Source organism: Nicotiana tomentosiformis, chromosome 5 (assembly GCF_000390325.3).
Source record: "Nicotiana tomentosiformis chromosome 5, ASM39032v3, whole genome shotgun sequence".
Lineage (NCBI taxonomy): Eukaryota > Viridiplantae > Streptophyta > Magnoliopsida > Solanales > Solanaceae > Nicotiana > Nicotiana tomentosiformis.
Window position 1 is genome coordinate 117,521,418 of NC_090816.1, and position 71,868 is coordinate 117,593,285.

At 35.9% G+C, this 71,868-nt stretch overlaps 5 protein-coding genes across 7 annotated transcripts; 4 read left to right on the top strand and 1 right to left on the bottom strand.

Annotated features, from left to right (window-relative positions):
- The first annotated feature begins 17,111 nt into the window (after window positions 1–17,111).
- On the top strand, window positions 17,112–27,558 carry LOC104093676 (homeobox-DDT domain protein RLT3). The gene is made up of 16 exons (XM_009599462.4): window positions 17,112–17,544; window positions 18,797–18,855; window positions 18,972–19,271; window positions 19,394–19,450; window positions 19,558–19,807; window positions 19,983–20,083; window positions 20,376–20,462; window positions 20,586–20,717; window positions 21,639–21,779; window positions 22,259–22,381; window positions 22,483–22,923; window positions 24,150–24,566; window positions 24,665–25,261; window positions 25,926–26,030; window positions 26,249–26,458; window positions 27,057–27,558. Exons 1-15 carry the CDS (start codon window positions 17,262–17,264, stop codon window positions 26,438–26,440), a joined length of 3,285 nt encoding a protein of 1,094 aa, XP_009597757.1. The 5' UTR covers window positions 17,112–17,261; the 3' UTR covers window positions 26,441–26,458; window positions 27,057–27,558.
- Window positions 27,559–34,117: 6,559 nt separating this feature from the next.
- LOC138893049 (uncharacterized) lies at window positions 34,118–34,783 on the top strand. The gene has a single exon (XM_070176818.1). It carries the CDS (start codon window positions 34,118–34,120, stop codon window positions 34,781–34,783), a length of 666 nt encoding a protein of 221 aa, XP_070032919.1.
- Window positions 34,784–34,831: 48 nt separating this feature from the next.
- On the top strand, window positions 34,832–36,247 carry LOC138893050 (uncharacterized). The gene is made up of 4 exons (XM_070176819.1): window positions 34,832–35,014; window positions 35,105–35,461; window positions 35,629–35,774; window positions 35,899–36,247. Exons 1-4 carry the CDS (start codon window positions 34,832–34,834, stop codon window positions 36,245–36,247), a joined length of 1,035 nt encoding a protein of 344 aa, XP_070032920.1.
- Window positions 36,248–39,948: 3,701 nt separating this feature from the next.
- LOC138893051 (lysine-rich arabinogalactan protein 18-like) lies at window positions 39,949–40,290 on the top strand. Its single transcript, XM_070176820.1, has one exon. It carries the CDS (start codon window positions 39,949–39,951, stop codon window positions 40,288–40,290), a length of 342 nt encoding a protein of 113 aa, XP_070032921.1.
- Window positions 40,291–55,302: 15,012 nt separating this feature from the next.
- Window positions 55,303–69,998, bottom strand: LOC104093675 (myosin-11-like). Of its 3 annotated transcripts, XM_009599459.4 has the most exons (38): window positions 69,837–69,997; window positions 68,093–68,221; window positions 67,437–67,580; window positions 67,185–67,330; window positions 66,947–67,103; window positions 66,729–66,787; window positions 66,296–66,455; window positions 66,036–66,185; window positions 65,799–65,935; window positions 65,567–65,713; window positions 64,728–64,829; window positions 64,544–64,601; window positions 64,364–64,465; window positions 63,371–63,408; window positions 63,065–63,191; window positions 62,814–62,984; window positions 62,547–62,678; window positions 62,325–62,434; window positions 62,122–62,182; window positions 61,679–61,856; window positions 61,226–61,431; window positions 61,025–61,144; window positions 60,808–60,906; window positions 60,305–60,526; window positions 59,524–59,663; window positions 58,756–58,867; window positions 58,631–58,675; window positions 58,283–58,537; window positions 58,030–58,188; window positions 57,738–57,932; window positions 57,449–57,592; window positions 57,149–57,219; window positions 56,966–57,065; window positions 56,824–56,880; window positions 56,662–56,718; window positions 56,505–56,585; window positions 56,297–56,379; window positions 55,303–55,955 (listed from the first exon to the last, which is right to left on the bottom strand). In XM_009599459.4, the coding sequence occupies exons 1-38, from the start codon at window positions 69,837–69,839 to the stop codon at window positions 55,832–55,834; spliced, it is 4,581 nt and encodes a 1,526-aa protein (XP_009597754.1). In that variant the 5' UTR covers window positions 69,840–69,997; the 3' UTR covers window positions 55,303–55,831. The 3 variants fall into 3 exon arrangements, with proteins under 3 accessions (XP_009597754.1, XP_009597756.1, XP_009597755.1); XM_009599460.4 differs by lacking the exon at window positions 55,303–55,955 and having other exon boundaries at window positions 56,291–56,379; window positions 56,472–56,585; window positions 69,837–69,998; XM_009599461.4 differs by lacking the exons at window positions 68,093–68,221; window positions 69,837–69,997 and having other exon boundaries at window positions 67,185–67,320; window positions 67,437–67,574.
- Between the last annotated feature and the right edge of the window lie 1,870 nt (window positions 69,999–71,868).

Consider the following 71,868-nt stretch of genomic DNA (forward strand, 5'->3'; position numbering starts at 1 on the left):
CAAACTCTCATATTCTTCTAGACAGTCTATAGTATAATGGTCATAACCTTTTGTACAAAACTCCAAATGACCACCAATTTATTTTTCTAAAAAGTAGACATCAAGGGCTACAACTTTTATTTTTGGATCATCTCCAAATTTCTTATAGATTGCGAGATATAAGCTTTCAAAGTCGGGTCAGTGCAACAGAGATTTTGTTCTACGCGATCGCGAAAGAGCTTCTGCGATCGCGATTCACAAGGCCCCAAATTGTTGTTTGCTCTTCGCGAACGTGACCAAATATTCGCGATCGCGATGTACACCAATGTAGACAAAAACAAGCAATTAAAAATGGCCTAGAAATGGTCTGAACCCACCCCGAAACTCACCCGAGCCCATCGGGACCTCAACCAAATATACCAACAAGTCCTAAAACATCATACGAACTTATTCGATGCCTTGAATTACATCAAACAATGCTAAAACCACGAATCATCCCCCAATTCAAGCTTAATGAAACTAAGAAATTCCATCTTCTAAATTTGATGCCGAAACCTATCGAATCAAGTCCGATTGACCTCAAATTTTGTACACAAGTCATAAATGACATAACAGACCTATTCCAATTTCTAGAATCGGATTCCGACACCGATATCAAAAAGTCAACCCCCCGATCAAACTTCCCAAAAATTCAATTTTCGTCATTTCAAGCCTAATTCCACTACGAACCTCCAAATAATTTTCCGGATACGCTCCTAAGTCCAAAATCATCATACAGAGCTATTGGAATCATAAGAATTCAAATCTGAGGTCGTTTACACATAAGTCTCATCCGGTCAACTTTTCTAACTTAAGTTTTCAATTATGAGACTAAGTGTCTCATTTCACTCTGAATTTCTTCCGGACCCGAACCAACTGACCCGGTAAGTCATAAAACAACTGTAAAGCATAAACTGAGTAGTAAATAGGGAAATGGGGCTGTAATACTCAAAACGACCGGTCGGGTCGTTACACCCATGAACCCAATTCAAGAGGTGGAAGTATTCGATGTATGGAGAATTGACTTTATGGGACCATTTATCAGCTCATATAATAACAAGTACATACTTGTAGCGGTGGACTATGTCTCAAAATAGGTAGAAGCCGTGGAACTTCCAACAAATGACGCGAAGGCAGTTATTGGTTTCCTGAGAAAGAACATCTTCACCCGATTTGGCACTCCAAGAGCTATCATCAATGATGGGGCACCCACTTCTACAACCGAGCCTTTGCAAAGTTGTTGGAGAAATATGGTGTTCGCCATAAATTTTCTACTCAGTATCACCCACAAACAAGTGGGCAAGTCGAGGTGTCAAACAGAGAAATCAAGAGTGTTTTGACCAAAACTGTAAATGCTACTCGGACTGATTGGGCGAGAAAATTGGATGATGCACTATGGGCTTACCGCACTGCATTCAAATCTCCGATTGGTATGTCATCGTATAAATTGGTGTTTGGAAAGACATGCCACTTACCGGTAGAGTTAGAGCATAAAGCCTTTTGGGCGTTGCGGCAATTAAATCTGGACGTGGAGGCCACTAGAACTAGTAGAGTCACATCGCTGCATGAACTTGATGAGTTTCGATACCACGCTTTTGAGAGTACGATGTTATACAAGGAAAGAATGAAACTGGTGCACGACAAAAATATTCTTGAGCGAAATTTTAAGCCGGGAGACAGGGTATTATTATTCAATTCGAGATTGAGGTTGTTTTCGGGAAAATTGAAGTCAAGATGGTCAGGACCATTTTGTGTGCTAGAGATTCATCCCACCGAAGCCATAGAGATTGCTTCAGAAGATGGATCTCGCAAGTTCAGAGTCAATGGGCACATGTTAAAATATTATCTAGGCATGGATGACAAGAAAGTAGTGTCGGTGACTCATTTTCTAGAGCCACCAAAGTTGAGCGAGCCTTAAGTCGATTGCATGCGTCGTGCCGCGATGTTAAATCAGGCGCTTCATGGGAGGCAACCCATTGTAATGTTGTATTCGTCATGATATGACATTAACGCTCGTTGGGAGGCAACCCAATACGTAGTTGATCTTTAGTATAGTTATAATTTTTCTTTTCATTTTTTAGGTACTAACATGTTTGCAGGTAATTTTAGCAAGTCGTACAGTGCACTACACGTCGCCTGGTCCCCAGCGAGTTGGGCCAGGCGTTAGGTCTCGCGTCGCATGATGGAAAGCTCACGTGGGAGCTCGCCTCGCGAGGGAAAATGTGAGGTGCATCTGGCATGGGAGCTCGCCTCGCGAGGGGTGAGGCAAGGTGAGTCTGGCGTTAGGCCTCGCGCCGCAAGCCCAAGAGCTCGCGTTGGAGCACGCCTTGTGAGGGGTAAGGCGAGGACGCCACCTCGTGTCGCCAGGTAAGTGCATTTTTCGGTTATTTTAATTATTTTTTCCTTATTTCTTTTAACCCCCTCCCTTAAAAATCTAACCTAAACGCCCAAACCACATTGCTCACAAAATACACTCAAGAACTCGGCCAAACCCCTTCCCTCACAACCCCATTGAAGACAAGCAATCTTCTGTTATTTCCTTCACTTGCAACAATAATTCAAAGGCAAATCCCTCCTCTTAAACATCTAAGGTATGATTTCTATCTCCTTTCTTTGGGCAATTTTGAGTTGACTGAATGCATGACATTAGACACAAAATTCGGGGTTGTTATTCATTGTAACAATGTATTTGTGTGTCCCAACCCCATGAACCCCATAGGAATGGTGTTGTTATTGTGTGAACAAGTGGTAGTACGGAACTCCCAAGCTGATTTGGGAGGGTGAGGCAATCCCTCACCCCTACGAGCACTCCCATGGCACTAGTGCATGCTAAGTGTTTGTTATAATGCCTCAATGGTATTCTTTGTCCCCATTAGACCCCGAGTCTCCGGGATTATCAGACAAGTGCTATATAGTCGTGTACCACTTTAAAATCTTAAGTGTGGGGTGGCTCACCGGTAGCCCGATGCTTCGAAATTGGAGGAAGCACCCATGTGTCATTGCTTAATTCTCATACTAAGAAACGATGAGGCGAAGTCTGAGTAACCTCGGAAATTGTTGATAATCATGTGTTAAACTCTTATGTGTGGGGGTGGCAAGACCATGTTTTGACATGTTGCAATGCAGCTTAAACTAATTCATGCTCGCTTGTGTAGGTACGAATATGCCTCCAAGAAAATACACATGTAAAGGCAAAGCCACGTCCACGGCTCCGTCTAAAGCTAAGGCTACCTATGTACCTCCCCCGAAGAAGAGAAAAGGGGGGAAGCTACTTCCAGTCAAGGTAAAGGACAGCAATTTGTGGCAACTACCGCAGCCACTCGTCCACAACCTCAAGGACAGCGGGAGTTTGGACTCAAAAGCATAACCCCACACACTAAGGATTTGTACAGGCGTTGTAGGCCAAAACATGTACATCTAGAAGTTGTTATTCATGAGTGTCGCCTGCAAGCCAAGTACCAAGCGATTTGGCGAGGCATCTATGAGTTGGGGTTGAGTTATGTGTTCAAAAATACATGGGATATAAATCTTAATCTAGTTCGGGAATTCTATGCTGGGTTTGATCCAAAGGATCTGGAACAACCGGTGTTGATTCGTTGATGGTTGATAGATTTTTTAGCCACGACAATATGTAATTTCTTAGGTGCTCCGGATGTTCCTCAGGAACCATTAGACTACTTCATCGCCCGTCCTACATATCGAGAGTTGAGACACACTCTTTGTGGTGTCAATTCTATGGCAGCTTGGGTTCGGAATACGAAAACAAAACGGCACAGGAAATTTCCCAAGAAGAAGATGAGGGCAGAGGCTTAAGTATGGCTGAAACTGATTAATACACGACTCCTACCTTGCAATCGTGACATGCTTATTAGCCGTAAGAGGATGTGTGCGTTATATTTACTCATGACGGGTCAGAGGGTGAATGTGGGTCATTTGATCCGCTACCAGATGTCTCTAGTAAGAACTAGTAAGAGGATCGATCGAATGCCATTTGTAAATATGTTAGCTCAGTTCTTGAGACACGAAGAGGTTGAGGAGGAGAAAGATTTCGATCACATCATTGATCACCCCCTACGACTAATGGACATTACAAGTATCCGGGTTAAGGAGGAGACTGCGATGCTATCACTGACATGTTCCAAGCGCAATGCTAGCGATGACAGCTGTATGGCCCATTTATATGGGATGATGGACTTGCAACTTCGGATCGGGAGACGGCCAGCCACTATAGAGGAGAGGGTCATATTGGAGCAAGGATTTTCGCTCAATACTCATGCTCAGCAGTTAGTTGGGCTTGGTGATGGATACAGACTCCCAGACGATGAGGATGTCAACACACCTGAGCAGTCCGAGGTCGAGCCGGAGCAATCAAATGATAAGGATGATGATGAGGAGGAAGAGGAAGCACAAGACGAGGATTTGACAGCTTCAAAGGAGGAAGGCGATGACGCGGATTGATCAGGGAGTTTTCCTATACCCTACTCATTTTTTTCTTGTTTTGTCAGTTTGTGTATGCACTGAGGACATCACATGAAAAATAAGTGTGGGGTGGTACTTGTAAATATTAGTCTTATTTTAGTTAATTTTATTTTTCTTTTTGATTGTTATAATGTACTAATTTTGTTTTAGTTAGTGTCGTCTTAGCCTTTAAAAAATGATAAAAATGTGTAGTGTCGTCTTGCTAAGTAGAAAAAAAAATATGGACTTTTCCCGACAATGGATCTCTTAGACAGTTTTCTTAAGGGAATTAAGTCTAAAGAAAAAAAAGATTTTCTTTTAGGTAGTGTAGTAATTCCCCCTTGATTTTTCTTTAGGCCGCGGTTCTTTTTCAAGGATTTTTAGTTGAACCAGGTGTAGTTAGTTTTAATTTTTAGGAGTAGAAACCACTAGGCTATGAATTGAATTGCAGCGATATCTCTTGATTGTGTTATTCCTTGAGAATAGTGAGTACTCTGGTTGTGATGCTTAGGCTTAGTTTTTAACTCTAGTATAAGTACCTTAAATCGTAGATTCTTAAATTTGCTTAAACTACTTTGACTGGAGTTTCGTGATAAAATCAATCATTAGTGAGTTATGTGCCATGTGCGTATGAGGTTTGTATGTATCTGTGCATTACATTTGATGTCTAGAACTCGCCCCGTGTATTTGCAAAGCGAAATAGTAGTTTTGTTCAGTCTGGGAAATGATATAGGCATTTCTTTGTTGAGCCATATATATATAGTTTACCCGCCTAATTGCTATGTAACGTAGTTAACCCCTTTGAGCCTGTAATCTTGTTTCTTTGGAAACCACACTACAAGCCTTAACCTTTTGTTTGAATTAACCATCTACTGTAACCTTTTCGCCTCTCATAAGCACTTGAATTGTTATGAACTGTGTAAAAGTTAAAGTGTGGGGTAGTGGTTTGACTTTTGAGTGGAACTAATGAAATAAGGAGAAAGGTGCACTATTTTGAAAAAAATACAAGCCACTTGAATTGATAAAGAAAAAAAAAGTTGTATTGTTCTAAAAAATATTCCTTGATAGTGGTGGCTTTTGATGTAATTGTGCTTAAAGAAGTATGGAGTAATATACATTGATGTGAAGGTGGAGTTATGATTTGACATAAGTATGGGCTTGAATGTTAAAGTATATGTATTAAAGTACATAAGGGAAGTGTAGTCACTCATATCCAAATGTATCCTACCTCACCCGCAACCTACATTACAACCAATTAAAGTCCTACTTGATCTTAGACTGAATGAGCGCGATTAGTAGAGTATTACACTACGGGCAAGCCTATGGTGCATCATTTGTGGCATATGAATGCTATTTCTGAGAGCGAGTGAATTTTTTCTATCTTGAGTTCCTACGTTCTTAAAACTCATTGTGTGTGGAACTAAGCTCTTTGTTGGGTGAGGACACGTGATTCATAAAAGAAAGGTAATGTCATTGACCTCTATGTTAGAGTAATTATGTGAATTGTGAATAAGGCATGGTATTTGTGAGTCAAATTTTGAGGTGAGGATGTTACACCTTTGTGCTTAGTCTATTTAAAAGATGCATGGTGTGATGAGTCAAGGGAATTGCTTAAAAAGGTCGTGTCTATAAGTGTAGTTTGATTGCTCGAGGACGAGCAATGTTTAAGTATGGGGTATTGATGTGTGGCTATAATTCCATATTTTAGTACATTAATTTCCTTGCATTTTATGTGCTTTAATGTTAAACTACACTATATTTGCGCGTAATGGAGTCTATTTTATGTGTAGGTGAATTGGAGATGAAATTAGAGAAAAAGGAAGATTTAAAGAATAAAGTGTGCTCGAAAACTGTGGAAAGAAGAAAGAATGCATTAAGCAGTGAAAAGATAAAGAAGCTCGCGAGGTGACCCTTTGATCTCGCGTGGAAGCTGGTGACGCGAGCCTTTGAGTTTGCGTAGCAGCAGGCGTCGTGAAGGGTGAGGCGAGCTCGAGCTCGCATGGGAGCTGGCGCCGCACAGTGTTAGGCGAGGTGCATCTCGCATAGAGCCTCGCGAGGCATGGTCTGAGGCGTGCTTACTTTGGATTTTGAAGGCTTATTTCATCTCCTGGTTTGACTAGGACTTGACCTATGTCGTTTAGGTATTTTCCTACACATATAAATAGACATAAAACACCACTTTTGAAGGAGTTTTTGCGAACAGAGGCAATAATAGCTCGTGGAACACCAGTTGGGAGATAGAATCATCGATTTCTACATTCTTTCATCTTTACTTTGTAATTTAGTTATGTAAAATATTTGGGATATTGTTACTACGAGTATGAGTAGCTAAACTCCTAATCTAGGGTTTTGATGGAACCTATTGGAGAATGAATTTCTTGTTACGCTAATATAGATTTGTCATAGTATTTTCTCTATTTATTCAACTACATTATTATTGTGGTTGGTTGAAGAGCTCTCAATTGATTGTGCCTATTTAGTGTGTATTACTCGGAAGAGAGTGCATATTTAGGTAGTTGTTGAACAACATCACTCCTAGCGTATATGAGGGATCAATACGGAGGGTTTAAAGATTGGATTAGGAATAACAAAACCTTGGTGCGATCCAAGTGAGCCGTACTTAGTGCCAGCTAGCGTAATTCGGAAGAATATGTCTAGTAAATTGTGGTAGTTACTCGGGAGAGAATTACGACACTCAGAGCGCTCATGATCGGTTGAGAAAACTTAGGCAAATTTATAGGAAACGTAGAAGAAAAGATTTCGACAATAGGGAAAATCATAACCTTAGATCATTCCAATTCTTGTCTACAAATTGTTCGTAGTTAGTTATTAATTACTGCATTTTCATTACGTGATATTTAGTTAGTAAACATCCAATTTGTTATTTAAATATTCTTGAATATTGATTGCGTGAATTTGTGCGAGTCTAGTAGTTGTGCTTAATAGGTTAATTCCCTGTGGGATTCGACTCCGGACTTGTTGACCGGAATATATTTCCAACGACCGCTTAGTCCTTTTTATAAGGCATAGTTGGGCATGATCAGGTTGATTTTACTCTTCGCGAACGCGAGGAATGGACGTGAATGCTAAGTGGAGGAGGGTTGTCATTCGCTAAAGCGGACAGTATACCGCGAACGCGTAATGTTATGGACCTGGGCGGGGGGACCAATGTTACTCCATGCGAACGCGAGCATTGGAAACGCGAAGGCCTGAGGGGAGAAGCCTTCGCGAACGCGTGGGTAAACTCGCGAACGCGTAGACCTTTTGGGTCGCTGTGTATCGCGAACGCGGCAGGCCCTTCGCGAACGCGAAGAAGGCCTGACGCCCAAACCTTAGATATTTCCAAGAACGGGATTTCATCCATTTATCACCATTTTTCCATTAGAGCTCGGCCTAGATGCAATTTGGAAGAGAAAATTCATCATCCTTTCATAGGTTAGCATACTTTAACTCATTTTCTTCCATTTCCAACATCACCCATTACTTTTTAGCTTTAATCTTTGTCCTTTCATGGTAGAAAACTAGAGATTTAGGAAGAATATGGGATTTTTGCAAATTCGGGATTGATACCTCAATTTGGGGTCGGATTTTGAAACTAATTACATAATCGGGATCGGGGGTGAATGCGTAAATGGGTTTTGGTCCGAATCTCGGGTTTTGACCAAGCGGTTGAATTTTTGACTTTTTGGAAAAAGTGTAAAAATCTTAACTTTATGTATTGTAATTGATTGCCCTACCATTATTTGATGTTATCGAGTCGATTTTGGTTAGATTCGATTAGTTTGGAGGCAGATTCTAGAGGAAAGCCCCCGGTAGAGCTCTAAGTTGATTGAAGAGTGAGGTAAGTGTTGGGTTTAACTGATTTGAGGGAATTAGAAACCGTTGAGTTATGTGCTATGTGAAATTCATGTGTTGCGGCGTATATGCGAGGTGACGAGTGTATATACGCCGCCAAAATACTTGTTTCCCTATTTTTCGCGTTTCATTAATTATTTCACTACATGCCTTAACTATTACATGCTTTAAATGCTTCCCATGCCTTTATTTGCTACTTGTTATTTATTATTCTCGTGTTAAAAATGTTAGATTCTCTCATGCTTCCATGATTTACTGCTACCTGCCTTAAATGATTTACTTGTACCCTTAGTGTTATCTATTTGAATTGTCTTGCTGTTTAGTATTCATTATAGTAGTGGATTCTTAATTTGAAACGAGATTTCATTTATGGTGCTGCTTCATATATATCCATTAAGCCTAGAGGACTCTTGTGATTTAAGTTGTTAAATTAGTTGCACTTATTGATTTATTCATATTGTACGTTGGGATTGGGTTGCGCACCGCAATAGTTTATGTGTTTTATATTCCTTGTTGTATTGTGTTGGCTTCGGTTTTTTCGTACGAGACTCTAAGGATTGGTATTTCTAGCATTTACTGGTTTTCCTTCGGTGATTGAATTACTTTCATGTGTTAACTGTTTTAATTCGTTTCTGTATCTTTCTTTCCAGTATTTATATTATACTGCGTACAAGTTATTGTAAGTGACAACCTTAGCCTCGTCACTACTTCATCGAGGTTAGGCTCGATACTTACATAGTACACGGGGTCGGTTGTACTCATACTATACTCTGCACTTCTTGTGCAGATTTTGGTACTGGTCCCAGTTGTACGTGAGGTGCATCAGCTCAGATTATCATATTTGGATTCTTGAGGTAGATCTGCTGACGTACGCAGACCTTGAATTCCCCCTCCTTTTTCCTTATTTATTGTTCATTTCATTCGAAACAAGTGTATTTATTTCAGACTCTCTTTGTAGAACTTCTAGTAGCTCGTGCACTTGTGACTCCAGATTTGGGGTCGTACCTAGATATTTTGGTTATTATACCTTTTCGCATAGTGTTCCAGTTTTATTTCAATTTAATTGGTTTTAATTACTTGAATTGCTTAAAATGGCATAAGATTTACTCTAATATTGGTTTGCCTAGTGAGTGAAATGTTAGGCTCCATCACGGTCCCGAATGTGGGAATTTCGGGTCGTGAGAACAACCTTCTTCACATATTCTTCGTCTCTGCTGCTTGGCATAGTTAAAAATAAGTATGAGTTAAAAATTGGAGTCTCATGCGTTAAGGATGAGCACGAGTTAAAAATATTGGAGCCCTCCGTTGAAAGTGAGCAAAGTTACAAGTAGAGTCCATGTGTTACAAGTAACCATGAGTTAAAAGTGGAGCCTTGCATTAAAAGTTAGCAAGGTTGAAAGTAGAGCTATTGCATTAAGAATAAACATGAGTTAAAAGTTGGAATCCATGTATGGGTTAAAAATAGTTTTTTATTTTTAAATATGCAATATTATGAGTTTTGAAAGTATGATTGAAACTTGCCCCACATGTAGTACTCTTGATAATTTTGTTTTGATAAAACTCTTCATTATCGTCAAATTAACTATAGCTTGATTTGAACTCACCTTGAAACTGTCTTTGGCCTCACTCTGAATCATTGACTCTAACACCACTTGTTGGAATCGAAAATAATAAGGCGTCATGCGAAAGCTAGCAATGCAAACCTTGGTGATGATAAATCGAACAATAATATATATATATATATTAAAACAGACATAAACTTTAATATGGTTTGGTCAATTGATCTACATATAATAAATTAATATAAAATATAAAAAACTATCGAGAGAATAACCTCTCCCTAAATAAAACTCATTTAAGGATTACATTGTGGATGTTATTGTGTTGTGTACGAAGTAAAGATCCTCAATTTATAAAGATCACAATATTTTCCTCCAAGAAAGGGATCTTTCAAATATGGAAAAGATCTATATTTTCCTTTACACTATGTTTGGATCATTGTTACCCATAGTTTTATAATGTATTGTATTGTACTATATTGTATTGTATCGTTTTATGGATATAATGTTTGAATAGATTGTATCGTTTGTTGTTGTTAGATAACATTTTTTTTATTTGGTTTGACTGTATCGTATTGTACTGTAACTGATAAGTTCACTAAAATACCCCCAATTATTTTAAATAAAATTTATCAAGAAGTACACATAAAAATAATTTAAGAAAACATCTTTCTACTAATTTATCATTAATTAGGTAGCTTGGAAACAAGAGCAAAATCCTGAAAAAAGGTTAACTAATATTAGAAAAAATAAATTTAAACGATGGAAAGAGACAAAGAATCGAACGGAGACTTGGATAAAAAGAACGGGGCAAACCAACTCTAGAAAAGATGGAAGAAGACAAAGTAGGTCAATAGGTTGGAGATTTAGAGTTAAAATAAATAAAAATTTAAATGATAAAATAGAATTATGGAGTAATAAGTAAGGGCATAATTAGAAAAGAAAATAGGAAACGATCCCATCACGCCAAATCAGTTGTTTCATAAAATGGGGCTTTTGGTTGTTCCAGAACAATGCCTTTAACAATACGATACAATCAATTTTAAATAAACAATCAAAACAAATATTATTTTGGGATAACAATATAACGCGATACAATGGGTAACAACCATCCAAACAAGATGTTAAGGAAAAGTAAAGCAATTATGGTTGATATTCTACCCTTTCTTCAAGTAAAAGAATAAATCTAAATAAGGTAAGAAAATCAGGACAAATTCCTAGCACAAACATGCATACGACAACTAAACTATGCAACCTGTTTTAGCTACTGTTGATTTTTGTAAACTCTTGTGACAATTATTGTGAGCATGTACTCCCAATGAAGGTTGTCGATTAAGCATAGGCTGAAAATAATATTTGATTGAAGAGAAATGGAACAATATTTCCGTAATAATTGAGGTTATGAATTTTAGTTTATGGGGGGAGTATGAGATCCGTTGTCGGAGAGAAAATTACCAGTTTGATTAAACACGCTACCAATCAATTTTACCTCTTAGTATAGTGTGTGCTTCTGTTTGTGTGGGGGGGGGGATGAAGGAAGGAAGTTCGAGCTTGATGCAAATGGCTAAAATATCGCATGTTTTATATGATTATCAATTAAATAAAAAATGTTATTATATGTATCAATCCTTACATCTCCGGCAACAGATGAAATGACAACTAGTTTTGTTATATTGGGGGATATCATTACTAGCAAACCTAATGTCTACATTATATTTGCATGTAAAAGAGTAATTGAACAAATATTGAATAAAACAGTATATGAAGGTTCACAAGCAATTTAATACTTATTCCAGAAGGATTTTTTTCGACCTAATTGTATGTACCATGTAATCTTTTTAAAAGCATTATGAGTGAGTTATTTAAGTTTCACGCCTTTTTTTAAATCAAAAGTTAAGAAAAATCAAGTAGAGTACTAAGTTTAATTATTTTATTTGTGTTTGTAGCAAACAAATGGTTAGTTTATCAAAGTCAAAGTAAATAAGATAATAATTTATTCAGTTTTTTTGGATGGGTGGATATGAAAGCAAATGGGGAGCCACGATTTGAAGCCTATGAGCTAAGGATTCTATTTTATTTTATTTTATTGGGTTCTAAATTAATAATTTATAAATACTTAATAGATTTTTAAAGATAAATATAGGATTTGAACCAAAGCTACTGAGTTCGACCGGTAACGGAGACTCTAACTTCACCCATGTATGAAAGTAGATGGCATATAGTAATTATACAATTAGGTTGTAACGATGCGACTTATCGTTTTAAGAATTAACGCCCCTTTCAGTGACTTAAGGCCTCGAGCAGTTTCGTAATATGTATTATGACCCGCGGGTGTAGTCGAGTTTGATTTTCGGAAGATTCAGAATTTAATTAAAAGAACAATTCTCATTTTGAAGCTTAAATAAAATGAGTTGACCGGAGATTTGAGTTATGTGTAAATGACATCGGATTCGAATTCTGATAATTCCAATAGCTCAGTATGGTGATTTTGGACTTAGGAGCGTGTCCGAAAAATTATTTGGAAGTCCGTAGTGGAATTTGGCTTGAAATGGCGAAAATTGAATTTTCGGAAAGTTTGACCGGGGAGTTGACTTTTTGATATCGTGGTCGGAATCTAGTTCTGAAAATTTTTATAGCTCCGTTATGTCATTTATGACTTGTGTGCAAAATTTGAAGTCATTCTGCATTGATTTGATGTGTTTCGGCACAAGATATAGAATTTGAAAGTTTAAAGTTCATAGATTTTGATTTGAGGTGCGATTCGTCATTTTGATGTTGTTTGATGTGATTTGAGACCTCGAGTAGATCCGTGTTATGTTATAGAAGTAGTTGGTATATTTGAACGGGATCCCGAGTGGCTCGGGTGAGTTTTGAGCGAGTCTGGGCATTTCGGCACTCTAATGTTGTTCTGGAATGTTGGAAGTGCGGACCACACAATTTCATGTGCTCAGGCACATTTTCGAGTGTTGTAGCAGATGAAAATATGCTGTAGCAGATGAAAATGTGCGGACCGCAGAGGAAAAGTGCGAACCGCACAATTTTGTCTACGGCCACACATCAGGGGTTTCTGCAGGTTCGATGGTCCGATTTCGGAAGCTTATGTCTTTTAATCTACAACGAATTAGGAGCTGATTCAAAAACGAAAGTTGTAGCCCTTTGAATCTAGTTTACGGAAATGTATATCATTAATTATTTAGATATTTGTACAGAAAGTTATGAGTATTTTACTGAAATCTAGTAAGCTGTCACAGTGAAGTGCGACAACACTCAAAATTGTGCTGCCGCAGAACTTAGAAATGTACGGAAGCACTTGAAAATATGCATACCACACATTGGGAAAGCAGACTTGGTACTATATAGCCGAGGGTTAGGTTATTGTTTCATATTTGGACATTGGGAACTCGGTTTGTGGCGATTTTTCGTGGGATTTTCAAGAAATTCATCGGGGTAAGTGGTTCTAACTCAGATTTGGTTAACATACATGAATATATCATTGGTTTCATCATATAATCAATATGTTGAGATGAAAATTTGGGAAAATTATAGAAATTTCATAAAAATGATTTTTTGGGATTTGAATACCGATTTGGAGTCGGATTTGAGTGAAATTAGTATGGTTGAACTCGTAATTGAATGGGTTGTCGTATTTTGTGAGTTTTGTCGGATTTTGAGATGTGGGCCCCACGAGTAATTTTTGGAGTGTTATTTCGGATTTTGTGGGAAAATATTAGTATTTTGATATGGAATTAATTCCTATAATTGTGTGGACTGAATCAAATTAATTGTGACTAGATACGAGATTTTCGGGGGCTAATTCGCGTTGCAAAGCCACAACAGAGTAAATAATTTCATGGTTTGAGGTAAGTATTTTGCCTAACCTTGAGTGCGGGAAATACCCCTTAGGCATTGAGTCTTATGTACAAATTGTGTAATTGAAAACCATGTACGCGAGGTGACGAGTACGTACTTAGTTTATATGTGCAAATTACATTGGTTAAAATCCTTAAACGCTCTTATGTATTAAATTGAAAATTATTGGCACTTATTAAATCCTCTATTTGGCATGCCTAAATCCTTCTTTGTTGAATTTATTTTTATATGATGATTTGGTGTGATTGCCACCTTGATTTTATGTGAAATATTATTTTGTTGAGTTGTTCACTCCCGGATATTTTGTTAAGGTTTTTGTGCACATTATGGTCGAGCCATGGGCTCCTTATTGTGGAAAATAATATATTATAGATTTCTGTGGCAAGTTGTAATATTGAGCACTTTATGTGCAATCTATGATATGTTGTGATATTTGAGCACTTGAGATCCAATTTATGAGATATTGTGATATTGACGCGTGATATTGTTGGGAGGTTTGTTCGGGTGTTTGCACGAGGTTTCTGCCGTACTATTGTTACTATTGATTTATGCACATGCGGCGTGACAAGGCGATATATATATATATATATATATGTGTGTGTGTGTGTGCGGGGGGGGAGAGAGTTTGCGCATGTGACGAGACAATGTGGGAATATTATTATGCGCGTGTTGCGAGACAATGCGGGCATTTACTTTATTATTGCGCACGTGACGAGATAAGGTGGTTTATGTCGGAAATTGAATTATGATGACTTGTGATGGCCTGAGGGCATTGTTGTTCTTGCACATTTACTTTTGGGATTACGAGACGGTATCTCGGGAGTGCCCCTTTGTTGACATTTCTCTATGGTTGCACTTGTCTTTAGTTATTTTGTATTTCTGTGATAGGTAAATCCTTGTGATCTTCCGTGATGTATTATTTGATTTTAATATGTGTTTGTATTCCTTGATGTATTGTGTTGGCTCGGATTTTTTAGTATGAGACTTTGAAGATTTATATTCCTGGTTTTTACCGATTTTTGATGACTGAGTTATTTTAAATAAAAGAAGTTACTATTATATTTTAAATTAATAAGTTTTGCATCCAAATAAGTAGATTATTTTATATTTTATTTAAATTAAAAATATCATTTTTCTTCACTCAAACTATTTCTAAACTAAACTCATTTATTTGTTGAATTCTTACTTGGTTTAAAAACTGTAACCTTACTTTATTGAAAATGAATTAAATCGTGTGGATTTTATATATTGTCATATTTGGCACGAGAGTCGTCCGTGCGGTTGTGATAGAGATATGGGCACGAGGTGCCGCGAGAATATGAAAGGGGGTTGAGAACCGTATTTTATGATTATGACATGAGATATTAATTTGAAAGAGTTTTATATTCGAAGGATATTTATTTGAAGAAATACATTTGGAGAGTATTTATTCGAAATAATTATATGTGAAAGATTTATATTTGAAAGACTTATTTAATTGGTTGTACTTGTGTTTTTCTTATTCGTCTGAGTAATAATTATGGTGTTCTTCCTGTTTATATAACTAGTTGATTATTGTTGCTATCACTGCTATTTGTTTTCGATTATTTTTGTATGACACAGGTTATTTGACTAGTGAGTGTCTTGACTGTACCTCGTCACTACTCCACTGAGGTTAGTCTTGATACTTACTGGGTACCGACTGTGGTGTACTCATACTATACTTCTGCATATTTTTTTATGCAGAGCCAGGTAATGTGGTGTTAGCTGACCGCTCGCTAGCAGTACGGATCTTGCTGTGGAGACTCAAGGTAAACCTGTTGCTGCGTTCACAGGCTTCAGAGTCACCTTCTGATATTGTACTTGCACTGTTTTATCTCTACTTCAAAACAGTTGTATTTATAGGCTTTCTAGTAACTCAGTAGAGGTTATAACTTGTACTACCAGTTTTGGAATTGTAAGTATTGTATAGAGATTCCTATTTCGTATTTGTGAGTTGTTAATTAATATTGTTATTATTTCAGTAAATGTTAGGCTTACCTAGTCCCTAAAATTAGGTGCTATCACGACATCCTACGGAAGGATATTTATATAGTGACATAGGTACACTATAGGATACAAGTATATGATTTGTATTGTACTATTAAGTATTAAGGAGTGATAATAATATCAAAATGTTGATCGAAACATGAAAAGTTGCATAATCCATGAAATATTTGTAAAACAAAATGACGTTCATTTTTTATTTTAGTAAAAAATATTTTCAGTGAGAAAAATATTTTCAGAGAAAAATATTTTTGAAGGATACAATTTTTAACTTTTATCCATATCTTCGGTGCAACCTATATTTTCACATCGTGTCAACTTTTATTATTAAAAGATTGTGTATTACTATAAACACCGTCTTCCATCTTATACTTTTATAGGAAATAGTTTCTCTACATGCGTAAGGCACAGTTGATATCTGCGTACACTCTACCTTCCCTATTAATAGAATTATACTATTAAAGAGGGTTTGCAATATTAATAGCCCGTTTGGCCAATCTGCAAAAATCAGTTTATTTTGAGAAGTATTTTTTTTCAAAAGTGCTTTTCTGAGAAGTACTTTTGGTAAGAAACAGTTTGTGTTTGACTAATTAATTTGAAAAATACTTCTGAGCAGCAATTATTGTTTGACCAAGTTTTAAAAAACCGTTTCTAAGTGCATTTTTCTCAAAAGTGATTTTCAAAAAATACTTTTGGAGAAGAGTTATTTTTTTCTACTTCTTCAAAACTGTTTTTGCTTCTCATCAAAAGCATTTTTTTTCTTTCAAAAGCTTGGCCAAACACCTTAATTTTAGAAAAAAATACTTTTGACAAAAAAAAATCGCTTTTGCCTCCGAAGAAGCTTGGCCAAACAGGCTATAAGCTTTTCTTCCATGATTTTTTTTCTATAAATAATACTTTACTCCCTCCGGTTCACAATAAGTGACCAATTTGAATTGGACACACCCATTAAGAAAATATAAAATTCTAGATAAAAATAATTAGTGTGACTAAACTATCCTTAATTAAATGTTGCAGCATAGTTAATGTGAAGAGTAAAAGGCTTTTTAGAGATACGTACATAGGTGTAATTTTGAAAAAATAAATAAATTTTTTTCTTGATTATATAAATAGATACTTATTTTGGACAAAAATAAAAAGACAAATTGATAACTTATTGTTTTGTACATATTTCACGATCTCTCCCCCATCTTAGCTTCTCAAACCGGAGTGAAGTGTTAAACCGATTCGGTCGACATGTGGTGCATTACTGACCCCGGTTCAATCTCAGGATATTTTATTCGAACAACTCCAGAACAATTAAAGAAAAAAGCTACTAAAATAAGTGGAAATAGAAAAATATCCCAACATTAAACCCAAAACCCTACATTTGTTAAACCCCAGTCATCTTCTCCATTTTCTCAAACTCTCATAGAGTTAAAAACAGAGTCTTATCTCTGCTTCTCTAATGGCTGATTGAACCCAACTGAAAATACTATGGCGGCGAAGAAGAAGCAAAATCAGAGCAAGCAGAATTCAGTGAAGAGTAATTGCCAAATTGAAAAATCAGTGAATTGCACTAAAAAGAAGAATTGTAAAAGGAAGCAACAGCAACAGCAGAAACAGTTTTTAAATGAGGATGATTATAGACTTCGGCTTCAGGAGGTATTGTATTCACGGGATTATATTTTAGCTAAAATTTTCAGAAAGGACGGTCCTCCACTTGGTGAAGAATTTGATTCTCTTCCTGAAAATGCTTTTTGTCTCCGCCAGAAGAAAGGTAACTTGTCTAGAAAAATTCATTTCACATTTTGTGTGAATTTTTATGAAGCTTTTGATTGTTGATTGTATAGGTGATAGTTTTGTATATGGTTGTGTTCCATTTGTAGCTCTGGTTAAAAGTATAGCTACGGGATTATGTAGCGAATGAAGTCAATCTGTTATAAGCAATTGAGTCCGTCCCTACTGACGCTACAGCTTCTTTTGACTTTGGTCACACTCGGTGTAAATTGAAGTCAGTCTAAAATAGAGTTTAAGTTCTGTGCATTGTCAGTGTAAAACTCTTGATAAACATTAATTGGTAATTTGATAAATATGGTATTTACCTGCTATCAAAGGTTATAATACACTTATATAACTTAAATCCATATATACATATATGTGTGCGTTTGTGTGTTTGTTTCTGTGTGTATAGAGCTAGATAGATATTATCAGATTCGGCAGGAGGCGGCGATGGATTCAGTACTATATATCTGCAGTAGGTTCTCTATATGTTTTTGTATAGTGTCCTGCTTGGGGAGCTATCCAACGGTAGACAATCTTAGGAAGAGAGGTTTATGGTGGGGAGCAGTGTTGCATGTGCAAAAAGCATGATAAGTGTCTTTTTTTTTTGAGGGTTGGGGGTGGGGGGGGGTGGGGGTCGAGACTTTGCTTTGGAACTTTGTGCCTGTCATTTACAACCTTCAATATCCAAGGGGTTAGCCTAGGACAGTAGCTGAAATGATATCAGGATGGAGCTAAGGGACAGTTGATTAGAAGAAAAAGAAGCTACGGAGGATGGTGCCTTGGCGTGGTATCGATGAAATTATATTTGATTTATCCATACATAAAAAAAAAATGTTGTTTGATTTTTCCAAAGGAAGAAAGTATAGCTCAGGCGAAAGCGAAGTGGGTCAGCTTCTTCTCAACATATATCTACCTATGAGCATTTGACTCAAATATTCAAAATTTTGCTGATAGATGACATTGCTTGGCATTTGATGCTCCAATGGCTAGCCTTGCTATGCACATAGAGAGAAGAGGGATAAAAGGAAACAAATCTCAAAGTTTATAACTGTGCACATGAAGAGATGATTCTAATGGTAATGAGTAGAGTAGGAAAGGTTAGACAATAGCCACTTGTCATTGTGGAACGCTATTACATCTTCCTCTTCTATTTGTTTCTATGGCTGATTAATGCCAGACTGCCAGTTACCTCTTTCTGTATACTTGCTGTACTAAATCTTGTTCTTTTATTTTTCTTCCAAGATCAGGTTCCAGAATTTCTAGTCATGCGAGCCAAGAAAACCAAAGAGCGACTAAGAGGAGAAAGGTAGGCAAGATAGATTCCAGGACAAATGTTCATATCCTCTAACTGCTCATTATCAACAATTAGTTATTGTCAGTTTGTTATATTCTCTTTGTATTTAACCTTTTTTTCCAAACCAGGTCTCTGCACCTGCCAACTCACATTGCCGAGCTTCATGTGAAAGTAGCCCTCCTGTTAAGAAGCATGGTATTGGGAAAGGTCTGATAACAACAAAAGACGTTTCGGTGAAAAAGTATGGCACTGGGAAAGGTTTAATGACTGAGAAGAGGGCTTCAATTAGAAAACATGGCATGGGGAAGGGTTTGATGACAGTTTGGCGGGCAACAAATCCTGATGCCGGAGACGTCCCCACTGGTGTTGATTTTGGAGAGAGTGCTAAAGAGAGAAAGAAGAAGTTGCTGCAGCGTCAGTCTATTTTGGTTGAGCCTCAGGCCATGCCTTTGATATTTAGTTAGCAATTTGTAGTACATGCATGTCTTCCAAGTTCCCTTTCTGATTCTTTGCGAAGGTTGTTAATTGCTAGCTGAACTTCTATATGCAGAGAAAAATTGAAAAGAAATTGCAGGATACGAAGAAGGTTGGCGTGAAAAGCAGAAAGGTATTAGTCTTGCTAATGCTGAAAAGCTTCTATTGTTAGTGGTTGGAGTTGCTTTTTTTGATATATAGTGGTTTGGCTGATTTTAGTTTGGCATTTCATAATTGCAGCCAGAGAATAAAAGGATTGAAAAGCAGAAGCTGCCTCGTAAGGAAAAATGTGAACTTGCGCTGGAAGAGAGAAAGTGCCAAGATGTCTTACCTATCAAAAAAAGGAAGTGCCAAGAAGAGTTTACTCAGTTGGAGTCACTAGTGGATGATGAGGAACTTGAGTTAATGGAGTTGGAAGCAGGACCTAACTCATTAACATGCTGTACACACTTCGCAAACAATGGACTACGTGGCTGTTCACTTTGCAAAGGTAGAATAAGGCCCCCTCTTTTTTCTCTATCCTCTTTGCAAATGTTAGTTAATTGTTATATTATATGGTCTAATTGCTGTCAGTGACCAAGTGATATTACACAATTCACCAGTCATCAATTTGCTCTGAATACAGATTTACAATCCATGTCTAACAAAATTCCTTAATGCTTTAGGTTTACTTCCAAAATTTCCTCCGGATTCAGTAATAATGAAGCTGCCTATCTACATTCGACCGTGGGATTCCTCTCCAGAGCTTGTCAAGAAACTTTTCAAGGTACTCGGGAAATAATATTTTTTGCTGAGTCATGGTGCTAATACAAATAAAAAAAATGAATATTAGATTGTCATGGTTAGTGCTCACTTGGTATGCCTCATTGTTAATGTACTGTTTGTTAAAAAGATTTACTGCTCTTGTTCTCAATAAAGTTGCACAAAGATGATCCATAAAAGTGGTGAAGCATTTTGCATTTTGATACTTTACTTAACATAAGCTTACTTTCTTTTTTCCTATTTCCTTTTGTCCATTATAAAAAGCATATGGGCTAATATGCAGTTTGTTTTTGCAGGTCTTCTACTTTCTTTGTACATACGCGGCAAGAATTGATATTTGTTCCATCACAATTGATGAGTTTGCTCAAGCGTTTCATGAAAAAGTAAGTTCAGCCCTCTACTAGTTATTCTCCATCATTGTCTATTGAGACCTGATAGCTGCTTCTGAAGATGGTGATCAGATGTCTATAACTTTCCGATTTTGATATGATTCTTGTTGCTTTCAGAATTCCTTGCTCCTTGGTCAAGTTCATTTAGCCCTTCTCCAGCTTCTGTTGGCAGATGTTGAAATTCAGCTTGACAGTGGATTAATTCATCAAGCAAGCAGAAAGTGCAATTTCTTGGGATTGGTTCACTCAGTGAGTCTACATGCATTCAGATCCATTGGCACTTTTAAGGCTTTTTATTTTAACATGAGTTTGAGTCTTTAAGAAGCAGCTGTGAGACAATTTTTATACTGCAATTTGTATGTATTTGCTATCTGGCTAGTGCTTCCTAGAACTTCAATCAAAATGTGGATTATTGATTTGATTATTGTCACTTTGCTACAAAGGAGGTTACACTACTTTGGTAGGACAATAAAGAGAAGAGAAGGGGAGAAACAATGATGCTTCAGAAAATGAAAGGGGAAGGAATCTAAAATATGGTAGAAATGTTAAAAAAGAGAACTTGATCATGTCATCAGCTATCCCACAATTTGTGCTGCACTTTTATACTCTATTTCTATTGGGGTGATTCCCTGACCTACACCTATACGCCTAACCCTATAAGTTTGTACAAAGTATCCTGGAGCATATTAGTATATATTTGCTTATACTTGAATCAATTCAGAGAGTTGACATGAATTATACTTTACTGAAAATGGGACGAAAGGGAAAGTTACGGGCCTATAATCTTGAATTCTCCAGGAAGTGCATGTAATGAAGGTAGATGGTCCTTAATAATTTTATCACAAAAACAAATTAAAGGAAAGGTATAGGTCCTAGATTCACCTTTTACATTTGGTATATTCTACATGCAATCTCCCTCTATGCATTCTTCAGATACTTTTCTTCCACAGTTGCAATGGTAATACTGGTCCTGGGAAATGATTAATCCATGGATATCAAATGGTGTAATGGGTTTGCTAATCTCGTTCCCTTGAGAGGGTATATGCCGTTTGATTATTTATATGCTTGTCTATTCTGCTGACAAACTTCTGTTATCTCTGTTTTTTGAAATCTGAAGTGTGCTAATTGCTATATTCTGAAAGAGGAAGCACTTATTTTATTTCAACACAGATTGAACATGAAGAATTTAGTCTGAAACTCTGGATAAGTTCTCTCAATGCCTTAACATGGACAGAGATACTACGGCAAGTCTTGGTTGCTGCTGGTTTTGGGTCCAAACATGGTAGAGTACCTCAGGAGGCTCTCAGCAAGGTACTTCAGCTTCTGTCTACTGATTTAATTGTATTCTTGCATCTTTGATATGTCAAGTTGTCATTGGGTGTTTTGAGGCTTTTCGATCTATAAGTGGCCATATTTCATTGTAAGATATAAACTGTTGGAAGTGCCGAGCCTTCACTGGGGAGTAAAGTGGACAAATACTGTTATTTATTATCTAATTCAACTCTTTCCAGAAAGCCCCATACACATCTTAGTGTTTTTGTTTTTATGTGGCAGAGCACTCTCTCTGTTCTATGTGATGGCAAATCTAGTGAACGGCTCAGCATCCTGCTAACTATAAACTGTTATTAGTCTTGATATTTTCTTGAAAAAAGCCTTAAATCTTACGACACCTAATAATGCAAATTGTCATCCTTCGGAGGAGTGTCTTGCAGGAAGTTTTGCTGTTTGATTCATGATGTTACTCTGTAATTTTCATTTCGTTTTGTTCTTTTTGGTTTCTTGTTTCTTAGGAAGTTAGTTTGATGGCCAAATATGGGTTAACCCGTGGTACACTGAAGGGCGAACTTTTTAGCATTCTGCTAATTGAAGGAACTAATGGAATGAAAGTTCATGAGCTGGCAAAACTGCAATCTGTAAGTGGATGTTAATTCTGGTCCTTACTATTATCATTTAGCACCGCCTTCTTTACATCATAAATGCTTCGGTTAATGAATCTTTTCCTTTTGTCTTGAAGATTGTTGAATTGAATCTGGCAGCAACAACCATTCAGCTAGAAGATTTAATAAGCGCAACCCTTTCTAGTGACATTACCTTGTTTGAAAAGATTTCATCTTCAGGGTACCGTCTACGTATTAATCCTTCTTCAGAGGAATCTGAAATTTCTTTCTCAGATTCCGAAGGAGATGACGCCGAGGTTATTAGTGGATACATCAGAGATAATTCAGACTGTGAGTCCCACGAACTAGTTCCAGCTGAATCTGGACGGAGATGTCAGTTTGAAAATAGGAACAGTTCGTCAACAGTAAATACTGAAATTGATGAAAGCTACTCAGGAGAAGCATGGTTGTTGGGGCTGATGGAAGGTGAATATTCAGATCTAGGTATCGAAGAGAAGCTGAATGCCTTGGTGGCATTGGTTGATCTTCTTACTGCTGCATCCAGCAACGCTGAGAAGGTAAAAAGTTCGATATGAGTCCATTATGTCCTTTAAAGGAACTCTACCCTCTAGGTTATCATGCCCTAAAGGAAAAAGGTTATCATGCCATCAAACTCTTCTGCCTTCCTATTTGCGTGTCTCGTTTACTGTGTTCAATTTTGCCTTTTAACACATTTTGTTGTCTCCATGAGCATGCTAACTAATTTTTGCTAGTAGGTAAATTTCTGAGAAACTTCTGAGCTGAAAGATAAACCTTGAAAATTGGTGGCAAAAGGTAGATAAGGAAACCACACCCTTCTCTATAACTGCTGATGCAGTACTGTTACTCTGGAACAAAAATACATGAACAAGGAAACAGCTCTGGACCTATTAACAACCAAAAGAGATAAAAGGAAAAGGTAAAGCAAGAGGTCAACTGAAGACATCAATAGAAGCCTTACAACTTTTACATTATTTCTGGTGGAGGACGATGGATTGCTGTTGCAGTCAAGAAAACCGAGTCGCTCCTAGGGCTTTGGTTTAACAAGTAACAACGAAGGTAATACAACTGGGAATGTGCAGTAGGTGCACATCACGAGTTCAAATACTGGCTACTGGACCTTGCCAGTATTTAAATGGAGAAGAATGGAAGGGCGTAACCATTTTCCATCAAGTTCCGAAGATGGAAACAACGGATTTCTTGGTTATCTCAACCCCCCCCCCCCCCCCCCAAAGAGTAGGAAAATATAGTGTGTCGCATTAGTTAACAACTTTGAGGGGGAAGCTCATCTGTTTCTAATTCATGGTGATTAGCAGTGCCTTGGTGCTTTATAACTTATAAGTATATTTAAGTGTGTGAAACTATAGGCAGTCCAAACGAATAGAACTATGTTCCTTTTTGTTCAATTGCCAATGTAAAGAAGCTCTTGTGGAACTAGGTTGCTGATCATTGTTAGACGGCACAGTTGAAGCCAGTCCATGAAAAGCATCATGTAGATGCCCTTTTCTTTTCTTCTTCCTTCCATGTCCATGGAAAAATCATGTCTTCCTATTGTAATAGGCCTGTATTTGTTGTCTCTTTGTTGGTTACCGATCCTTTCTTTTGATATTGCTATATATCGAGTACTGATAAAAAGAAGATATTGTTATATTGTATGAGTATTGCCGTTATTCACGGCACTAACACATGAAGATAAAGAAGTGCATTTGTATGTCAGATCGGCTTCTTTTTGTGCATTTTAATTAGTGACAAGTTTTGTCTGCAGGATCCGATGCCGTCCAGTGTAGAATATGCTCCTGCGAGGATTCATCATGCTTCTGGTGGAAAAATAAAGAGGTCATCAGCAAAGTCATCCTACTTGACTGGGCAAGCACAAAGTCATAGTGGACTTTATAGTAATCAAGATTCAACAGTGTCGTTGGAACTTGAACCTGTTGATTCTTCAGCATCAATGTCACAAATCTGGGAGAAAAATAAGTCACCTAGCACTGCAAAGAATGCCAAAGAACTGGAAGCTGGAGACGATTTGCACCCAATGCAGTCTATCTTCCTCGGTTCTGACCGTAGGTACAATAGATACTGGATTTTCTTGGGCCCTTGCAATGATCTGGATCCTGGGCACAGGAGGATTTATTTTGAATCTTCTGAAGATGGTCACTGGGAGGTGATTGATACTGAAGAGGTACTTTAGTATATTTTCGGCACTTCTGTTTCTTATGTTTGTAGCTGCAACAACTTTCAAGAAATGAACTTTTCCCTTTGTTTTTAATCTGGTTGCAGTCTTTATGCTCTTTGTTGTCTGCGTTGGACCGTAGAGGTACACGAGAGGCTCTTCTAGTTGCATCTTTGGAGAAACGGGAAACCTTCCTTTGCCGAGCAATGTCGAATTTGCTGAATGATTTAGGAGATAGGCAATCACCTCTCTGTGGAAGGAATTTTTCTAGGGAAGATAGTTCATCATCTGCAGTTTCTGATGTGGACAACTTAGGCCTGGTTGAAGTGCACAATGGTTCTACTGGTTCGCAGGTGCCTGTAGGGAGGAAAGGAGAACATCAGCAAGAAAAATGGAACAATGCTCAAGCTTTTGACTCATGGATATGGACATCATTCTATTGTAATCTTGCCACTGTGAAATGTGGGAAAAGGTCTTATCTTGATTCACTTGCAAGGTGTGAACAGTGTCATGATCTATACTGGAGGGATGAGAAGCACTGCAGGATTTGCCACACTACGTTCGAGCTTGATTTTGATCTTGAAGAAAGATATACCATTCATACTGCAACATGTAGGCAGAACCTAGACCCTGAAAAGTTCTCAAAGCATAAAATTCTCCCATCGGAACTGCAGTCACTTAAAGCTGCAGTACATGCAATTGAGGTGAGCAGGCATTCTAATGCTTTTGCAGCTAGTATTATATGTCCATATTTTAGTGTCCATTTTAAAAGTACAAATATAAAGTGCTCCAAATACACAAGAACCCTTTATTGAGCTTGTTGAGTAGGTTAGATATGTTACAATGCATGAGATACTTGTATCATTTTGAGTGGTATGCATATCTTGCTTAAAAGGTTCATGTTCTTCTATTTCTTCCTGTCCAAGTTGTCCACATACAAGCTAGACAAACTACTTTCCATGTCTTGCTTACTGCAAGTTGGGCAGTATAAGGTCCCTATTGGGCATGGCCTAGTGGTTGAAGCATGTGAGTAACAACCTCACAATCTCAGATTTGACTCCCAATTAGAACACTTGGTGTGAGCCCAACTGCTCCAGCCTTGGTAAGCAGGATTACCTTGTCGGCCTGTGTTTGTGGGCTCGACAGGTTCTCCGGTGGATTAGTTGAGGTGCGTACAAACAGGCCTAAGAAAAAGCAAGACAGGCATCAGATAGCTGAGTTGAAATTGAAAATAGACTTAAACTACCTGATATGCACCTTCATAGTCTTAAAGTTACTTGTTCTGTGAAGTGCCACGCAGTTAACCATCCAACTTATGTTTTTGCAATTAAAAATCTGATTTATGTTTTATCATTTATAATGTTGCAGTCAGTAATGCCTGAAGATGCCCTAGTTGCTACTTGGAGAAGATCTTCCCACAATCTTTGGATCAAAAGACTGCGCAGAGCCTCAACTTTATCAGAGATTTTACAGGTGACAAATACTGCCTGTCCTTCAGTATCTTTTTGATAATTGGTCTTAATTTCGCAGGAGTCGCATTTTGGAGTTCAAAAATAAGCAGAGATCCGTAAAGTCTAGAACAATACCCTTCCAACTGTTGCTAGATCCATATTGCGTTTGAGATTATTTACTTAGAAACTTGACCTTATCAGTCTCACATAACTGGACTTCTATTTTGAAATACCTTGTAGGTTCTTGCTGATTTTGTCACTGCTATCAATGATGATTGGTTGTGTGAATCTGCTCATACTTTGGGATCGAATTATGACCCGGAAGAAATTATTGCAAGCTTTTCAAGCATACCCCAGACTTCATCTGCAGTTGCATTTTGGTTGGTCAAATTGGATGCCTTGGTCGGAACCCACTTGGAAAGTGCCCATTAGCAATATACAAGTCCAAAGGTGTGCCACTTTCTTTTGTTTGATTTAAGTTCTTTCTTGTTTTATGTTTTTGCACTTTTCTCGCATAAATCGTCGATCCATCTATTTATGCACTGAGCATTTGGTTTCCTCATTTATTCTTTATTTCTCGCTGTGTGGGGAGTTGGGAGGGGAGAGGGTTTTAAATGAAGCTTCTTATAGTGCTTCTTTGGGCAACTATGTAGCTTTTTTGACCTGGTTGAAAATATGCTAAAAGTTGGTGATACAACTTGTTGCTTGAAATGTGCATTTCCTACTGATAGTGTGTGCTAAGTCTAGCTAACAAAGGGGTGAGGGTCTAAAAATAAATAATTAAATGAAAGGTGCTAAGATCATTGAATCTTCAGGTTCTGTGGTATGTTTTCTTCCATGCCCGCTTAGGCTTGTTCTGTTTCTATCTTCTTTTGAAACTGTATAAGTAATACATCTCTCCTTTGTCTCTCAAAGTAGTTGCCAGATTTATCTCTCGACTGGCAAATATTTTGTTGTGGACCATTATGACCCTTTTGCGCTGAATATATGATATAGTCGATCTTCACTGGTCATCTGACACATCTCTTGATATTCCTTGACATTTCAGGTACATTTGTTCCGATCAGGTGATATTCTTTAATTCCAGTATTAGAGTACATGGTTTGCATCAAACCGGATCCATCACACTTCTCTGTGACAAAATTTAGACTTTCGTAGAGGGTTATTCGTATCATTATCCCCGAGGGAATCATGCCGCTTACTGCTAGAAGTGTAACAGAAAGCAGTAAAGCAGAAAGTGCGGCTTGTTCAGCAATTGGTTCAACGATCCAACCTGACATTACACACTTGTACAATGTTACTTCCCAAAATCCATTTTTGTCATCAGTATACTAGGATACATGAATGCTTATCGAATGTACATAATAGAGTAGGTCATCCTCAGCCCTCAGCGCTCCAATTTTGGCCGTCTGTTGTATTTGGAGTCACTCTTGATTTTTTCACTTGTATTAACTCATTCCTTGTAAGATAAAGAATCTGTTATACATGTCTTCGTTTGCGGCAAAGTAATAAAATTTGATGGGGCTGTTCGATGCTTCGATTTCAGTTCAGTTGTTTATTATTGATGGGGCTGTTCGAGGCGTCAATTTCAGATCACATTTTTATTCTTTCTTTGGTTTTAGACTGCTTATTTTTACTTACGGCATGAAAATATGATTTGGTTTTTTTGGGGTGTTAAGCTAAAGTAAACTAATGTGTAAGCTAAGTTGGAACTTAGAGAAACTAAAGTTATGATACAGTAGTATCATTACTAGTAAGTGTTGTTTTGAGCAGATATCGTTTCTGGGCTGGAAGGGTAGTGTGGTAAGCTACTGTACTCAACCGGACAATGAATGAAATTTGCATTTATGGAACAGGCATCGAATTTTTGACCTATTAAATGGGGAAAAAGGTAAAAAATATCCCTTTACTATGTAAAAAGGATTATTTATGCCCTACGTCATACTTTCGGTCTACCATTGCCATTGACGTTACAAAACTAGTGCAAAATTACCTTGACATTGCACCAGTTATTTCTTCGAAAATACATTGACATAGTATTGTGAGTTATTTGCCAATTTATTAACTTGTTGGAAGCGATAATGCTGGAGTTGCATTGTGTAATTTTTTATAAGGTAACGATTTATTAAATTTGCATTATCTAAATTGTAATTATTTTCCTATAAGACTAAAAATAATGTTCTTAATTAATTGAAACTTTGTTGCATCTCAAACAAAACAATTAATAATGAAAAGAGTAGTCTTTGAAGAGAAAACTGTCAATACTCCTGGCTCATCTATGTGGTCACTCAGCTCTATGTTAGAAAAAGAATTGTTAAGAAGATGCATTTGCATAAACTCAAATGTATCTTTATTTCTCTCTTGTTCTGTTTATTTAAATAATATATAATTTTACTTTAACAGAAGTTGATAAATACTTTACAATCTCTTAAAAATGTGTATTCTTAAGAAGGTGTATACTTATAGACCAATGAAAGAATTCAAGCAATTAGAGCAAACTGTATTAGACAAAGACGACGATAGTATTAGGCAAAGTAGAACTCTCGAGATTACACCAAAAAGAATCTTGATACATTGAGCCAAACTGAAGAAGATCTCAAGGATCTTACTAAAATCTTAAATAATACATATGACAAATTATTAAAAGAAAGGAAAACACAAAAGAAGCAAAGCCTTTGGAAGCATACATAAGATGTTGGGAGAGGAAATGGAGAATAAGAGGACCAAAAGAATTTAGAAGTGAAGGAAATGGTTGAAATGATAGAATTAATGAATATCAATAGTAGGTTGGCGGGGGAGATGATGGGGGTGGAGGTAAAGAATAGGTGGAAGATTGCTCGTACTTCTCGAGTGGTGGAGGTGAATAGTATGATGGTAATATTTCATTTGTCTTTAGTAGAGGTGGTGAATTGTACGTTGCAGGTGATTTCTCGTAGTATTTTGGTGGAGGTGGAGGAGATTTATAGGAAGCTGTAGATTCTTTGTAGTGGCGGAGGTGGAGACTTGTAATAAGTTGGTGATTGCTAATACTTTGGAGGAGGTAAAGGTGACTTGTAGTACGAAGGGGATTTCTCATAATAAGTGAGTCATATAGATTTTCTCTTCCAAGTCTCCATGTAAAAATGCAGTTTTTACATCTAACTGAACTAGTTCCAAATTCAACTGTGCTCATATGGCTGATGGATTCAGCTTGTAGCTATCATATGTGTCCCAACAAGGACTGGTTCGTTGATTTTCAAGAAGCAGAATGTGGAGTTATTCACACAGCAAATAACAATCCTCTTACCGCATATGGTATTGGTTCAATCCGATTAAGGAATCATGATGGATTGATCAAAACATTAACAGATGTTCGATACGTACCAGAATTGAAGAAAAATCTCATTTCTGTAGGAGCCCTAGAGTCAAAGGGGCTCAAAGTCATTGCAGAAAATGAGACTTGCATATGGTATTATGGATTGCTGTTCCAAATTTAACCCTGGTGCACTAGTGGTAATAAAGGAAATCCGGCGAAAAATCCTTAAAAATTTTATCAGATCAAGGATTGTTAAAAGGAGTAAAGACTTGCAATTGGAGTTTTGTGAGCATTGTGTCAAGGGAAAACAAACAAGGGTTAAATTTGGAACAACAATCCATAATACTAAAAGTATTTTAGATTATGTTCACTCTGATGTTTGGGGTGCTTCCAAAACACCTTCATTAGGTGGGAAACACTATTTTGTAACCTTTATTGATGACTTTTCCCGGAGAGTGTGGGTGTATACTATGAAAACCAAAGATGAGGTACTGGGAATTTTTCTCAAATGGAAGGTGATGATAGAGACTCAAACAGGCAGAAAGATAAAGTGTCTTCGCACAGATAACGGTAGAGAATACAAAAATGATCTTTACAATAAGATTTGTGAAAATGATGACATTTTGAGACATTTCACCATCAGAAATACACCACAACAGAATGGAGTGTCAGAACGCATGAACCGGACTTTGTTGGAGAAAGTTCGGTGTATGTTGTCCAATGCTGGCTTGGGCAAAGAATTTTGGGCTGAGGCAATAACATATGCATGCCACCTCATTAATCGTCTACCATCTGCCGCTATTGGAGGCAAGACACCATTTGAAAAATGGTATGGAAAACGTGCTGAAGATTATAATTTTTTTACATGTGTTTGGCTCAATTGCATATTATCATGTAAAAGAGTCAAAATTGGATCCGAGGGCAAAGAAAGCTATATTTATGGGGATTACTTTTGGAGTCAAAGGATACCGATTATGGTATCCAGAGACAAGAAAAGTTATATTCAGTAGAGACGTTACCTTTGATGAATCTGCCATAATAGATAAGGTGACATTTGAAGATGTCAAACAAACTGATGGTGATTCAAAGCAGGTGGAGTTTGAGGGAAAATTAATTTTCCCAACACAGGGAGAAAACGAGAAAACAATAGAAGATTTTTCCCTGGAAGAAGAGTCAGTGGAAGGGGAGATTCCAACTCAGGAACCCCAACAATAACTTGAATCAATAGCAACCAGCAAGCCAAAAAGAACAATAAAGAAACCTGTTCGTCTCATAGAGACGGTGGCTTGTGCAACCTCAATTGTAGCCGATGGTGTTCCTACCACTTATAAAGACGCACTCCAAAGTTCAGAAGAAGATAAGTAGAGGATTGCCATGAATGAAGAAATGCAGTCCCTTCATCAGAATTGCATATGGAAATTGGCCAATCTCCCGAAGGGCAAGAAAACAATTGGGTGCAAATGGGTATTTGCAAAGAAAGAAGAATTTCCTAACCAAGAAGATGTTCGCTACAAAGCAAGATTGGTGGCCAAAGGATACGCTCAAAAGGAGGGAATTGATTATAATGAGGTATTTTCTCCGGTCGTGAAACACTCCTCCATTAGAGTTTTGTTGGCTTTGGTAGCACAGTTGAATTTGGAACTAGTTCAGTTAGATGTAAAAACTGCATTTATCAATTTCTTCCTAAAAGGAGGCTTCAAATGTTCACACTAGTTCACATTAATCTTGTCAAAATTTAACAATAACCACATCAAATTACGCAAAGCCGACAAAATCTTGTTCAGAAAGTTAGCAAATTTCAAGAACATAAAATCTAACATAAAACTGAAACTTGAAGAAACATAAAGAGCATAATGGTTCAATATACCACAGAAAACTAAAAAAATCTTAAAACTCTTTCAAAATAATGTAGCAAATTTCAAGGCTGAAAAATAAAATAAAAGGAAATTTAACTTACAAATATAACTTGACGAACTAATAAAGAACACAAAAATAAAAAATAAAACATATCATCTTCTTCGAACCAGTTGGAGCTAGAAGCTCAAGGGACATAACTTCATGACTCCTTAGAGTTCACTATGTTCATTATTTTTTTTCCACCTAAAATTAAATGAATTCTCCAAAATGTACACAACAAAAATGTATATGCTCATTTACACTTTAAAACTCTTAAAAAGAAAATAAATAAATAAAAGGTTCTGAAAAGGAAAAGTATAAAACCAAAATAAATCACAACTAAAGGAGATTCTTTAGTACATCTTTAAAAAAAGTCAATCAAATAAATTAGCAAAAAAAAAAAAAATAAAAAAAAAAATTCAAGCTAATAATAGATCCAATATAAAAGTCGAAAAAGTAAGAAACAAAATTTCAAAATATCCAATTGTAAATATGATTGTAGGTTAAATAAGAGATCAACGAAATCTTTTTCAATTTCAGCAAATAGAACTCTTGAAACTCTATGAGCTTTGCTATCAATCAACAACTTCAAGCAAACCTTGGTCTTTTTCATGACTTTGCTCATAAATTAAGAACCTAATTAATGACCCAAAAAAAGAATTTCAATATTAGTCCACTTGTAGGGTTGTAACTTACAATATCAAACAATGCATGCAATCGAATCTCATAAACAATTAAGAAAATTTGATCAAAATAGTCGGGGAAAAAAGAAGAAGAAGCAGTTATTAATTGAAAATATGTAACCTTTGATCTTTCCTCTTCATCTTCTTATGATAAACTGCAATATTCCTGTAAGGCAAAATAGTTACTACTATTAAGATCACTATCTGGACGAAAAGTCAACAGAGAAATATTATGAGTGATCAGTAACAAAATCAAATGAGAATATATTTTATCAATTAAAGGCATTAATGAAAAGTAAGCCTTAAATACATATATTATGAATCAATAACTTAGCAATACGCTTAATGGAAATGTACGGTTTGTTCATTGTAACAATTTCAAGAAAGTGATAGCTTTTAAAAGTATAATAATAGCAGGAAAATGAAGAGACTAAACATCATTATCATGATAAAGACTTTTATTATGAATTGATCTTAACCATTAATACATTTCTATTGAAAGAATAGTTTAGCTTCTAAAGAGTATAATAAAAAATAGTTTATTTATTTAATAAGGGTATAAAGGTCTATTAATATTTAGTGGACATTTTGGTAATGTGATGATATGATATGATATATGATATGATATGATATTTGTTCACTATTTTTTCTTGTTATGTATAAGATCAGTGCCCTTACGATATGTCATACCAAACTGCTAAAACTTTAGTTTCCAAGAAAATCACAGCTTATTACATTACAAGATTTATCTAAAACTGAAACTATAGCTTTGCACTATTTCATGTTAGGATGCTGCTATTGCTCTTCACTCCCGTAGAAACAACTACAATTTACTTTCATTATCGGATTTTTGTTGCAGGTGCACCATTGTTTTCACTCTAGTTAGTTTGCTTCTTTTTCTCCTTCCTTTGCCGTATTAACTTCTATAACTTTTTTTTAACGGAAAAATCACCAAGTCATCAGGCCTGCTGCATATGTATTTGGTTAGTGATGAACTATCATAAAGCTAGATAGCAGGTGAAAACAAGCTCTTGTAATTACAAGTACTATCCCTAGTTCTAATATGGGTGATGTTCATGACATTACTATCTTAAAAACTTATCGCATGAGAGGTGATGTCCTCTTTTTTCCACCAAAGTAAGAAAGCTTATCGTGAAGTATTTCCTCTCACATTGTGTTGAGTATCGAGGTTTTGATGATTAAAAAAGTGTGTTTAAATGCAATGATTCAAAGAACTAGGTCCTCAACGTAGTTGCTTAATTGTTCTATGAACCAGCTCCTCAGGGTAAAGGACCAACTCCTCTGGTTGATGATTGTACGTCTGTACAGGACAGTAACTTTATCTCAAAGTTACCCAGGGCCGAGTTTGGTGGAAGAAGGTTGCTACATGCGATAAGGATTGTTGCCCAAGAAGATATAAATAATTCAGTTAGAGACAAGAGTCTCAAAACTTGTGGAGTCCTTGGAACAGTATGAGTCCTATCAAAAGAGAAGCTGACTATGCATAGGACTCCTAGAAGATCTTAAAGTCCAGGCGTTTAAATACTATCTACTTTGGACTTCTGATTTTATCCTTTTACACATCAACTGAAGAATTATATGTTGTTCACTCTAGTCGAATACCAGTATTGTATTCTTCTTGAGTCAGTCTAGTGAATGTGTTTTAGGAAATTGAGTTGTAATCAAGTGTCACAAATAATTACTGAGTTGGAGTGAGTGTTTGCTTTACAAGTTAGAGTAACTTGTAAATCAAATAGTCGTAGTAGGAGTACTGGAGAGTATTGCATTACAGTCTTGTAATTGATACATTTTGGCTTATTGTTCTAGTAGAGTTGAAGTTGAATATCCTACATAGTAGGTCGTGATTTTTGCACCTTTTAAACCGGGTGATTTTTCACGTAAAAATCGCTGTGTTTACTTTACTTCAAGTTTAAGGAATACGGTAACGAACTAAGTTCTTTAGTAAATCATACGGATACTCAAACTAATAATTGGTATCAGAGCAAGTTCTCTCACATACACGGCTAACACCTAGAGATATCTTGGAGGCAAGATGAGTGCTCCACCCGGAATTAATGATGGAAAATCAACTACCAGACTACCCATGTTCAATGAAAAATATTACAGTTGGTGGAAAGCAAGAATGGAAGATCATTGACTCCTACTAAACAAAATGCATAAAATGAAGCAGTTTCTAAGGACCCCTCTGAATTTGTGGGAGCAGATTTCAGAATGATGGAGAAGAATGCAAAGACTAAGAAAATCATTATATGTGGACTTGGTTCGGATGAGTACAATAAAATCTCTGCGTGCTCTAATGCAAAGCAGATATGGGATGTAATCCAAACTTCTCATGAAGAAACAAACCAAGTGAAGAGATCAAGGACAGAACTACTTGTGAGAAACTATGAGCTCTTCTCCATGAAGATGTCTGAACCCATCCAGAAGATGATGACTAGGTTTATCATAATAACTAATGAACTGAAATCACTTGAAAAAGTATTTACCTCGGAAGAGTTGGTCAGCAAAGTTCTAAGGATCCTTCCAGCTTCATGGGAATCAAAAGTCACAACAATCCAGGAAGCCAAAGAGCTTGACAAAATCTCACTTGATGAGTTGGTTGAGAACTTAAAGACTTATGAAATGAGAAAGATAGAATTGAGCAAGGAAGAACCAAAGAGGGATACGGCTTTGGTTCTTAAAGCGTCTGAGGAAGATGACTCTGATAATGATGACTCTGAACTAGCAATGTTTGCCAAGTTCAAGAGGTTCATGAAGAGCTTCAAAAGTGCATCCAAGAGAGAGACCAATGGTAAGACTAAGCAGACCGACAAAGCTAATTATGATGGGTGCTACAAGTGTAGCAATCTAGATCACATGGTCAAGGACTGCCCAATGTAGGAAATTGAGTGGAGGAAAGAACGAGCTGAAAAAGAGAAATGGGAGAAGATGAGAGAAAAGGGTTCCAACAAAGGAAAAATCCTAGGTGAAGGATTCACTGAAGTAATGAAGCAGGCCTTCTTAGAAGAATATGAAGATAGTGTAAGTGATAAAGAGAAAGAAAAGGAGGATGAGGCTATAAGTCTCTATACTGTAATTGATGAACACCAGGCTGTGGAGACAGAACCCCCAGTATAATTTGGAATGCACATTGGAAGACCTCCTTTGTTTGATGGATACCACTATGATGAATGGAAGCTACATATGGAAATATTTCTTCAGGCCACTGACTTTGACCTATGGGTAATTTTCAGTCATGAACCAATTCTCCCGACCAAAATGGATTGTGAAGGAAACAAGTGCAACAAGAGAGAAGAGGAATACGATGATGAAGATCACCAGCTAGTCCAGAAAAATACTAAATCAAAGGACCTACTCTACAGAAGCTTGTGCAGAAATATTCTTTTCAAAGTGTCCTCTTTCATCTCTGCTCATGTTATATGGAGGACCTTGAAACCTGACTTTGGAGATGAAAACATCAAAGTGGAACTGATGATAATTGAAGAATCCCAAACAGAAGAAGAAGTGATAGGAATGATGGCCATGAGTGATTCGGAAACTGAAGATGAAGCAAACCAGGTAAGTATCTCTAACTTGAAAGAAAACATTCATGCTATGTTTAAAAAATAAATAATGGCCATAATTGTGACCATGATGAGTGAAATGGATAAAATGAGTGTTGGAAATGATCAGTTAATATGTCAAACTTGATCTCAAAGAGCTTGAATCTGACAAAGCTAATATAGAGGGACATGATCAAAGACCTTAAGAACCAGGTTCTTGAGCTTACTTCTAAGAATCAGAAGTCTCCTGATATACATGGTAAGGGAAAAATGAGTGATATGCAGGATAAGCTTGAAAAAGAATTAAAAAGGGCTAACCCCCAATATTTGTGATGCTGAGTATAGGAATAAAATCCTGCAAGAAAATCTAGAAAAGGTTAATTATGAACTCTCTAGACTAAGCAAATGGCATAGATCTTCTGATGCCTTGAATTGACTGAATGAAAACTGTAGCTCTAACAAATCTGGAATTGGCTATAGAAAACCTGTTCCTAAGTTTGATCCAAAGTATGTAGGAATTTCTGATAATAAAATGTGCACTCATTGTGGAAAGGTAGAACACTTTGGAGACACTTGTCGTGCCTTAATTCACGCCCAATTTAGAAGCATCTTTGGTATTGCTAAAAATGTGAAGAAGGAAGAGGAGCCAAAAGCTAAGCCTCTTGTCCATACGAAGTGGATTAAGGTTAATAAGAAAATAGCTTCTAATCCTCTCCCCTTTTGGGAAAGAAGAGATCTGATTCATCCATTTTCAGACAAAAAAGGACCCAAGCTTGTCTGGGTTCCCAAAACTAACTTGTGATTTCTGGTGCAGGCTAAAGTGAGAGGGAACAATCAAGACTAGTATCTAGACAGTGGATGCTCAAGACATATGACTGGAGAAAAGAAAAACTTTCTGTCATTGACAGTCTTCCAAGAAGGGAGTGTGTCATTTGGAAATGGGAAAAAAGACCAGATAACATGTATTTGTAAGGTTGGTAAGTCACTTTCTCATGCTATAGAAGATGTGTATTATGTGGTAGGCCTTAAACACAATCTTCTTAGCATCTCTCAAATGTGTGACAAGGAAATGAAGTAAAATTCAATTCCAAAATCTGCAGTCACTAAGCTTGATACTGATGAAGTTGTGTTAAAAGGCAAGAGACATAAAAATGTTTACAAGATATCGATTATGTCACTTCCCTAGAGTGATCACACATGCTTAAGTATAGTGGAAGATGATCCACTACTATGGCATAGAAGATTGGGTCATGCCAGCCTCTCTCAACTCAATAAGTTGGCAGCAAAGAACTTGGTCCTTGGTCTACCAAAAGTTGAGTTCTCCTCAGACAAGGTGTATGATGCCTGTGTTAGAGGGAAACATGTAAAGTCACCTTTTAAATCTAAAAAGGTTATCAGTACCTCTAAACCTCTGGAACTCCTTCACATGGATCTATGTGGACCAATGAAAGTGAGGAGCAGAGGAGGTAAGAGGTATGTTTTTGTGATTATAGATGACTTCTCCAAGTATACATGGACTCTGTTTTTGGGATCTACAGATGAAACCTTTAATGTTTTCTATGTATTTGTCAGAATGATTCAACAAAAACTGGGATGCGATGTATTAAATATAAGAACATGCCATGGAACTGAGTTTGAAAATTCCAAATTCCTTGAATTCTGTAGCTCACATGGTATTGACCATAATTTCTATGCACCTAGAACTCCACAACAAAATGGTATTATAGAAATAAAGAATAGGTCCCTAGAATACATAGGGAGGGCCATGTTGATTGCTAGTGGACTGCCTAAGAGTTTCTGGGCTGAGGCAATCAATACTGGCTGTTACTTGCTGAACATATGCATGGTCAGACTCATTCTTGAGAAAACTCCCTATGAGTTACTTCGAGGAAGAAAACCCAACATCACTCACCTGAGAGCATTTGGGTGCAAATTTTTTCATAATAATGGAAAAGAAACTCTAGGTAAGTTTGATGATAGAAGTGATGAGAAAATTTTCTTGGGTTACTCTCTACATAGTAAAGCCTATAAAGTTTTTAATAAAATAACTATATGTGTAGAAGAAAATATTCATGTTATCTTTGATGAATCTAACAATTTGGCTGAAAAAGGTCTGCAGGATGAAGATTATGACATAAAACTCACTAGTGATGGAGTTACAAAAGAATCTGAACCTCAATATGAAGATGGATCCGAAAACCACAAGGAAGCTGATAGTGATCATGAGGAACAAGAAGAATAGAGAACTACTCTGACTGCTAACCAGACTGACGAAGCCACACATACTGAACCTGTTCCTTTGGGCCACTACTTGGGTGAATCTTCTCTGGGCATACAGATCAGACCATGGAAACGTCAAAGTTCACATCCTCTTGAGAACATCATCTCTGATCCAAATGCAGGAGTGCAAACCAGGTCTTCTCTGAGAAATCTATGTGCACTCACAACATTTCTCTAACATGTTGAACCTAAGACCATCAAGGAAGCCTTAAAGGATCCAGACTAGATTATAGCAATGCAAGAGGAGCTATAAATCAGTTTGAAAGAAGCAAGATCTAGCACTTGGTACAAAAACTCAAGAACAGAACTGTCAAAGGTACCAGATAGGTGTTCAGAAACAAGCTGGATGAACAAGGAAATATCACAAGGAACAAGGCCAGACTGGTGGTTTAGGGATACAATCAAGAGGATGGCATTGACTATGATGATACGTTTTCACTTGTAGCTAGAATGGAAGCTATAAGAATGTTGATAGCCTTTGCTGCACACATGGAGTTCACCTTGTATCAGATGGATGTAAATAGTGCCTTCTTTAATGGTTATCTGAAGGAGGAAGTGTTTGTCAAACAATCTCCTGGATTTGAAAGTGAAGAATTTCCTGACTATGTGTTCAAGCTAGATAAAGCTCTTTATGGACTGAAACAGGCTCCAAGAGCTTGGTATGAAAGACTCTCAAAATTCTTCTTAACCAACAACTTTGTAAGAGGAAAGGTAGACAACACTCTATTTCTAAAGAGCAAAGATAAAGAACATTCTGATTGTGCAAGTGTATATGAATGACATTATCTTTGGGGCTACTAATGAAGCAATGTGCAAGGAATTTGCTGAGATGATGGAAAATGAGTTTGAAATAAGCATGATAGGTGAATTGAACTTCTTCCCGGCGCTTCAAATCAAGCAAACACCTACTAGAACCATGATATATCATCAGAAATACATCAAGGAACTACTAAAGAAGTTCAACATGGACTCCTCTAAGTCCATTGACACTCCCATTGCCACTGCAACAAAACTGGATCTTGATGAAGAAGGGAAAAATATTGAACAGAAAATATATAGAGGAATGATTGGGTCACTATTGTACCTAACAACAAACATGCTTGATATTATATTCAGTGTGGGGTTGTGTGCAAGATTTCAGGAAAATCCCAAGGAATCTCACTTGAAGGTTGTCAAGAGGATACTAAGATATCTCAATGGGGACTATGCAGGGTTTCATGTTGACAGGAAAAGCACTTCAGGAACAGCTCATTTTCTAGGTTCTTGTCTGGTGTCTTGGGGAACAAAGAAGTAAAACTCAGTAGCTTTATCTACATCTGAGGCTGAATATATGGCAGCAGCATCCTGCTGTGCTCAGTTGCTATGGATAAGACAACAACTAAGGGACTATGGTATTTTTGTTGATTGTGTTCCCATTTTATGTGATAACACCAGTGCCATAAACATTGCTAAAAATTCATGTCAACATAAGAGAACTAACACATAGACATTAGACACCACTTTTTCAGAGACAATGTAGAAAAAGGGAATATCTCAATTAACTTTTGTAAAACTGAAGATAAAATTTCTGATAGTTTTACTAAAGCTCTGAGTAGGGATCACTTTGAAAGAAACAGACTAGAATAAGGTCTAATTAATTCTTCCAACTAAGTTGAACCCCAGAGAATGGCTAGAAAAAGTATAATTAGATGTAGATAATTAAGTGCAATGTGTTTGTTTTAGACTCGTGCTTGTATTAAGAACACACATGCTTGAAAAATTTGGCTGATAACTATGGTGCATGATACTAATGTGAAGTGTTAAAGCTTTCAGAAACAAGTAAGGAGCTTCTAAGGAGTTGGTTCTTCGACTCAGGTATGTGCCATCTTGTCTTAATTCACTGGGATTTAATATCCTAAATTATTGCTATGCTCAGACTTCTAATCTCGTTAGCATCACTTCTAGTGGTCTTCTAGTCAAAGAGTAATGAGGAATCCTAAAGCAATTAGAGTTCAATTACTCCTGAAATCCTAACAATCAAAGTAACCGTTATAAGAGTCCCGTTAGAATTCAAATTCGGTCACCTTCTCCCTTCCAATCAAATCAGAAGTAACGTCTTAAAAAGGCCCGTATGATCATCTTCTCAAACCTCACTGTTTCTCTCAAACCCTAAGCAAGAATCAAGAATAAGAATCAAGAACCAATTCTCTTTTTCTCCTACATTGAGTCTCTTCTCTGATCACCATGCCTAAATCCAGCCAAACCCCTGCTAAAGCCAAATCATCATACAAGACTGAAGTAAAATCCAAGATCATGAGGCCCAAAAAAAAGAAAAGTATCAATCCATCAAGTGAACCTGCACCAACACCTTCTCATTCTCCTCCGATATCCTCCACTGTACCTATATCATCATCTCCTGTTCCTGCTGCTCTCACCATACCCACCTCCACTGCACCCCCACTTCCAAAACTAACCACCCATGCATCTGTGCATACTGTGAAAAATACCTCTAAGTCAACCAAGGTCAAGGCTACTCCAAGAAAATCTGTCAAGAATGTCAAGGCAGTCCCTCATGCTACTACCTAAGTAGACACATTGGTCAAGGAAGCTGTGGTTCAGGGGGAATCAGTGTCAGTCACTGCTAGTTAGGTACAAATCCCTCATTTAAAATTGGATATTTTGGTATCCGGTATAGATGTTGCACCCTTAGACACTCTCCCACCCATAAGTGGAGAACTCACTGTAGAAAAATATGCAGACATTCTGGGGAAAGAGGCAGATACCACTACTATGGTGCCTGTGGTTGAAAGGAAAGAAGTAAAGAACCAGAACTAGTACATAAGGAGGAATATTATGGTCTTTCTTTTAGTTGGATGGAGGATAAGGATGATAATGAGGGTGAAAAAGAAGAAGGAGTTATGGACAGTCATGGGGAGGATAATGCTTAAGACATAACTAATGAATAAGAAAAGAGTGAGAATGAGGGAGATTATAGAGAAGAGAAGGAGAGTGATACAGATGATAGGATAGGTGAACAAGTAAATGATTCTGCAGAAGAAAAAAATAATAGTGAATAAGAGGGTAATTCTGAGAGTGAGGGTGAGGATCAAGAAAAAGTAAGTGAGAGTATAAGAGTGGATGAAGAAAGTGAGGAAGAGAATGAGAATATGAGTGAGAAATGGCTCTATGACCATTGGGAACACTGTCATATCCCCTTCAGAAGAAACTGGTGAAGAGAAAGGGACTCAAGAACCTGAGCCTTTGTTAACTTCTTTCACTAGAGATGAAAAGGTTAGCAGTGATGAAGATGACTTGCCATTGTCTGAGGTAGGGGAAGAAACCCAAGAAGACTCCTATGAAAACAACAAAGTCAGCAGTTCCAATAAGGAAATAAGTAGTTCCTCCTGCTAGAACTCCTCTTACAAGGAGTAAAAGAAAGGCTGTTGATGAACAAATTATTAAGGAGTCAAGAAGTGCCAAGAAGCCAAGGAAGAAAGTTTTAATTGTGGAACCTATGGTTGAGTTGGATGGAGAAGATAATTCTTAGTATGGTTTGCCAGCAAAGTCCTCTATACAAAAGAGAAAGGTTGCCAAAGCTACAAAAATTGCTACCCCTACTGCAAAGGCCAGTAGAGGAAAGAAGAGAAAGAATGTGCCAGCTGTGGTTGATAGACTCACAGAGTTCAGGAACAGAAAAATGCTTAATGTGAAGATTCTTGCAAACACTGATGAAAAGGGGATGGCTCAACTGGTTGAAAAACTTGAGCTACAGGGATGAAAGCACATGTTTGTTAAAGCTTTCCCTCTTGTATGTGTTATTGCTATAGTGGAGTTCTATGAAAACTTCCAATTTGATGGGAAGGTAGTCAAAAGTAATGTAAGGGGGTTTGAAATGGAGTTTGATGATAAGGAGCTGTGGATGCTTCTAAATATTTCTTCTTTAGGATTTGATAATTACTTGAAGAAAATGTGGCCAGCCATAGACAATGATGTTGATACTGGCATTGTGATCACAAGTAAGTTCTCTCAAAAGTTTGAACTGGATGCTCCTAGAAGGTGTACAAGACTGATATGACTCCCTTCCACAAGCTGTTTTTTCATTTTGTCAATTTCTGTATTATTCAGAGGTCTGAGAGAAGACATGAAGCTATCCTGTTGGACATGGATGTAATGGAACTACTTGAGAATGGTAGACATATCAATCTCCCTAGTCTGATGATTCAGCATATGGCAAGAGCTGCAGACACGCCCAAGCCTAAGAATGCTATGCCTTATGGTTTCATGTTGACTGAGCTATTTAGCAAGCTTAACATTGCCTTGCCTGAGCTTAAGTATGGAAATCACAATGATGTTTTGGATGATGTTATCCTCAAGCAGTGTGGCTATGAGGAGATCAAGGCTAGGGGACCCACATGATCTGCTATTCTACCTGGGAGCAGCAGGGCTGCAGAGCTCAGTAAGAGGTTGGAGTTGGCTGTTGAAGAGAATGCCAAGCTTCGTGAAGACAATGATGAACTGATAAAGGAAACCAGATAGCTTAGGGAAGATCTCAAAAGAGATAGGGAATCTTATGCCTAACATATTTCCATTCTTGTTAAAGCATTGACCCCCTCTACCTCTCACCCATGAGCTTGTTCCTTCCTAGTGTCCTTCGTTTCCTATTGCTATCCCAGTGATGCTTTAATTTTTTTTCTTTTGTCTTAGTCTGAGTAGCTTGCAGTATGTTTAGTTTATTTTGTTCTAATAGTTTATGACAAGGCCATGGGCTTCTTTTGGCACTACTAAATGTCTTCTCTTGTACTACTTTAATGCTTCGTACAATATTGGATCTTCAGCCTAGTCTGTTTGCCTTGATAATTCTTAAGCTTGTGTTGTAGCCTATATGGCCTTGAATATTACATTAACTATGCTTCATCTGTCTAACGTCTTTTTTGTTTTTTTTTTCCCGATGATGTCAAAAGGGGAAAGAAAAGGTTGGGGTTTGTGAATATGCATGTCTGTCTATGGTTCTTGTTGTGATTAATAAAGTGTGTTTGAACAACGTAGCTGCTTAATTATTTTAAGAACCAGCTCCTCACAGTAAAGGACCAGCTCATCTGGTTGATGATTGTACGTCTGTACAAGACGATAACTTTATCTCAAAGTTATCCAGGTCCGAATTTGGTGGAAGAAGGATGCTACATGTGATAAGGATAATTGCCCAAGAAGATACGAATAATTTATTTAGAGACAAAGAGTCCCAAAACTTGTGGAGTCCTTCGAACAGTAGGAGTCCTATCAAAGGAGAAGTTGACTATGCATAGGACTCCTAGAATATCTCAAAGTCCAGGCGTTTAAATACTATCTACTTTGACTTCTGATTTTATCCTTTTACACATCAACTGAAGAATTATATGTTGTTCATTCTAGTCGAGTACCAATATTGTATTCTTCTTGAGTCAGTCTAGTTAATGAGTTTTAGGAAATTGAGTTGTAATCAAGTGTCACAAACAATTACTGAGTTGGAGTGAGTATTTTCTTTACAAGTTAGAATAACTTGTAAATCAAATAGTCGTAATAAGAGTACTGGAGAGTATTGAATTATAGTCTTGTAATTGATATATTTTGGCTCATTGTTCTAGTGGAGTTGAAGTTGAAAATCTTATGTAGTAGGTCGTGGTTTTTGCACCTTTTGAGCCAGGTGATTTTTCACGTAAAAATCACTGTGTTTACTTACTGCTTACTTTACTTCAAGTTTAAGAAATACGGTAAAGAACCAAGTTCTTTAGTAAATCATACGGGCACTCAAACTAACACATTGAAACCACATGTTGTTGTGAAATAGTGTCATACCTCAGAAGCTGCTGGAGTGTAATGGAATAAATGTTGTATTGTTTCCCTTTTAGGCGTCGTGCAACACCATCTCCTCGAATACTCCTCTGTGCTGCAAAATTTCATATAGAGTTAGTTTCCTATTCCAAACTCCTCTTTGCTCATCTTATATGTAGTTTTTCTCTTTACATCTTTGAACCAGATCCCATGCAAATGAGTTGAGAACCATAGTAGATTCCATTAGTATTCAAATACCTTGTTTAATTGGATATCCAGGTACCTAATTATGAGTACATATCTTACCAACACTTCATCACCAACATGTTGCACCAAAGTCTCTGTGTCCCACCTACCATTTGTTACAAAGTCAGTCGCTTTTTGATTGTTGTTTGTTATGCCCTTTCTTCACCCTCTAATTGTGTTCCTAGCTGGTCGATACAAAACAAGAAGCTATTACTATTGACGAACATGTTCTAGCCATTAAAATCATTATTTCCAATATGTGTTGAAGTACATAGGCCAAAAATATCTAAGTTGAAGTACCACTAAGATCTGATCATCAGCTGTCTTTGTATAGTAGTACAAGGTTATGCTCTTCTTTCAACTAAATTATTGCACAATAAGTGAAAAAGAAGATATTCATGTTTGACACGTGTGTCCCATGTATACAAGTACATATGTTTTAAAAGGACAATGATAATATTAAAATATGTATGTAATGAGTAGTATAAAATGTAAGAAAACAAGCTCAATTGAAGAATGATTTTTCTATTTATGAGTTGATTATCGGACTTCAGTGATTATATGTCGTCTGAACCTGAAAAGTAAAATCAGTCAATTTAGTTAGTTATGCACTATAGATAATAATTTAATTACTTATGTTATTCATTGCCATATGTTATATGCACGTACCGTACCTAGCACTTCTTTGAAGACAATTTTCTTGGTATATATTCCACTTCAATGTATCGGTTGCTCTGTCATGACGAGAACTTTTGTTATGGACATTGATATCCCTTTTGAAAGTGCAACATACAGTTGTCCATACGAAAAAATATGTTGGGGCAAATACAAGCCAACATTGCAAATGGTCTAGCCTTGTGCTTTATTTATTATTATTGTAAAGCAAAGACGTACTAAAAATTATTTCTGAATGAACTTGAAAGGATATCCTTTATTTTCAAGGGGTGAAAGCTGAATACATGGAATAAACATATGCTTTCTGCATGTAAAATATTGTTGTCAAAGCCTATACATATCATTCTTGTTCCGTTATATAAGCCATTTGAAAGGTCTAGATTCTTGAGTAGCATGATGGGTGCATTCTCCTTCAACACTAACCTGCATAAAAAATTAAAAGTTAAAAGAAAAGTTATTTTTATTGCATCTTTCAGGTGTGTATGCTTAAGGCAAAACAAAGAGAAATAATGGAGCAACAAAATATATTTATAAATCATAATGTATATGATAAAATACCTATGCGGGGGGAGACCATTGGGTGTTAAAGTATTTAGATATTCTTCCTGATAATAATTATTGGTGTCATCTTCTGCAGAGTCAAAAATAATAAATGTTTTGCTTTCACCTGGGAACATAGCTATCAACCTCTCATTTAGCTTATCAATATGCTCATTTCTACTTGCTAAGATAGTCTTCTCCGTTACATATTTTTCAGAGCTAGCATTCTCTTGTAGTGATGGGTATATTTTGTTTATTTACGCATTCTTCAGCAATACCATTACTATTATACTTGACAAACAAATTTTCTTGAAGAAGGATCAAATTGTCTTTTATTGTAGGCTCTTCTCCGTTGCCAACACAAAGTAAGAACTCACTAAATGTTGGATCAGTTATTATTCTCATATTTCTAGTAAATTTGATTTTTTCCATCAAAAGCCAAAGATATGATTTTACCAAGCTTGCATTAACTATTTCTACTCTTGTAGAATGTTCCATATACCTAACACATAGAGAGGAAATAAGTTTGAAAGAGAAATCCACAATTTACCATTTGTTGAGATCTTTTGCCTTCTCAAATGTTGGGTAGATTAGAACGCTACTAACATGTGTCGCCGAAAGGACAAAATCCCCTATTTAAAAAGGATCAACGAATATAGTGTTACCTTAAGGCTGTCTAAAATATTATGAAAATACATAAGGTATGAGGTGTTATACCTTGGTAAGTAGAGCTTTTAACATCACAGAAGGCTACTACTGGCTTGGAATTTTTAATGCTCTCTAACAATTCCCCCTCTATTTCAGCTAAGTCTCCCCATAAAGTCACAGTTTTTTTGATCATACCTATATATTTAAAATTGAGTATCATAAAAATTACATTCTACTTGTATTGCAGGTAGTAAAGTTTAAACCATGAATGGCGAGTAACTGGTGATAACTTGCCTTTCATTCGTAACTTTTACTTCTCGTCTTCTGCTTTGTCCTTCTCCATTTAGTGCTTTCACTTTTATTACAATGCAAACCACTTCTAAAAAAAATAAAATATTAAATATCGAATAATTGTAGCTGCAAAATACTAAATAAATATAAGTAGGTATTTACCAAAATAAAGTCTCATTAGTGACCTGTTCTAACTCGTCCAAAGAAATAAAATCATTGGAGAATTGTTGACACATAAATTCCGTGTTGCACTGTATTACTTCTGTGTTGCTATTAAACGTTACCTCAAGGTCCTTGTGCACAGATAAGAAGTTTGGTTTTGTGCCACTTATGTTTGAAAAAATTCTTTCATACTTGAACATTATTGTTGAAAAGAGTAGTTTGTATTTTTGTTCCCTGTGTCAATACAGACAAGCAATAGAGTCACCAAAGGAGGCAGTGTATTGAGCGGTGGCTATAAGAAACTATTAAAATAAAGTTACCTCTTCATCAACGAATATTAGTTGCCAACGTACACCTTCGCCGTTCTCATTTTTGTATTCCTTTATTAAGTCTCGTCGAATGACTAAAACTTTAATTACCCATTATGTAGCATATTTCTTCAACTTCCTAATAGGTATGCATAGCTTTCCTAGCTCTTCTTCGTTTGCCATTGTAAGTTATCCTGTAGTAGCTAGGAGAATAGATGCAAACGTAATACATAGTTGTAATATCGAGACGTTTTTTTACCTATCTAATATATATCCTTTAGAAGTTGAAGCACCAAATGCAATATATAGTTGCAAGACAAGAGTAATGTTCAAAGAAGCTACTGATTCTTGAGGTTTAATTGGAAAATCAAGCAACGTCAGCTGACAACATATATGAATATCTTAATAAAGTTTAAAGGTAATGACAATAGTGTAGAATTATTACCAATTTTGTGATGCGACAATCAAAAAACCTGTACCAGAAAGAATATAAGGATAATGGGATAAAGACACCTTATTGTGCACCTATATAGAGTGCTGAGAAGAATCTGAAAATGCATGTAAAAGGAGTTACCATGAAAGATGAAAGAAACAAAATATAAAGAATGAAATTACTGCAAATAATAAGTAAAGGAATGATTTCAGTGACTTTATTAGGGAAAAGAAACGGAATGAAGCAACTATCAATGCCGGGGAAAAAAATCAAAACACCAATTTTAGGGAGTTCTTGAAGGAGAACGTGGGGGATGGGGGTGGGGGGGGGGTTACCAAAATATTAATTTAATAGAGATATTGAAGGAGAACGTGGCTTTAAAAGGGGGAGAAAAGCAAAAATCCATGAAATCAATTTCTTGGGAGCAACTGAAGGAGTACATTTGTGAGAGTAACTGAAGGAAAATAAGGCATCATTTGTTTTTTTTTAAACATTAAGACATCTTAATCTGGATACATATCTAAATATCAAGATGTGTATTAAGATTAAAATTAAGATATCTGAATTGGAATACACATCTGAATATTAAGATGTGTATTAAGACCTGAATACTAAATTATTAAGATTGTTTGTTTTTTAACATTTGTATGTACAAAAGTAATCTTTATTTAAAAATTAATTAACATAAAATTTAAATAAAATACTATCTAATCTTATATTTTATCAATATTATTTTTAAATATGATAGTTGTTGGTGGTAATGATGTGAATATCGACTAGAGGTGATGGTTGATGGTGGTTTTGGTTAATGGTGGTGGTTCTAGGTAGTAGCTAGTGGTGATTGGTAGGGTGGAAATTATGGTTGAGGATGGTGGTGGTGAATGGTGATAGTTAATAATGATGGGTGGTGGTTGTGATTGTGATTGAGAAAAGTGATGGTGAGTGGTGGTAGTTTATAATGGTGGGTGGTGCCGGCTATGGTTATTGATGGTGATGCGGTGGTTGTTGTGGTAGTTGAGGTGGTTGAGTGTGGTTCTGGTTGAAGATGATGGTGGGGGAGGGGGTGGTGGGTGGTGGTTGAGCATGATGGTGGCGGCAGTTAGTAATGAAATTAAGTCTTTGTTATAAATTTTAATCATACAGATCTATTCAGACCCATTAAGTGATTGTGAATGAAAAAAATAAATACACTTAATGATTAAGATATGAATGATTAAGATTCACATTTTAAAAATAAACGTAATTAATATCTGACATCTAAATAACTAAGATTCAAACCTCCATTAAGTACAAACAAATGAGGCCTAAGAAGGCCTCAAACCTAATTGTACTTTTGAATTGATTTAATAACGCAGCTTCCTACTTTTCCTATTTTTAGTCTTTAGTGTATTAGTATTTACTATAATAATATGAATTAGGTGATAAAGCCTTTTAGCTTTCAAACTAATTACTTGACAAAATATCTTAAATGGGTACGTTAAGCTTCTTTTCTACTGGACTTTTATGCTCTTTAGAAACTGCATTATCCTTTCATCGATACATTTTTCATTAGGTCGTGTAATTATAATATTACTATTTTATATTTATTATATTAGATGTTTAATATTTTATTATATTTTACTTAAAAATAATTTACAACAGGGGCAAAATAGTAATTCAACTTTGCAGGAAGGAGCTTCCCACTTTTAGTATAACTAGTTTTAGGATACGCGCGATGCGCGTGACTCTCTATCGATGCGTATAAAATTATAAAGTGTAAGCTCTTGAAAATAAAATATTTTAAAAGTATAAGCTCTTAAAAATGACAAATATTGAGCATATTTAATCAAAAAAAAGAGCGGATAGCCTAGCTAAGCATGAAAACAATCAAGATAATTTTGAAAGTTTAGTGTTCTATTATATAATCCCTTCTTTTATATTAATTCGTATCAAAATAATCATCTATGTACCATGTATTCTAGATAAGTCAACTACAAAAAGAAGAAAAATTAGCAATGAACAAATTATGTAGTCAAATAACAAAAAATTATCACTAATCCTATTCAATGATAGAATTAGTGACAGATTATTAAAAAGATCATATCAGCCACAAGATGAATTTCGTAAGTAATTTCTATTTTGTAAATTTATATTATGTAATAAAATTTCTTAGTAATAATATTAGTTTCTGTTTTACCAAAAAATAAAAGTCCTTTCTCATCTATTTAACATGAATATGCATTGAGGTAATTTAGGTATTTTCTATAAACTAAATTACAGTAATTAATTTTTTTTATCACAAATTAATAATTACTATTTTTTCCAAAAACAATTACTATTTCAAAACCTAATGCCGTATTAATTTTTTAGAATAGAACAAACGAATTTAACCAAGCTTCTTAAAAAGTACTTATGATTTAAATTTTAAAAACAACAAATAAATCATATGAAATGAAAATAAAGAGGCAAAATTGGTCTTTATGATTAAACAATGACAAGGAACAAAAATATTAAACAAAATCGTGAAGTTTCCTTGTTGGAAACCAACAAGAAACTTTCCTCCTATTTTTTTGAATTCTTTTAATGTCTTAATATTTTGTATCCATATTAGGAGATGATATTTAGAACTCCTAAATATTAGGAAAGTTTTTTGATTTTACAATTTTATTCTGTGTGAAATTTATTTCTAAAGGGTAAAAAAAACGAACGACATTTCGCTAAGAGCGTTCGTGCTTTTAATATAGTATAGATATGAATATGGTATTAATGTTATGATGCTACTTTTGTAGGTTACAATATGAGTATTCAGCTCATCCTCATGGTAATTTTAATCAATGCTAATTTTATTAGGTAACTTTCCAGCAGTCATGATCACCTAAGTTTTACCGTCCTGTTCATGGATCGGCCATTAAATAGAGAAACATAGTAAGCGAAAATTCATATAGTGGATCCTAACTTGTTTGGTATTGAGGCGTAGTTGTTGTTCACAGAAGTATGTATAGACTATGATCAATTGTGTAAAATTGTAAAAGAAGATAAACTCTCCATACATGTCCAACAACTCATACAGAGTCTTTCTTTACATGACAAACACTAGCATAGCTTCTGTGGTAAAAAGGATACATATTTTAATACAAAATACAGATTCAACTAGCACTTCTTTGAAGACAATTTTCTTGGTATATATTCCACTTCAATGTATCGGTTGCTCTGTCATGACGAGAACTTTTGTTATGGACATTGATATCCCTTTTGAAAGTGCAACATACAGTTGTCCATACGAAAAAATATGTTGGGGCAAATACAAGCCAACATTGCAAATGGTCTAGCCTTGTGCTTTATTTATTATTATTGTAAAGCAAAGACGTACTAAAAATTATTTCTGAATGAACTTGAAAGGATATCCTTTATTTTCAAGGGGTGAAAGCTGAATACATGGAATAAACATATGCTTTCTGCATGTAAAATATTGTTGTCAAAGCCTATACATATCATTCTTGTTCCGTTATATAAGCCATTTGAAAGGTCTAGATTCTTGAGTAGCATGATGGGTGCATTCTCCTTCAACACTAACCTGCATAAAAAATTAAAAGTTAAAAGAAAAGTTATTTTTATTGCATCTTTCAGGTGTGTATGCTTAAGGCAAAACAAAGAGAAATAATGGAGCAACAAAATATATTTATAAATCATAATGTATATGATAAAATACCTATGCGGGGGGAGACCATTGGGTGTTAAAGTATTTAGATATTCTTCCTGATAATAATTATTGGTGTCATCTTCTGCAGAGTCAAAAATAATAAATGTTTTGCTTTCACCTGGGAACATAGCTATCAACCTCTCATTTAGCTTATCAATATGCTCATTTCTACTTGCTAAGATAGTCTTCTCCGTTACATATTTTTCAGAGCTAGCATTCTCTTGTAGTGATGGGTATATTTTGTTTATTTACGCATTCTTCAGCAATACCATTACTATTATACTTGACAAACAAATTTTCTTGAAGAAGGATCAAATTGTCTTTTATTGTAGGCTCTTCTCCGTTGCCAACACGAAGTAAGAACTCACTAAATGTTGGATCAATTATTATTCTCATATTTCTAGTAAATTTGATTTTTTCCATTAAAGGCCAAAGATATGATTTTACCAAGCTTGCATTAACTATTTCTACTCTTGTAAATGTTCCATATACCTAACACATAGAGAGGAAATAAGTTTGAAAGAGAAATCCACAATTTACCATTTGTTGAGATCTTTTGCCTTCTCAAATGTTGGGTAGATTAGAACGCTACTAACATGTGTCGCCGAAAGGACAAAATCCCCTATTTAAAAAGGATCAACGAATATAGTGTTACCTTAAGGCTGTCTAAAATATTATGAAAATACATAAGGTATGAGGTGTTATACCTTGGTAAGTAGAGCTTTTAACATCACAGAAGGCTACTACTGGCTTGGAATTTTTAATGCTCTCTAACAATTCCCCCTCTATTTCAGCTAAGTCTCCCCACAAAGTCAAAGTTTTCTGATCATACCTATATATTTAAAATTGAGTATCATAAAAATTACATTCTACTTGTATTGCAGGTAGTAAAGTTTAAACCATGAATGGCGAGTAACTGGTGATAACTTGCCTTTCATTCGTAACTTTTACTTCTTGTCTTCTGCTTTGTCCTTCTCCATTTAGTGCTTTCACTTTTATTACAATGCAAACCACTTCTAAAAAAAATAAAATATTAAATATCGAATAATTGTAGCTGCAAAATACTAAATAAATATAAGTAGGTATTTACCAAAATAAAGTCTCATTAGTGACCTGTTCTAACTCGTCCAAAGAAATAAAACCATTGGAGAATTGTTGACACATAAATTCAGTGTTGCACTGTATTACTTCTGTGTTGCTATTAAACGCTACTTCAAAGTCCTTGTGCACAGATAAGAAGTTTGGTTTTGTGCCACTTATGGTTGAAAAAATACTTCCATACTTGAACATTATTGTTGAAAAGAGTAGTTTGTATTTTTGTTCCCTGTGTCAATACAGACAAGCAATAGAGTCACCAAAGGAGGCAGTGTATTGAGCGGTGGCTATAAGAAACTATTAAAATAAAGTTACCTCTTCATCAACGAATATTAGTTGCCAACGTACACCTTCGCCGTTCTCATTTTTGTATTCCTTTATTAAGTCTCGTCGAATGACTAAAACTTTAATTACCCATTATGTAGCATATTTCTTCAACTTCCTAATAGGTATGCATAGCTTTCCTAGCTCTTCTTCGTTTGCCATTGTAAGTTATCCTGTAGTAGCTAGGAGAATAGATGCAAACGTAATACATAGTTGTAATATCGAGACGTTTTTTTACCTATCTAATATATATCCTTTAGAAGTTGAAGCACCAAATGCAATATATAGTTGCAAGACAAGAGTAATGTTCAAAGAAGCTACTGATTCTTGAGGTTTAATTGGAAAATCAAGCAACGTCAGCTGACAACATATATGAATATCTTAATAAAGTTTAAAGGTAATGACAATAGTGTAGAATTATTACCAATTTTGTGATGCGACAATCAAAAAACCTGTACCAGAAAGAATATAAGGATAATGGGATAAAGACACCTTATTGTGCACCTATATAGAGTGCTGAGAAGAATCTGAAAATGCATGTAAAAGGAGTTACCATGAAAGATGAAAGAAACAAAATATAAAGAATGAAATTACTGCAAATAATAAGTAAAGGAATGATTTCAGTGACTTTATTAGGGAAAAGAAACGGAATGAAGCAACTATCAATGCCGGGGAAAAAAATCAAAACACCAATTTTAGGGAGTTCTTGAAGGAGAACGTGGGGGATGGGGGTGGGGGGGGGTTACCAAAATATTAATTTAATAGAGATATTGAAGGAGAACGTGGCTTTAAAAGGGGGAGAAAAGCAAAAATCCATGAAATCAATTTCTTGGGAGCAACTGAAGGAGTACATTTGTGAGAGTAACTGAAGGAAAATAAGGCATCATTTGTTTTTTTTTAAACATTAAGACATCTTAATCTGGATCAAGATGTGTATTAAGATTAAAATTAAGATATCTGAATTGGAATACACATCTGAATATTAAGATGTGTATTAAGACCTGAATACTAAATTATTAAGATTGTTTGTTTTTTAACATTTGTATGTACAAAAGTAATCTTTATTTAAAAATTAATTAACATAAAATTTAAATAAAATACTATCTAATCTTATATTTTATCAATATTATTTTTAAATATGATAGTTGTTGGTGGTAATGATGTGAATATCGACTAGAGGTGATGGTTGATGGTGGTTTTGGTTAATGGTGGTGGTTCTAGGTAGTAGCTAGTGGTGATTGGTAGGGTGGAAATTATGGTTGAGGATGGTGGTGGTGAATGGTGATAGTTAATAATGATGGGTGGTGGTTGTGATTGTGATTGAGAAAAGTGATGGTGAGTGGTGGTAGTTTATAATGGTGGGTGGTGCCGGCTATGGTTATTGATGGTGATGCGGTGGTTGTTGTGGTAGTTGAGGTGGTTGAGTGTGGTTCTGGTTGAAGATGATGGTGGGGGAGGGGGTGGTGGGTGGTGGTTGAGCATGATGGTGGCGGCAGTTAGTAATGAAATTAAGTCTTTGTTATAAATTTTAATCATACAGATCTATTCAGACCCATTAAGTGATTGTGAATGAAAAAAATAAATACACTTAATGATTAAGATATGAATGATTAAGATTCACATTTTAAAAATAAACGTAATTAATATCTGACATCTAAATAACTAAGATTCAAACCTCCATTAAGTACAAACAAATGAGGCCTAAGAAGGCCTCAAACCTAATTGTACTTTTGAATTGATTTAATAACGCAGCTTCCTACTTTTCCTATTTTTAGTCTTTAGTGTATTAGTATTTACTATAATAATATGAATTAGGTGATAAAGCCTTTTAGCTTTCAAACTAATTACTTGACAAAATATCTTAAATGGGTACGTTAAGCTTCTTTTCTACTGGACTTTTATGCTCTTTAGAAACTGCATTATCCTTTCATCGATACATTTTTCATTAGGTCGTGTAATTATAATATTACTATTTTATATTTATTATATTAGATGTTTAATATTTTATTATATTTTACTTAAAAATAATTTACAACAGGGGCAAAATAGTAATTCAACTTTGCAGGAAGGAGCTTCCCACTTTTAGTATAACTAGTTTTAGGATACGCGCGATGCGCGTGACTCTCTATCGATGCGTATAAAATTATAAAGTGTAAGCTCTTGAAAATAAAATATTTTAAAAGTATAAGCTCTTAAAAATGACAAATATTGAGCATATTTAATCAAAAAAAAGAGCGGATAGCCTAGCTAAGCATGAAAACAATCAAGATAATTTTGAAAGTTTAGTGTTCTATTATATAATCCCTTCTTTTATATTAATTCGTATCAAAATAATCATCTATGTACCATGTATTCTAGATAAGTCAACTACAAAAAGAAGAAAAATTAGCAATGAACAAATTATGTAGTCAAATAACAAAAAATTATCACTAATCCTATTCAATGATAGAATTAGTGACAGATTATTAAAAAGATCATATCAGCCACAAGATGAATTTCGTAAGTAATTTCTATTTTGTAAATTTATATTATGTAATAAAATTTCTTAGTAATAATATTAGTTTCTGTTTTACCAAAAAATAAAAGTCCTTTCTCATCTATTTAACATGAATATGCATTGAGGTAATTTAGGTATTTTCTATAAACTAAATTACAGTAATTAATTTTTTTTATCACAAATTAATAATTACTATTTTTTCCAAAAACAATTACTATTTCAAAACCTAATGCCGTATTAATTTTTTAGAATAGAACAAACGAATTTAACCAAGCTTCTTAAAAAGTACTTATGATTTAAATTTTAAAAACAACAAATAAATCATATGAAATGAAAATAAAGAGGCAAAATTGGTCTTTATGATTAAACAATGACAAGGAACAAAAATATTAAACAAAATCGTGAAGTTTCCTTGTTGGAAACCAACAAGAAACTTTCCTCCTATTTTTTTGAATTCTTTTAATGTCTTAATATTTTGTATCCATATTAGGAGATGATATTTAGAACTCCTAAATATTAGGAAAGTTTTTTGATTTTACAATTTTATTCTGTGTGAAATTTATTTCTAAAGGGTAAAAAAAACGAACGACATTTCGCTAAGAGCGTTCGTGCTTTTAATATAGTATAGATATGAATATGGTATTAATGTTATGATGCTACTTTTGTAGGTTACAATATGAGTATTCAGCTCATCCTCATGGTAATTTTAATCAATGCTAATTTTATTAGGTAACTTTCCAGCAGTCATGATCACCTAAGTTTTACCGTCCTGTTCATGGATCGGCCATTAAATAGAGAAACATAGTAAGCGAAAATTCATATAGTGGATCCTAACTTGTTTGGTATTGAGGCGTAGTTGTTGTTCACAGAAGTATGTATAGACTATGATCAATTGTGTAAAATTGTAAAAGAAGATAAACTCTCCATACATGTCCAACAACTCATACAGAGTCTTTCTTTACATGACAAACACTAGCATAGCTTCTGTGGTAAAAAGGATACATATTTTAATACAAAATACAGATTCAACTAGCATTTTGAGTATTCTTGTTCACCCTCCCCCTACAAAACTGGAGTGCTGCAGCTCCATCATTTATGAAATATGGACCTAGTTGTGTACAACTAATTCATAACTCTCCTACTTTTATTACAAAGTGAAATGAAAATTATGTATAAAGATGAGTGCAGCAATGCTTCTATGTTTTGGATGGAAACTGTTATGTAAATCTTCCTCATGCTCTTTTTTGGCGCCCCCGAGAGTCTGAGGCAGGGGACTGGTGCATTTCTTTGAATTATGAAGTTCACAGAAGCTAACAAATTAGATCTGCCTCTAAAGAACATCCCCAAAAGTAGTCAGATAATCATCTATTCCGTCTCAAGTGAACTGAATATGACGACGTCCTGTGCCTCAAATTGACTGATTAATTGGTGCGTGGCACCAAAAAGCTAAAGCCTGAATTCTCACGGAGAGGAAGAGGAGGTTCAATGTCAGCTATATCTATTTGTTCCATTGATTTTGATATATCATCAACTGAAAATGGGATGCTGCAAATTACACCATTAAGGAGCATCAGCAATTGGCTTAAAGAGGCATAAAAAGGAAGTTTACTGAAATACAACAATAATAGTTTGTCTTATGCGCATTCATTTGCACCTTAACCACTTGTAATCTTCTGCTTGGTAACATGCACCTAAATAATCTAAAATTGCAACATTGAAATTAGAGTCTTTCCCTAAATATTGAAAACATGTACTGGGAAGGACTGATGTTCCCAGTAAATGTTCAAGACTACTTTTCAGATCTAGTCCTAATGAGATTGAAAGTGAATCCATCACACAAAAGCAAGGTACCAATAACAACTAATTACAAGCATTTTGATGCTAACCTTGAATCATCATCTAAGAGAAAAGAGTTGCTGACTGCATGATTTGAATCTTCAGTCATCGACACCCTCATGCTGGATATAACCTAATGCAATTGCATAAAAACCTTGCACTTGGTTAATTTTACTGTGTAAACATGTTATCTAAATTATATCTTTTGAAGAATATGACTCTAACCTAGGTTGACTAATGGCATCCATAGAAACTTACATCCGGTGACACACTGTGTGTACCATACTTGTCATCCCAGTACATTGTACTGATCCTATACAGCTGCTGGATGCTAAGAACCTGGAGGAAAAAAGACACCATTAGTGACCTTTAATGACATGCCAACTAATTCTTCCTTCAAATTGATATCACTTACTGGACAGAGTTGATGGCTTATTTCATCCAGTGTCTTTTTGGGTTTTTGATGTATAACCTGCAGCAAGGAGAATGGGGAATATTTGAGAACCCTTTAACCATCCTACTTTCAAAAATGAAAGAAGCAAGTAAATGAAAATGATAAATGTAAGATAATGCTTACAAGAAAACCAATTGCCTGTCTGATATGCTTCAGCTCATCCCATGCTGATCCTGCATACTGTTTTCGTTTTTGTTTTTTAACTTCGGGGTTTAAATATAACTTTTAGGAATGCCAAGTTAATAAAATATCTGATGGATCATACCTCATCAGTTGCCGTGAAGCACCAGTGTTCCAATTCTGCCAGTCCTGCTTTGACGTATTCACCATTGCTAAATGAACAGCACTCCCGTCTTAAGAGAAGGCTGTGAAATTTTTTACAGTCACATGAGGAAACTTTTAAATGCATTGGAGAAAAATGCATGCAAAGAGAAGCCTATAGCTTCACCTGTTAAAAAGCTGAACGTTGATGAATGAAAATATCTGAGTGAATACTTTACGAACTAAAAATGGGGGCACCTGAAAGTATAAAATCAGGAAAAGCAAGATCGGAAGTTAGCTGCATGATATTTTGGAATCAAAGGTTTATCGACTATTTCTAAGCTAATTAACCATCTCTTCTTATGACATTGCTAATTCTGCTGAGCCAATGTTTGCTGGATAAAAAATCTATCCTCTAGGAACAAATTGTTTACACTGGAAAGGGGTTCAAAATAATTGATCGAAAGGCAAAATCAGCTTCACTAACATGGTTTGCTTTTAATGTGTTCAAGAAATTCCCCAAGCTCTTTACAATTCCCTGCCAATGGGCAATCAAAGCTTGCTGAGCTGCTGTATTAGCTACTGAACGTGAGGACCCTTTAACCAAGCTTGCTCTTGAAGTTCGTGGTGCCTAATAACATATCCAAGAAAACTGTTTTCATGCAAATGACAAAGGAAAAATACAAGATAACCGAAAAATGAGGTAGAGTAAAGAGTTATACATAATGCAAAAGACAAGTCCTAGACATGTTTCTGGAAATATTTTCTACACATACCTGGATACACAACCCCAGCAATGGAGAAATCTCCTTTTTCAAATTGTCACGAATCATTCCATAAATTTTCTCCACATATGCTGTAAGTTGCTGCTTGAACAACAAGGCAGGGTACTTGGCTTCTACTTGGCGTAGAGTTTCGACTCCTCCAGTCACAAAGGAAAGGTTGACTCCTTGAGGGTTTCCACGGAAACTCTGAAAATCAATAACAATGAACATCTTAAGGCGCTAGTCTCAAACTTCCTTAATAAAAAGTACTGAACTTGTTAGTAATATTTTTTTAACTTCCCACCTGCGACATTCTCCCAAACAGAGATGCCGACGAGGATCGTCGACGCAGAGGAGTCATTGCTGCAGCAGCACTTGCTTTGAGTGTACGCTGAAGTAGCAATAGAAGAGTAGAAGCATTTGACAACCAATAAGCCAGTATATCATTGTTGTCCTGGGTTTTCTGTACCAACACAGAAATGGAATTAAAAGAAGCAATTATAATTTAAAAAGCGAGGACATAGAGTTTAAGGAGAACTGGATTTTGTAGCTCAAACCTCAATAGCATGACCAATAGTCTGGATTATTCGGTCAAAGACAGTGGTTCTCTCAACTTCAAAAGATCTCCACTGCAAAAGGCACTTATAAATGATGCAGGCTGCAATCGGCCTGTTTCCTGCAAAGCCCAAGTTTTGTGTAATACAACGAATCAGCAACTCCTGGTTCTCTTGCTGTTTCTCATTAAGTGATTTTTGCGGTTTATCCTCTGCTTCAGGGAGATCCCGTTGGTTCAATGAAGGGCTATGAAGATCCTAATATAATGCAAGTGAGATTATGAGCAACAAAATTTGCAGGCATGCGAGTAGAATTTGGAAACACAAGTCTTGTAAGGAAGGTATTTTTACCACATGCATTCTTGTATCTTCATAACCGCGACCACTCTCAGTTCTCTGTCAATTAAACAGAAAACTTCATATTATTCAATTCCTAAAAGAATTCTACACAAGAAATACATGTAAAACAGTAATACCTGGATAATAGATCTAGAGCGTCCCGAGAGGAACTTATTAGGTGCCATTGACACAGCCTGCTGACGGAAAACTTTGTTCTCTGACTCTAAGTTTGTCATCTTCTCCTCTAGCCTGATTTTGCAGGGTTCAGCAGCAACATATAAATAAATATAAAATCAGATAATTCTTTAGGAAAGGAAAATGCAACACAATCATATTGCATTAAAATATTACTTTCAAAAGACTAGAAACCTATTTCAAACTTCCAAGTATTATCTAGATATGACTACTCTTAAAGTTCTTTGACAAACAAGTGGAAGGACTATTATATTAGTCCTTTGTACATGATGGTGTTGAATGCATCATCTAAATTGTTAGAGTAAAGCTGTTCGTCATCGAAATATTATGTTCACCTAATGTAATTCATAATATCCTAGGCCTACTCCACCTACTACTTTACTGTTTTCGCCTGGATGAGCATATTATTTCTTTCACAATTAACATCATGTCGGTAGGTCAAAATATCATTGGCCACAATGTTCTGATGGCAACTCTTAAATGCATCATTGCTATTAAGATTTATTCAATAAATTTTGTGACGGTGTTAATTTTATGATGAGTTAGTCATATCAGCATGCATTGTCATTCTTTTACCTTATTCAACACTGCAAATATTTGTACATAGAAAATGAACAAGACAAAATTGCATATTACAATATAAACAGTTCATCTTATAAGCTGGAATGTAATATAACTGAAATAAGGCACTGTGAGAGCAAGCTGATTACCCTTTCAGGGATTCCTGGAGTTGATGCACTCTTTTTTCAGTTTCTTCTAACTTCCTGCGACTTTCTTCCCCAGATTCTTGTGCCTCAGTATACTTCCTCTTCCAGTCATCACAGTTCTGCTTTTCTTGTTCTAAAGAAACCTGGACAGAACACACACATTTGCAAAGATTATAAGCATAGAAAGCATAGGCTAGATTCGTTGCATATTATGATCCTTTGGGAGATGTTATGAATGATATTCAACATTCATCTTTATTGCTCATCTAATTTGTTTTTATTTTATATTTTATATTTTTTGGATAAGCCACAAAAATATAATTAGTCAGTATTTACTCTTCCACAAGTCTCTGCAGCAGGAAATACAAGAAAGTCTCTGCAGCTGGAAATACAAGAATCAGTTTTAATTTTTGAACCTCACTTATTTCAAACTGTTCTAGGATTACTATGATCTTACATTCCATTAAGTCAAAATGTGATAAGAAAAGATCCTCCCAAGGTATTTGAAACTATGTACTTCAAGCATTTTATGGAATTTTCACATACTTCTCTATCGGGCATAATCATGCTTGTGTATTTTTAAAATTACCAATGCTCAAGTGTGTTTTCTCAGGCTACTGATATAGTATCAAAAGTAATAAATGGTTACTCTTCTAACATGGTGATTATTTTTCGTTTACATTATGAATTAAATGCAAGGTTTTCTCAAAGAACACTTATTAATGCTCAACAGATTGTCATATTCAGCACCACAACAGAATGAGAACCTAGTCAATTGGATTACCTTTAAACTTCTATTTTCTTCCATTAGAGATTCTACTTTCTTTGTATCTTCAACATAAACTGGAGTTTCCTTGATTACAGGAGGTGCTTCTTCAATAGCCTTTTTTGCAGCTTCTCGTTCCTTGACAACCAACGCATTTGCTTCATCAACTTTTTTTTGCATAACTTCCAAAGCGTCTTGCAGTTTTGCTATCTCTTGTGCTTTTGTTTCTTCCAAGTCAGTCTGCGTGATGATTTGAGCAGTTATTATATCTGACAATTAAGTTCGACAATTTCACTCTATTGTACGCCTACAGAATGGTGTAACACGGCAAAATAATAGTATGTAACAACAGGATGCAATAGTAACAGGCAAATTTAGCATGCTAGCAAGAGTTTCTTCTTGTTATATAATGTATCTGTTGATATATCTACACACAGGTGCACAAAGAATGAGACGACACAGGTATGCACTTTGAAAATGTGATTTATATAAATAAAACATGAGCTAAAACATGAGATTACTCTTAGACGTTTTTCCAGTTGCAACCGCCACGTAAGCTCCTCCAACTGCTTTTCAAGCTTATCCTTTGCCTCTTTGAGCGCACCAGTATCCCTTGCAGCCTGCATGTAGTTGAAAAATCATGAAATAAGAGTACACTAATAATTATTGAATCATGAGACATTGTAATAGGAGATGTGTTTTTATGTTTCCTATTGGATTACAAAATAGTATGCTTACCATTTTAAGCTTCCTTAGTTCCTTTTTGGCAACTCTTCCCCTCCATTTGCATTGCGCAACAAGCACCCCTCTTTTCAGCCTTTGATAATATGAAAAAGCTTTATGACAACGCCACCGTGCCTGAGGAGGATAAAGACAAATATTAGGCTCACTTCAATACCATATAAATCGTGAACTCATATAGCACACAGGAATTCTAACCTGAATTATTATTGCAGCTTCAGTTTGCTTCCTAAATCTGAATCTCTTACGAGCATCCATAGCTCGCAAAACAGTCTGCACCATGAGCACTGAGACCTTGAGTTTCTTATAGGCCTTTCTAGCATGATGTCCACGTGTGTTCTTCTGAATTTTTACAGCAGCTGCTTGCCTCTTTATTTGCGCATAAATTTTGCATGCCAGTTTACCTAAAATATGAAAATTAGGACACACGTTTTGAGAATGAATTCTACTCTGCCTAGTGCCTCTTTGTTCCTTCAGATATATCTTTTTTCCTTTATGGATTTTTGATCGGATGGAGCTTGAAACAGGAAACAAGGAAGCATACACTGCTAAGAAGATGTAGTTCAACTCATAAGATTGTTTTCCATTATGAACTTTGGTACCTTGTGTCACCAAGTTTTCAAAATCTAAAATAGTTTTAAGATGCCTCACCTCTACATAGAGACTGTAAAGATATGGCAGCTTTTCTCAATGCAATGAATTGTTTACGAGCAATATGAGTTCGTATTCGTCGCTGTATGACTTTGGCTGCATTATTAAGAACCTCTGCTCGTCGTGCATCCAACTCAGCCATCTGTCCAGCCCTTAGGAATACCTTGGTCTTTCCTATCTGTAAAAGCAAAGTAATCAAATAATCACGAAGACAGGAACTAATCACCGAATCTCATATTGTGAATGCGAATTTTCCTTTTCAATCACATTTGCAGATAACAAGCTAGATACTAATGTGGAGTAGAGGTTTAGATATGATCCCATATGACCTTAGGAACGAACTCTCCTCTGAATTTGTGAATCAGAAATATAAGAACTATACTGATGAAATAGATGATGAATTCACACTGCTACCTAAGCAGGAGGAAAAAAACTAAGATTACCTGAAACCCTTTCAGCCCCCATTTTTCCAGAATTTTCGTGCAAGCAACTTTTTCCTCATAACTGCCATGCAAAAATGAATTTCATTCAGAATCATCTGGTAATCCTAGAGAAAATACTTCTTCAAACAAATTCAGCAAAGGTAAGACATCTCAAAGTACTGTCAGCTCTTGACAATCTGTTCAAACGAAAACAAGGTACATACCTCCCTTGTAAAACCTCCGGCGCTAGGAGCCCAAATCTGTGTATGAATTCAAAGAAAGGGCGACGGGTAGGGAATCCAGCACAACTGATTCTAATTGCCTCTAAAACACCCTTAAAAGAAAAGCATGTTGGTTATAATCAATAACTATCACAATTAAACAAAAATCTATGCTTTCCCCTCTTTTCCCCAATTCTGGGATTTAGTAAGATGGAGATTACTTACACCACAGCGCAATTGTCGCATAACGTTGTCATTTTCAAATATAGCAGGTTTTAGGAGATTATTAGGCTTTACACATCTGATGTAGTGAGGTTCTGTAGCATTCAGTGTCTCCATCAACGACTGTAATTGTAACTGCATTTAAGTTTCTAGTTTCATCAGCGCAAGAAAATTGACAGTTTCAGAAGGAAGACTAATGATCAGCATATATTAAAGGTAACACAGTTCATCATTTAATAAATCAAATCAGGGCCCATAATGCAAGAATACCTTAAAGCGTGAACCAATCGAAGAAAATTTTGACGACTTTGAAGTCTCTTCACCTACTGAAGGGAAGAGTCCTGCTGCAAAAGAGCATTTTGAAGCACTTAGGAGGTCTTGATGTTCAGGCACTATATAGTCCTTGTTTTTGTCCAAAAATTGGTCGGATTGATATTGCACCTAATAATAAATGTATTAAATTAGGAAATGTAAATTGCAAATCACTCTATACTGAAATATCTGTTGGGTATTGGACTCACCTCTCCAGCATAATGAGAAATTATGAAATCTGTACGAGACAGTTTGGGCTTGACAAAGCGCTTGTGAACTTTAAATGTCTGATATAGCTTGTTAGAGAATGTTTCATGTGTTGACTTTGGGAACATACTGGAAAATAGAAAGTAAATAATGAAGACAAACATTATCATTTAACTTAACCAGAGTTATAATCTTAAACTCAACTAGTACCACACAAAAATAATGAGGAACAGAAAACTTAAGTAACAATTAAGTTGCATACAATAGTTTTTCATAATAAAGACCAAAGTGATGGGATATTATCGTACCAAGCTTCATCTAGCAGAGCAACAATTCCACCTGGTTTCTGCAAAGGGAAATACCACAATTATAAAACTAATTGTAACACCAATGAGCAGCATTATTATTTCTTTTCTTAAATGATAAGTTAGAAGTCTGTTCTGGAATTTTCATGCTGGTCAAAAGTTGAGATTGTTTCTTAATTTTTCAAGTGAGGGTGTTTTGTTAGTCACTCTAGATAGACTCATATATTTCACTCACAAGTAGTTTTCTTCCGCAGATCTTTTACCCTCACAAAGATCATAGTGCAATAGTTTCATTATAGCTTCTTTCTCCAGGGAAGCAGAGCAGCATAGAGAATTCCACTATTCAAGTAGCCTAACAACTCAACCTATTGCTGATATACACCTCGTGCATTTATTAGCTAAATTCTAAATTTCTAAAATACCTAGGATCCCATAAGCAAGAAGATATTTCTTTTTGGATAACAATAACCCAATTCATGCACAACCAGAACATTTCTTTTTGATAAGCAGCCATAACAATACTTGCAATCTTAAAAGAAGAAGAACCATCCAATATCTAATGCAACAAAAATAACAAGACGTTTGTGATATAATTACAGAAAATTTTGAAATCTATGGGGTTTTGCTGTCTGATAACATAGAAGTTCAATTTCTTTTTTCTTTTTCTTTTTGAGAGGTAAGTAGAAGTCCAAATTCTAACCATCTAGTTTGAACTTAAATTCTTTCTTTGGTTATTTGAGAAAAGTGATGCCATTTACCCACTGTTTGGGAGAGTTACAAATGACAGTTTCTTGAGAACAATAACCAGACTATTCCCATAAGAGGAAATAGATTAAATCTAAAGAAAATGTGACCAGCAAGAATTGAAACCAAGACCTTTGAGTCTTGAGACTTCAACCTTGCCACTTGAGAAATATTTTTCATTGGATGAAGTTAACATCTGTTTAAACAAACTAATAATTCTCAAGTAGTGTATTGAGAGAAAAGTGCAATTACCTTTTCAATAAGATCTAGGACATCCTGGTTATCCACGAACTCGATGTAGCTCCAATCAATGGCCTCTCTTTTGTATTCTTCTTGTTCCATCTTGAACACATGCTGTAAAGCCACAACAGACTTGAGAAACAATACATACAAAATCAATGCTTACATTGCTAGTAATATCGAAAAGTAAACCTGATTGAAATGTTGCTGCAACTTCTCATTTGTATAATTTATGCAGAATTGCTCAAAGCTGCAAAGCGTGATATAATGAGACTCAAACACGAGTTGCAAATCTTTGAACACTCATGTAAACAATTATTTTAGATGGAACAATGTTATGGTAAATTAGAAAGGCAAGCTAAAGATTAGTAGCTACCTGTTGTGCTTAAAGCTTTCAAAACCATAGATATCAAGCACTCCAATGAGACATTTAGACTGGGGATCTTGTCCAATTGAGACATTTATCTTGTCTACCAACCTGCATTTTCCCAAGAGACGGACTAATTTACATGACATTTGTGAAATTAGTAAATCAATCATGCACTAGTGGGAACTTACTTCAGGTCTGAATCCACGTGCTGATTAAGGAAAAAAAAAAAGGGTACATACACATGCACATATATGTGTGTGTGTACACACACACATATATATAGATATGACATTTATACAAGGCACATATTTGCTCATCTTCTTTTCTTTCCAGTATATTCCATGGTTAGTTTTAATGACTCTAATATCTCAAATCAACATTTTTACTTCAACACAATTGCACTCTTTATTTGTTAGTCTCGCAGTGAACAGATCTTTCAATATCTTTGAATTACAATGATTGCTAATAATACTCCCTTTATCCCAATTTATGTGAAGATGTTACTATTTGGGGAGTGAAAGAGTTTTTTCTTTGCCTACAATTTTATTAAAGTCTTTTTAAATATTTTGACTTTTTAACCATGCTGGTATAGTACCTTTTGTGTAGTTTTCAAATATGTAATGTTTGTTTTGAAAAACTTGAAGAATCTATGCCTGAATTCACACTGAAAACTAGGTACTTAGACTCTCATACTCTGAATCCCTTTACATAAATTGGGACAGAAGGAATATATTGTTTTACATTAAGGCATAAAAGTAAATAAACAGATTGAGTCTCCAGTGCCTAGCAAGGAGCCAATAGCTAGTATATTATTCACACATGGTGACGAAAACTAAGCTTCTTACCAATCAAATAGTCTAGAATATATTGTTTTAGCCAGACCATCCCTACTAATTTCAGCACTGCGAGGATCAAGGCTTCGTTTTATCACTTCTTCAGGGGTGATCATCACCCTTTTGCATAACGCATCTTCCAAAGCTACAGGGTCACACCTAAAACATTAGGAAAATCAGAATTTCCAACCATTATCACAGCCACATAACATCTGAATATGAAAGGTGACATTAAGAATCTTACATCAGAAGCTCTGCTGCAGTTTTGAGATGGAATTTGGGTTTGTCCTCTTTAATAACTGATGAATCAGCCTCTTTTCCTTTCGCAAAGTCAATATTACCAAGATGAAGAATCGCAGCAACAACTCTAAAAATTGCTTCCTGAGTGGGGAAAGAGAGAGTTAGAGGTACCCTTTACTTATTCTTTTACCCAGATGCAAATAGAAAAAAGAAGTTGGACGAACTGTGCAAGATAATATACCTGCTCGTGTTTACTAATTCCGACAACATCCATTGCTCTTCTAGTGGCAAGGTACTCATCTGCATCACTCACACCAACAAGCTCATGGCACTTTGACTGGTTAAGATAGTGAAATGTTTTGGGATGTCCCAACTTATACTTCTCAATCTCCTACAATGATTACGAAGATTGTCAGCAACAGACTGCCACCAAAGAAATTCGATGCAATCCTACAAGACTTTCATAATGTCATTGAAGTTCTTGTTGCAATAGAAAAGCACCTCTTGGGGGGCCGCACAAAGAAGGTAAAAACAGTGGTAGTTGCGCTCAGGATCAGAAATTTGGCAAACACGGGATCTCTCAAGGAGGTAGGTCCTGATTGCTGCTCCTGATATCCTTCCATGTTTGTCAAACTGAATCTCAACGAATTTGCCAAAACGGCTGCAGAAGTTTTACGTTAAGGAGAGCATTAAACATCTTCCATCTCATAAGGTAACATAACTGTTATGGTATTGATTATCTTTGATCACAAGTTGACTTCGAAAATAGCGTCTCTACTACTAGGAAGTATAAGATAAGGAAAACAAGCAGTTCAATCTCATATGGCACTTTTTTGTGGAAAATATATCTCAGAATAATTAAGCAAGTCGAAAATACATTAACTGGACCACATAAAAATTAAAGGCTGAAATGCAAAGTGCTAAAGTGCTTGACCTGGAATTGTTATTTCTAACAGTCTTCGCATTGCCGAATGCTTCAAGAACAGGATTAGACTGCACTTGAGTGGGTTCATGCAAAAGATCATGAGAGTAAATATTACATTAGCTTAAAATAATCTAAATCAGAAAGTAGAGGATAATTATGTGAAAAAGGAATGGGTGATTGAAAAATTGAAGAGCACATAATAGGTTATCAATGACATGTTATCATACACCAAGGACTTGTTGCTCCACAGTGCGCCCTTCAGTTGCTGCACGGCCACCCAGAAAGGCAAGATATCGCATAAGCATCTTGGTTGTTTCAGTTTTACCGGCTCCACTTTCACCGCTAACCAGAATAGAATTGCTTTTCCCCTCATGGACCATTGCCCTGTTTCCAGCAAAGGCAGTTCAATATATCATGCCAAAAATCGCAAATTATTGTAATTAGTTTGCTTAAACTGGGAGGAACCTGTAAGCAACATCTGCAATGGCAAAGACATGAGGGCTTAATTCTCCAAATGGTGCCCCCTTGTATTGTTGCATCATATGCGTATCATACAAATGAGGCAATTTTTGAAATGGATTTATTGCAATTAAGATATTTCCTGTATAAGTCTGTAATTATATCAAATATTAAGAGATGGGCGCTGTTGTCTGTATTGTAGCATAAGAAAGAGCATAAAAATCAGACACAATCCAAACAATAACTACAGTATCTTACGTAAATTTCATTAAGTTCGTATCGAGTTTTGAGGTTCTGCAGCACTCCAGGCTCGTGCAAATAGGATAGTTTTGTCATGTCATCGACACCCCCAGCAGGAGCTTCCACATCTTTTGGATAAACTTTCGACAATTTCCTAACAACCTGAAGCATGAGAGGACAACATATCATGATGTGATGTATCAATCCATAAAACAGGATAGTCTAAGTTCTTATCAAACCCGAGATGTTAACTTGCAGGAGGCGGAGACATTATTTGTAGTCACATCTTCTATTAAATAAGGAGTTCAGACAGTCGTCTGGAGATACAAATTGTGACTTATCTTGTTTCTTGTTAAGAGATGATTCACTAAAGGTCCGTACGATACGGTTATAATATTAACTGTTAAACTTAGAAGAATTAGATAGCAATAATGATTCCACAGGAAATTTCATGCAGCAGCATGCAATAGTCTTGAAATGATAGAAGCAAAAGTTGGTGTCACCGGAGGTCTATAAGATAAGTCAAAAACCAATTTGTTTTGAGGTAAATTTCTGTAAGCAAGTGTTTGATAAATATCAACAAATGATTTGAGGTAAATTTCTGTAAGCAAGTGCTTGATAAATATCAACAAATGAAAGAAGTAAATCAACAATTAAAATGTATAACAAACTACCTTCTTTCCATCGGTCCTCTCAATCTCTGCTTCCCCATTTGTTATTTTCTTTACTTCTCCATCAATCCAAGCTACATCAGGGTCCTCAACCCATACATGAGACCCTACTATTATATTAACTGCAGTGCCCTGAAAGCCCAAAAAACAAAAATAAAAATAAAGAAGAGTAAGTATCAATAGAATTGATCACATGAGTGATAAATTTATCTCACATATGATCAAACAATCTCTTATGCCATGCAATGTAACTGAAGAAATGCTCTAACACCAAGTGGATTCAAACTCACGAGTAAATCAAACAAAGAGATATAATGTGGTAGACACAAATCTATTTGAGTGTTCTCCACCCGATTATAGCTTACATACAGCATTATTTTAAGTAGAGGAACAGCCAGGAAATTTTCCCTTTCATGGGGAGGGGAAAGCCACACGAAATTTTGTAAAATATATTAAGTATGGTAAATTATATTGCAAATTATATATTCACAGAAAGATATGTATGAAAATCAATTAGAAAATCTAGATGTAATTATACACACACACACACACAAAACAACTTTTTAAGTCACCATTTGCTTAATTATAGAACAACATACTGTACAAAAGGGATACAGATACACGATACTTAAAAAGTTTGAAATAAAATAGTTTGAGGCATATAGGGCAGACAATCCAAGCCGCAAAGCGCATGTTGAACATTAGTGCGATGTACATGACAAACAACTTAAGTAATAAGCATCCATGGGCTGACCGTGGCATTAGCCCCGTGAAACCTTAGCGCCCCATTGTCGTCCGAGCAGTTAAAAAGTTGACTCGCCCCGAAGTGAGTCCCAACTATGCCTTTTATACATTGCTTGCAAGTCTAAAGCAATCATACAGAGAAACATACTAGATTTTTTTTGAACAGTTACTCAAAAATCTTCATACACCATAAACTTCAATTCAAGATTGCAACCTAATAAACTTAATTTTACCTTTCCTTCCACCTGTTACGGTGTAGAAGGACAAATTAGAATGATAATTTTCGGATAGACTGGTGGTAGAGATGGATCGAAGATTTGAATTTTATGGATTCGGAATTCTAGAGCAGCGACCTCAATTGCTAGTAAATGGGTTGAAAATTAGATATTCATACACATTTAGCGAATTTCTTAACACATACTCAGGGTCTAGGTCAAAGCTACTAGGTTCGGCCAAACCCGTATGTGATACTCTACATCCGCCCCTGACCGGTAGTCCTGTAAAATATGTCCTCATGCAAAACCAGACTAGTAACAGTTAATACTTCCTTTGTGATTGAAACGTGTGCATATCAATACATACCCATAGTAAGTTACAATATCCCACACTTTCCGTTGGATAATATCGTCCTTTATGATAAAAATCCCCTCTTCTATTATGAACAATTTCATCAACTTTTCAAAATCCACAGAAACTCAAGGCTGAATTTATTGCATTTGATGATCATAGATTCCTAAAAGGCATATATAATTCTAAAGAACAAAATTTCGTCACCGGTTATTATCTACAATATTGTTAATGTAATGGTTGAAAAATAACTTAAAAGTTGAATTAAAGAAAAAAAGGGCAGTCACAAAAGGCCCCGTGGCCTGTAGGTCACACACCGAGGTTGGTCTTCGTCAAACTTAAGAGTTGAATGAATTTAATAAATTTGAATTCCTGAACGTTTCAAAATAGAAAAAGGACAATGACGAGAGAATAGCATTTGATTCTGGGGGCGTACCATTGATGTGATGCTGAAAATTCAAATCATTCGTCCAAAAACAATGGGCAGTGGAAATAGAGAGGAAAGTGATTGAGATATTAATCTGGAAATTGTTTGTGACAAAACAAACTCTCTCTGTTAGCCTGGGTGTGTTTGATCCAACAGTAAATTTCTGAGTATTCTTCGACAGAGAGACATTGTTGAGATAAGGAAGGCCTGCAATTTCGGATCCTCTCCCATTTCTCTGCCCTTCACTACCGTTCTTCTCTCCCTCTCTCTATCTCTCCCCATGCATCCAATTTTACTCGCACGTTGCATCCCTCTTTGCGTTGGCTCTATTTTATTTTTATTTTTTTTATAGATAAAATTTTATAAAGTAGCACGGTTTAGAATCTAATTACCATAATTAATTATAGTTTGCCTAATTATTATTTGTAAATTGTTGTCACATTGTATCACTTGTATTCAAATGCGCAACGAATACAGCCGACGCGAAATACAGAAAAATAGATTGCTCTTGTTTAGTAACGGAGGCCGGATTTCTGCTAAGGGGGTTCAAAAAAGGAAAAAAGTTAAAAATAATTATTTCTAGTGGGAATTGAACCAATGACCTTACAAAAGTTTTGAACTCCCTTGACCACTAAGCTATGCTTTTGGGTTATGACAAGGGGATTCAAAACATAATATATAGAGGTAAAAACAGATTTTGCCTTATATATATAGTGTAATTTTTCGTCGAAGGGGGTTCGGGGTGAACCCCCTTCCGCCCCCCTAAATTCGCCCCTGCTCTTGTTGAGAGTCGAACGCAAGACATCTCTAACCCAACTACGCTTGTTGCTCTCTTGTTTCGGTTCAAAATAGTTAATCTCTTGTTTTAGTGTTACATGTGGATTTGTTATAAAAATTCAAATATAACTACAAATGATAATTTTCTAAAAGTATAGCTACGACCAGAGGCGAATCCAGGATTTAAAGTTTTATGGGTGTTTACCCGTAAAACGATACAGTTGAATTTATACGTGGTTTATAGACAAGCGAATCTATTTGATCCCAAATTAATAAATAAAATAAATAAAAATACAAGACTTACGCTGAAATTGAGATAAGACAGAAAATAGCCTGATTCCGGGAGCGGAGTTTCCGAAGGCAGTAATAACAATATCAATAAGCAAGAAATTGAATGTTATTGAGCTTTTGAACAGTATATAGCATAAGTTTGTCAGAGAATTCGTGTCCTTACAATGGCTGTTGAAATAACTATTTATAGTTGCACCTAGGGAACAAGGTCCTAGGATCAAGACTCTTTTAAATGACAATAATGAGGGCCATTAAAGAATGTATAACAGCAGGCTATAAATGCCATAATTCTCTATAATAGACGGTGAATTTAATATTATAGAATATTCTTCATTGGATGCTACCGGGTGGTAGACACTCGTTTGCCTTCATTAGTAATATTCCCTTCGGGGGCTCTCCGCTGCCAACCGAAGCCGCTGCCCCCGGTCTTGGTTCCCACCTCTCTCACTTTTCGTTTATCTCTGGTGCCACATGTCGCTCTATTATGCGAGTATTTAATGTGAATGGATTTTACCCTATACAAATAGTCCCCCTGCTTTCCGGTGGCACATCCTTGTGTCATCAGGAAGTTGGTGAAGATACTTTTCTTGGCAGGAAATTTTTCTGATCTCCTTTGAAATGTTTCTGACGCTTGATTAGACGCACGTCTCTCCGCATTTAATGCCCCGAACATGCGTCACTCCACGATTTAGCAGTACTTTTGCCGATTTCCGAGGTAATCATGGTCACGATTTTAGCCGCCTATTCCTTTACTTATACGCTTTAATCTTCTTCTTTTACACTTCACAATTTTTTGAACTCTCTCAACTTTTCTTACTCAACTTTCTCTTGTTTTCAACTTTCTTTAACTCTATTCTCCAGAGAAACCCTTACTTCCTTCTGCTAACTATGTCCCTCTCTTCCAAAAACTCCAGCTCTTCAAAGAACAAGGAAAGCATTGATGATGCTGCACCTCCTACGGTGAGCACCATTA

Coding starts and splice junctions, on each gene's coding strand:
- LOC104093676 (XM_009599462.4), top strand. CDS start 17,262: ATGGCGGCGAAGAAGAAGCAAAATCAGAGCAAGCAGAATTCAGTGAAG. Junction 18,856..18,971: donor GAGCGACTAAGAGGAGAAAG/GTAGGCAAGATA, acceptor TTTCCAAACCAG/GTCTCTGCACCTGCCAACTC. Junction 20,084..20,375: donor TTGTCAAGAAACTTTTCAAG/GTACTCGGGAAA, acceptor TTGTTTTTGCAG/GTCTTCTACTTTCTTTGTAC.
- LOC138893049 (XM_070176818.1), top strand. CDS start 34,118: ATGGAGAAGAATGCAAAGACTAAGAAAATCATTATATGTGGACTTGGT.
- LOC138893050 (XM_070176819.1), top strand. CDS start 34,832: ATGAGAGAAAAGGGTTCCAACAAAGGAAAAATCCTAGGTGAAGGATTC. Junction 35,015..35,104: donor CTGTGGAGACAGAACCCCCA/GTATAATTTGGA, acceptor ATATTTCTTCAG/GCCACTGACTTTGACCTATG. Junction 35,462..35,628: donor CTGAAGATGAAGCAAACCAG/GTAAGTATCTCT, acceptor AAGCTAATATAG/AGGGACATGATCAAAGACCT.
- LOC138893051 (XM_070176820.1), top strand. CDS start 39,949: ATGCCTAAATCCAGCCAAACCCCTGCTAAAGCCAAATCATCATACAAG.
- LOC104093675 (XM_009599459.4), bottom strand. Junction 66,186..66,295: donor TTTGTGCGGCCCCCCAAGAG/GTGCTTTTCTAT, acceptor TAATCATTGTAG/GAGATTGAGAAGTATAAGTT. Junction 58,676..58,755: donor GCTCTAGATCTATTATCCAG/GTATTACTGTTT, acceptor TTTAATTGACAG/AGAACTGAGAGTGGTCGCGG.